Raw genomic sequence first — 72,089 nt, forward strand, 5'->3', positions numbered from 1 at the left:
AGTAATAATTATTTCATTTTGACTTTATCGTGACTTTCGGACACATATTCCCACGTGTAATGCACGTGCCTAGATGAGAGCACGAGAGACTACAGCTAGCTTTCCGCAGTAAAAGCACTATAAACTTCTCTCCATTCATAATGGACATTTATTTAAGTGAATTTCGTATATTAAATCTATATTCAAGAGAAATCATCATATGTGCGTTAACCTTTAAAACCCGTGAAAGGATAACATAAAAAAGCGAATAAGAAAGTTCAAGAATATTTTACTGTACAAATGAAGTTGCAATGAATGATAATATTACTGAGAATGGAACAGTGCTTCTTGCATCCTTTTGATTCAACGTAAAAGATTCAAAACAATTAATTAGAATTTATTGTACCTAATAAGAGGCAAGTGTAATAGGTCACACGCAACCTAACTCAGCAATACAACGAAAAAATAGCAACGTGTACGTACTGTAGACGACAGTACTATAACATCAATATGAATGGCACTAAGTTTCTCCACCAATTGATGATATAATATCAAAGTTTAGTACTTACAAAAAAGTAATATAATATTTTATTGATGATATATGATCAATAAAAAAAGTTTTATGTCATATCACTAACATGTGATTATGTTATGTATTCATCGTAATAATCAAACATGATTTTCTTTATAAAACTAATTTTATACATTAATATTATAAAATAACTATATTTTTCCAAATAAAGTTTTAATATCATAATATGTAGTTTCTAGAGTAAAATATCTATCTTGATAGGTAAATTTGTTGAACATTTTATTAGTTGATAACATAAAATTGTTCCACATTAATAAACAACCTTTTTACATAAAAACTGTAAATATTTTTATTATGTTTTTATAATGTATTTTAAGTTACCATCTATTTGAATACTTTATTTAAATAATAATTTAAAGCCACTCCCCACTCAGTACTGAATCCACTCACTGTATAAATGAAATGATTCAAAGGTCATCGTTCACTTATTATTTTACTTTTTACCTATTTCACATAGGTGAATCCAAAAACTTAAAAATAAAATCCAAAGTTGAATTCCTGTTTTGTTATCAGCGCACTTGCCCATTTTCACATTTTAGAAAAGTCATTCATAAATAATAATTACTGTATAGAATAATTTTCTTTTTCTACGCACATGACAAGTAGATGATAATAATTTATATATATAATATAACAATCGTCCGAACAAAGAAACACACAATTTCAGCTTTTATATTTTTTTAAATATTAATTTATTTTCCGAAACTGAACATCTGAACTTCACAGAACTCACCGGCAACTGCCGAGAGTTCAAGAATCGATCCATGTAGTTGACGGAAAGATACGCGGTCAACGGCTGAAAACCGTAGTAAGCCTGCACCTGCAACCGCCAGATTCCAAACCAACTCAATCATCAAGATCGAAGAATAATAAGAATAAAAAAACTAGATCTATAATCTGAACCGATTCACTTAGAGGAAGTTACCACCGCGCCACCTGCGCATTTTAGCATCTTTTGGTCCGTTACTGCGCGCGTGGCAATATCGTAATATAAATGAAACGAGTGTCCAATACCTTGAGAATCCAGGCAACGGATTCTTCTCTTGCGGAGGCATCCAGCGAGTGAGATTGGAACCTCGAGAGGTACTCGAATCCAGGGACGAAGTTTTGTTCGTCTTCGAGGAATCCGGCTATGGACTCCTCCTCCTCCATCGGCGGCAGCGGCGGAGATAATGAGTCGAAGTCGGAGAAGGAGGAAGCGGATTCCGGAGACTCTTCGGAGAGGATTCCGGAGGTGTCCTCGGCGCAGAAAAGATCGGAGTCAGAGAAGAAGTCGGAGCAGGAGATCGACATGGCGATCGGCGGTTTTTCGTCATTCTATTGCCATGGCGTTGAAAAGTGAGCGGTTGCCGGAATGTGACCGGAGAAGTCGCCGGAACGATGAGTTTGAGGGGGAGAAAGAGGGTGAGTGGGTGTGTGTGGAAGGGGGAGTGTGAGTGTTGAATGAAAGGTACGTGCAGAGTTTTCATCTGTTTGTTTGAATATAAATATGCGTTTCCTAGCTCAGTTTATTTATTTTCTTTTTTTCTTTTCTTTTGTTAGGTTAATTTTGATCCTCACTCTCGAGCCATGTCTAAAAGTAAAAGTTTTATTTTTAAAGAAAAATTAAGTTATTTATAAAGTTTTGAAATAATAGGCGAGTTTTCTTCAAATCTAAGCACAGTATACATACTACCTAAATTAATAACTACTATATTACTAAAGAGTTAAATTTTAAAGTAGTCTTTGAATTTACACTTAAATTTTAAAGCGATTTCTAAAGTTAATAATTATTTAAATTTATTCTCGAAATCACTCTCCGAAACTCATAATAGTCCCTAAAATAATTTCTGTTCATCCTTACCATCGGAAGGACTGAAACGACGTCGTTTTGTATTTATACAAAAAAAATTTTAATCCCCAGCATAACGTGGTTCTGTATTTATAAAAAAAAACATAATCCCCAATTATCTTCACCAATTCTCTTCTTCACGCTATTCTTCTTCTTCTTCAACTTCATAGTAGCAACAACAACAACCACATCATCATTGCAAACAATAGTTAAATTATCAAACTCATATTAGTTTATGTAAACATCCGATGATCATGTCCAAGCCAATAATTTGATTTAAATAACAAATTTTTTTATAAATCATAGCAGCGGCAATAATAACATGCAACAACATCACATCGATCAACAACAAAAATTAAAACATAAGCATCCAAAAAAGAATAAATAAAGGGGAAGAAGAAGCAGAGCAGACCAGCACAGTAAAAGGAAGAAACAGGCTGCCAGAGCAGAAACATGCACAAGAGGAGGCGCCACGGCAGCCCAAAAGCAAATTTATGAGAAAGGCGACGGCGGCAAAAGAGGCAACGCCCACAGCACCGAGCAGCCTAAGCACAAGAACGGGAGAGAAACACTAGAATCGTAGATTGTAGAGCTGTAGGTTAGGGTATGATTGGGTAATAATTAAGGTAGCGAGAATCGCGTTCTTTCTCGTGGAATTGGACATTTCTACGCTTCAAGAAAAGTTATTCGTCTCTCTCCATTCACGCTTATGGCATCGAATGAGGCAGGGAATAGTAGAATCGCCATCCAAGCGCGTGGAATCGCGGACCGAGGCGCTTCCACTGCATCAAACTTGGCTGCTCAAAGAGGGAAAAAAATGGAGCCTGTTGGTGACATTTAACTTGTCTCGCAGTTTAGGTAGTCATCGGGGTTCGTGAAATCCGTAAGAACCGTAAATTAATTAACTGATTAATTAACGTAAAATAATAATAATTAAATTTTCCCAAAAATAGGATACAAAAATTTAGAATATGAATTAAGAAATTTAAATATGATTTTTGGACTCAATAGATTTTTCTCAGTTAGAAAATGTAATATTCTGCAAAAAATTGCGAACCGGCAGATTAACCGGCCGAACCGGTTTAAGTCTGTCCAGTACTGTGCGAGAATAATTAAAAACAGTAGAAAACATTTAGAATTGAAAACCGGACATTAATTTTAAAGGTTTGGCCCGAAATTGAACCAAACGGACCAAAATTACTAACGGGTTGGACCGGGTCCAAGTTGGGCCCAAGCCCAACATATATATAAGCTTAAATGAATCCCTGTTCAGCTACTTCATCCTTATAAACACAACAACATAGCTACAAGTGAGAAGAGAGTGAGGGTTCTATTTTTACTATTCATCATCAACTTCTCAAGCTCATATCTCGAGCTACGGTACTCCGATTCGCGTGCCGTCAGTGGCTACACGAAACTCTCGCCAAACCCGTTACTTTCATCTAACTTTTGTTGGTAAGATTTTGAATTTTCATCTATTTTCCTCTGTCCTAAGAATTTCGAGTTTGTAGATTTTGGTTTTGAGTGAAATTTGTGTTTTGAGTGAAATTTGTGTTTTGGTTGTTTAGGTACTAATCATTAGAGAGGGAGTGTTGGATTCTATCCCAAATTTCAGTGGATAAGGTAAAGTTTCTCTAGAACCTTTGTAAATTGATATATTATGAGTATTAGGTTTTGATTTATATGAAATATATGATGTTAGTTTGAATATTGGAGCTTGTTGGAATTGTCTTGGATACTTGGGAGCATTTGGAGTTGGATTGGTAACTTGGTTGTGTTTGGAACCTTGATTTGTACTCAATCTTGGATTTTTGTGCATATTGGAAATCGGCCAAGATATGGTTTCGGTTTTCTCTATGTAATATATAATATTTCTAGACACTTAGGCTTGTGACCCATAGGATAGGTTTGGATTGAATTGGTTGTTAAAACTTGGTTGATTGATAATGTATGATGAATTGATGATTTGGATGATTTATATGAATAAATGTTGTTGATGTTGATAATTGATATTGAAGTTTGAGATTGAGGTTGAATGAGATTGATTATGATGATTGTTAGTGATATAATGATGATGGATGAATGTGTTGGATGAGAAATGATTTTAGTGTGATATATTTGATAATTAGGGTTGAGGATTGTATAATGAGAGTGAAAACTTGGTGAGAGTGGTGAATTGAGATACAAAAAGGGTAAGTTCTGATGTGAATAAGAGTTTAATGTAGTTTTGATTTGGTTTGGTTGTGAAATTTGGAAGTTGAGAACCTTGTGAATTTTGGTAAAAATCAGTTTTTAGTGAACTTTGACGGATCATAACTTGAGCCTCCATTTTCAAAATTTATTGAAATTTATTTTAAATTAAAGTTCATTGAAAGATCTTTAAATTGATATAAAGTTTGATGAAAATGGATTTTTGTAGAGGAAGTTATAAACATTTAAAGTTTAGGATTTAAAACTCATTTCTGCAACTTTGTAAAATTTTCTAAGTCTAGTAGTGCATGCATACGCATACCTCCCATACGCATACGTGCAATTCTGTTTGGCACCTATACGTACGCAAACGCTTGCATGCGTACGCGAAATGGGAAAAGTTGTATGCATGCGTACGCATACATAATGCATGCGTACGCATAGACCCTATTTTTCGGAAAAATGATTTTTCTTCGTCTCCAAGGGTTCTCTAACTTTCTAAACTTCCTTCCATGCTTTTTTAAGAGTACAATCTAATCATTAGGAGCTGATAATATTAAAGATAAGTTAGTGAATTATTTTAGAGAATTTTTGTAAAAATTTAGAAAACGGAGACTTAGGTTTCTGGAGTAGTGAGGACGAAATTGGTTGTGTGAGAAGGCGGAGTACTGTGTTGATGATCACTGACAATGAATTGTGAAAATTATGAATTGATGGTGGTTGAGATGAGTCTGGGACTCGGAATGGAAAGATGGATCACTGATACACTTAATGAAATGATTTTGAAAATCACTGAACCACTGTTTTATACTGAGATTGTTGAAACGCTATACGCCTGGCAGGGACGGCGGTTAATCCCGACTTTAAGTATTCAGCAATTGGTTTTCTCCAATCATCATCATCCCATTCGTCTAAAGTCAACGCCTCTCTTTCTTCGATGGATACTAGGATCTGACGCACTTTTGCCAATTTCTCTAACGTTTCAGGGAGTATTTTATATCTCAATGTAGTTTGGGCTAACTTGCTAGCAATTTCATTTCAGATCCTTGGAATATGGACCAATGAAACTTTTCAAAACGATACCAGCAACACTCATGCCATCGACAAATATTTTTGTAACTTCTCATTATTACACTTGAACTTCTTAGATAACTAATTCAAAACTAACTGTGAATCTCCAAGGGTTTGAACATCCAAAGCCCTTTTACCAATCAAAATCTCGAGACCCAATATTAAAGCCTTATATTCAGCCACATTATTCGAACAAGGATATTTTAATTCAAACAGAAATTCTGACGGTACACTTTCCAGAGAAATAATTAGAACTCCAACACTTGCACCATCCTTATGTTTCAAACCATCAAAATATAATTTCCAACAATCAGCCACAACATCGACTATATTTGCCCCCTGGTCATTGAGATTATTCGGTCGATCAACCTGAAAATCCATAATGACCTGACCTTTCATAGCCTTGGCAGGCACATACTATAGATCGAACTCTGTCAAAGCCAACATCCATTTTCTTAATCGACCTCAACATAGGATATGATAACATAAATTAAATTAAGTCAGTTTGTGCAATGACATTCACAGTTTTTGCAACCATATAACACTTTAATTTTGTACAAACATAATAAAGAGACAAACACAATTTTTTGATTGGAGAATACCTCATCTCTATGTCGGTTAACACCCTACTAAGATAATAAATAGTCTGCTCATGTCCTTCCTCATTATCTTGGGCCAACATACATCCAATAGTATTCATAGATGCTGCAATGTACAATTTCAAAGGCTCATGAGGATGAACAGTCACCATTATTGGTGTGTTGGACAAATAAGTTTTGATTGAATCAAATGCTTTCTGATGACCTTCTATCCATACATACTGTGTTTCATCTTTAAGTTTCACTAAAGGTGCGAATATTCGAGTTCAACCAGAAAGGTTTGATGAACCTTCTAATGTAATTAACTTTTCCAAGAAAGGATTGCACCTCTTTTTTCGATTTAGGAGGAGGAAATTCCAAGATTGCATTAGCTTTATTCTTGTCAATAGCAATTCCCATTTTATAAACCACAAATCCTAGGAAGTTCCCTGCAGACATACCAAATGCACACTTCAAGGGATTCATTTTTAAACCTTTTTTTCGAATCATTTTAAATGCCTGCCTTAAATGATCGAGATGTTGATTTATAGAATTCGACTTAACCATAACACCATCGATGTAAACTTCCATAAATTTTCCAATAAACTCATGAAAAATCGTATTCATAGCACGTTGATATGTTGCACCAGCATTTTTCAAACCGAATGGCGTAACCACCCATTCATATATTCCCAATGCCACAAGGCATCGAAAAGCAGTTTTTGATACATCATCCTCAGCGATGAAAATCTGGTTATATCCTGAGTAACCATCCATAAAACTCAAAATTTCATTACCCGCTGTAGAATCAATTAACATATCTGCTATGGGCATAAAATATTCATCCTTTGAAGTATCATTGTTTAAATCTCAAAAATCAATACATACTCGTAACTTTCCATTCTTTTTCATTACAGGAACTATATTTGATACCCATTCCACATAACGTGCAGTACAAATAAATTTTTCTTTAATTAAATGCTCAATTTCCTCTTTAATCTTTTGATTAATTTCAGGAGCAAAACGTCGAGGTGTTTGCTTCACTGGTCGAGCAAATGGTTTTAATGCTAATCGATGCTCCACAAGAGAATGATCGAGACCAGACATCTCATGATAATTCCAAACAAAACAACCTTTAAATTCATGTAAAAGTCTAAGTAATTCTGTTTGAAATCGTTCCACAAGGTTCTTACAAACATAAGTAATTCAAATATCCTCAGCAGATCCCAAATTAACTTCTTCTAGTGGATCTTACGACTCAAAACCTTTTATAACATCATCATCTTTTACCGAATATCTTTCAAAATCCAAAGGCTCTAAATCATAGATGCAATCAAAAGATAAATCAATAGATTCATTTAAACTGAAACAAACTTTATTATCAACTAAATCGACAATTGAATCTTTTTTTAGTACAATGATTATAGGCTATATCAATAGCAGTTTGATTGATAATACTATCAGGATTAAAAGAAAAACATGCACTTAAACCATGACTAAATTCGATTGAAGGAATCGAATTTGTACTACAAACTGAAAAAGCTGAAATTAAATTCCTACGTGACTCGACTTCATCAGAAGAAGCACTTTTATTTTCAACAGAAGTGAAGTTACTTAGATAATTACATAAAGTTACCAGGTAATTCGAGACATCTTCATCATCAGCCATAGAGAGATGTCTTCAAACTACCGCCTATGCAGAGCAATCCCAACCAGTCGGAGGAGCATCAAGTCGCGGATAGCGGAGCTTCACATTTAAACCCACTGAAGTCAGAAAACAACCTTCACAATTGTAGGAAGTGAGCACCCTGTCGACGTTCAAAAGCTTCAATTTATCATTATATACCCTGAAATCGATATGCATCTACTCAACAAACAAACTCGAATCAGCTTTGATGACTTCAGGCTTTCCTTCATCCGTCCTCAAAAGGACACTTTGATGCATAGTCGATGAAACTGCTCCAACACCATGTATCCAATCACGCCCTAGCAATGCGTTATATCTTGCCTTTGATGAAACCGCCACAAAGACAGTGTTTCGATCAGAAGACCCAACTTGCACCCCAAGGGTAACCAGTCCTTTTACAGGAGTAGAGACTCCACTATAGTCGGTCACAGAGGTGTTGTTAGGGATTAAATCATCAGGATTCTTTCCCACCTTCATTAACATCTTCTCTGGCAATAGACTAATCACCGCTCCTTCGTCAATCAAGACCTTATTGACTTTAATTCCACCCATTACAGCTGTGATATGCAATGAGCGAAGATGAGATTTTTGTTTCTTAAAGGCCTTTGAAAGTAATCTGGTTCGTCCTCATAACGAATGAAGGAAAAAACCTCCTCATCCTCAACATCGTAGTCTTCACCAGGATTCCCCTCATACTCACCTAATTATTCAGTTGGAATTATCAAAATGGTGCTCACCATTTCATCATCACTCTCTTCAAAGTAATCCTCATCCAGATCAGCATCTTTCTCGTTAGTAACTTCTGAAGTGACTATCATAGCCTTACCCTTGTCCAGTTTAATAGGGGATGGAATTTCCTTCGAATACGTTTTCCCATCAGTAGGGAATACCACCCTTGAATGCACAGAAGAAGATGCCCCCTTGACTTTTTCTTTTTGAGACGCCCTTGGAGCCTGACGTCCACCCCTTCCTCTTTGATATCCTCTTGCTCAACCTCGAAAATAAGGAAAACGACCACGAGGAGGACCAGGATGGCCCTATTGTGGATTACGCCTGTATTGGACATCTCTATTACGAAACTCTTGGCAATTTCATATCCAATGGACACCTAAATCCTGTGAATGGCTCAAAGGTGCAACAGGGGTTCTTTGAGGGCCACCAAAAATTTGCCCTTCTATCCTTCGATTTGGTTGCCTTTGTCTAACCTATTTTTCTTTGTGAGCCAATTATTTCTTCATTCTTTCTTTTTCAAAGATTGCTACAGCCTCAGCATCGAAGACTGCATTATATCGAGGACACAGAGATACGTTCCGATCCTTCAATTTTTGCTGCATTAGGAACTCCAACAGCCCATCACCTACTCCAAGATAAACTGCTCGAACATAGGACTCGAAATCTCCTAAGGCATTGTCAAAATAATAAGAAGAAGCCAACCATATTTACACCAAAGTATGGTTCAGCAAAACTGGCCCCCGTATCGAACGGATCAGAATCAACCTTCATCTCTTTCTTTCCTTCATCGAATTTAACCGCCCTTCCATGATTGCTTCTTGTATTAAGTCCTTGAAACGGACACAATTATTAGTCGAATGGCTAGTTGCTTGATGAAACTTACAGTGAAGTTTCCCTTTTAAATCTTTTATCGAAAGAAAAGTTCTGCCTTTAGGTAAAACTAACTGTTTATCTTTAAGCAACACATAAAATATTTGATCCGATTTTGAAATATCAAAACTATATTTTTTTCCACTCTTATGTTTCGAATCACTCGATTTATCAATATTCAAGATCTTCTTAAGTAGAGAACAAACATAAGGTGGTCCTTTCTTTAATCCAGCCAAATCGACTTCCGCTTCCAAATCGGATTCCTTACTCGAAGATTCCATTGCTACATATGATACCCTCTCTTTTCGAGAAAAAAAGACTTGCTTTTCAACTTTCTCTCGTCATTCTTATATTTTTCTTTTTCTTTCTTAAGAATTTCTACCTGGCACACCCTTTCAGCCAAATGGGCTAGATCAGGTATATGAATGTTAAGCAACTTTCGACGCATATAAAAACCTAAACCCATAGTTGCTATTTTCACTACTTCACTCTCAGGGAGAGACACATAGCAGCGACTTCTGGTATTTTTGAAACAAATCATATAATCATCAATTGACTCTCCATCATCACGTTTCAAAGCCACCAGATCAGTAACTACTATATTTAACTCCCCTCTATAAAATTGAGCATGGAAAGCACTTTCTAACTATGCCCAAGTTGTCATTGAATTAGGCCTAAGATTTGAAAATCAAGTAAATGCATTCTTCGTTAACGAAGAAGGAAAGAACTTCATTTTCAAATTTTCATCATTAGCCAGGTTTCTGATTTCAACTAAATATCGAGCAATATGTTCGGTGGTTGATTCGCCAACTTCTCCAGCGAATTTTGTAATTATCTTAGGATTCTTTACTCCTCTAGGCACTTCTGTCATTTGAACAGCAACAGAGAAAGTAGAAACAAAATAGGGTCGATTCATGAAAACCACATTGAATCCAACCCTATTAAGCACATCCTCAACTATTCTTGTGACTTGATAACGTTCACCAACTTGATTGACACGCAATCGAGCCAACACATCATCAGCATTTAAGCCCCGATGAATCATTTGAGAATTTTCGCTGTCCATGAGTACATTATCATTCTCATTCTTAAACACATTTTCAATGCCCTCATGGTTTTCTTTCATGCGTTGCCTATCTTCCACATCATAATCGACAATTCGAGCAATCCGCTCAACTTGCCTGGCAAAACGCTCAAACTTTGTCTCATGGTCTACCATCATGGGATTCAAGATTGCAGTCATTTGTTGGGTCAACAAATTAACCAAATCATAATGACTCTCTTCTACATGTTGTCGAAATACTGCCATCGAATTAGAAGCATTCGATGTAGATACCACATTATAATCTCAAGAATACTCAGGATGTTGTTGTGGAAGTTGAATATTATTTACTCCAACTGTACCTCCAAAACGAATTGGAGGAGCAAAACCACCTATTGGTGGTGTATAACCTAGAGGAAGGCCATAAGTAGGCCAACCAATGGTTATTGGGGGTTGAGTTTGTAATGTGTTACCACGTGGGCGTGTATTATGCCTGTTATTCCCTGTTTGGGAATTGGTAACCACCACACTTTCACTCGCCACATTTTCTTCTGGACGTGAAGTAACGTTCGAAGATTGTGCAACTACTGGTGCACTATCAATTGTGGTTGAACCACCATTAACATTCGAAACCTCATCTGCCATGTGTACAATTCTTTCACTTCTCAATTGCATACACTATGACAACATACAATCATTTGGCACACTTAAATTTTCAAACTGACCCACCGGGCGTGCCAATTTGTTTTGTCAATTTTTAGCAAATCGATGATGGTTTAATATCTAGTGGTTTAGGAGCGAAACCTACTCCTCTTTGTGAGTACCAGTTTTCTTAAAAGTACATCAAAGGACCTTTTGATTGAACGAAAATAAAAAGGAAATCTGAAAGACAAAGCAATTTCAAAAATAAATTGATTAAAATTGAAATAAATTGCATTGAATTTAAATAAAAGCTGTAAATTGTCCTCGATAAGATCAAAGGACTTTGAATTCAAAAACAAAGTGCTGAAAAATTAAATTAAACAAGGAAATTAAACATTGCTTGAAAGGTAAATTTGCAGGAAAAGTAAAGATTACTAAAAATGTAAATGAAGATTAAAAACATGGAAGGAACCCTACAGAAAAATAACTCGAACGCAAACTCAAAAATTATCTGGGATGTGAGTGTATTTGAGTATTTTTTCTAAAGCAAAGTTCCAACCCTTTTTCCTTCTAGTCTTCTCATATATATTTATAAGAGTCTTCAGCCAATCAAATTAAGGTTTAACTTCCACGTTTATTAATTTTTAAATAATTGTTCCTGCTCCTTTTGCTTAACACAAATAACTGTTAGAAATAACCTTCGACTTCCTGAACTCTTCGTTTCGAACATATCAGCCAGCATGCTCGACTCAACTCCTCGACTGACTCTTGCTTTAAATTTCCTGTCATAAATTTTTTCGATATAAACCTTCATTTTAAAATTCAAGCTTACTAAATTTTGAATTCAACATCTCTTCGAAATATAATATTTTTTATTAACACTATTATAATACCACAAATTTAAAATGTCAAAATTAAACATAGGACAAGCAAACTAAAATTAATCGATTGTGCTTGATTTATTGATTAAGGAAATAAACAAAAAGCTACTAGTGGTATGCATGCTACCCTAGCTTATATAGTTTACCCCTATATCATCTCATTAGAAAAATTGAAATGATGCATATTTGAGATCATTTATTCTCGATACATTTTTCTGAATACTCATCATTAGATATTTGGTCCATTAGTTGATTTTTTTTTATATTTTGTAATAATAATGGCATCAATGTGACATCATAAGTTATTCTCGATTATGGGATATAAAATAAAATAAAATAAAATATTTTAAAATAATTTATTCTAACATTATGTACTCTAAATACTCTTTTGGTTTTAGGATTTTAGAGTAAATCAAGTGGAACCGCCCCAAATTTTGGTATAAACTAGGTGGGTCTCCTCCCATTTTAGGCTGAAATTAGATTAATTAAGTCACGATCTTGCTGTACATTAAGCTTATTATATATACCTGATTCTTGTACATTTCCAATTATAATAAAAAAAATTAAAAACCTCCTCATTCAATGCATTTAATCAATTAACCCATTAAATTTTTCTGTTTTATATTCAAATTTTATCTCGTATTTTTACTATTTTGTCTTTGTTGTGAGTGAACCAATATGTCTCAAGCACCACTCCTATCAATTCATTATAATGAAACATTTTAAGATTCGAAATGAATCTATTATATTTAATTTTGCGAGTTAATAGTCAAAATCGTCTTTGAAAGATACTCCGATTTCCATTTTAGTCCTCGAAAGATAAAATTAATCAAAGTTGTCCCCGAAAGTTATTCACGTTGGTCGAGTTTGTCCTTCCGTCATGTGAGGTAGTGACGTGGCTAACGTTTGGTGAGGTGGAACGTTAAGTGCCAGCGTGGAGAGGTGCAAAACGACGTAGTTTCATACCCTCAGCCCCAAATCAGTGGAACGACGTCGTTTATGAGCCACATGTGGATATTCAAACGTTCTGCCCTTCTCTTCTCTCGTAACAAACCTCTTCCACTTTCGCTCCAAAACCCCTCGTCTTCTCTCTACCCTGGTACTCTGCACAAAGATCCTTTGATAAGAACTTGGTGGCGTTATTGAGCATTCGTGTGTGCGAGGCTTGTAGAAGAGTAGGCCCTGCTACGTTGGAGGAGGTCGCTGAGGAGTTTCGTAGTTGGAGGAAGGAACAGTAACTGCCATAGGTAAGGCTTAATTTTTTTCACAGTTTCTGTTGATTTTGCAATGTTGGTGTCCGTTGGTTTTGGGTGTCTTAGTTCTAAGAACCATCTAGTGAGGCTAGGGTTTGGACTAGCTGCACAATATTTTGTATGCGTTTGTTAGGGGTTTCCTGGTCCTTATGTGGTGGGTTTTTCTGGGAGTTGAGGGTTTGCGATGGTTATGATTATGTAGTTTGCTATGTGTTTACATGCAGTTGTAAGAGAGGAGTTGTTTTAGATTTTGATGTTGACTACATTTATTTGCACTTGTAGATGGAGGGTCCTCTGATGACTTTTGTATTTCACCATGGGGGGAAGTTTAAAAAGGATGAGGGTGGATATCTGTACTATGAACCGGATCACACAGAGGTGTTAATGGGAGTTGAAGCTGACACACTTGACGTGTTCTTTGTGAGGGGGTACTATGTCGAACTGGGATATGCTGAGGCTAGGGAGTGCTGATGAAAATCTCCAGGAGTTCCCCTTGAATATGGGCTGAGGAGGCTGGCCACAGATGATGATTTGGTTGCAATGGTGAAGGATTGCAGGAGGAACTTCAACTTGATCAACCTGTATTTCGAGCATGGTGTTTCAGAGCCATGTGTGGTTGATGAGCAGGAAGGAGATGTGCCTAAAATTAACCCAACCCAGACCAAGAGACATCAGTCTCAACCCACCAAGTTACCATCCCACCAAAAAGCAAGCTCTGAGTCCACGAAGGCATCAGCTGAAGGAAGCAGATTATCTCAGCCTTCAAAGTTGCCTTCTCAGTCCAAGAAATTTTCTACCAAATCCACAAAGGAACTAAGTCAGCCCAGTAAACTACCTACCCAGCCCACCAAGCAACCAATGCAGCCCACTAAGGAGCCCACTAAGCCCACTGGACCATCATTGAAGCCCACAGGTCCATCAGCTAAGCCCACTAGACCAACCACTAAGCCCAGCAGACCATCATCTCAGCCCACCAAGAAGTCACATGAACCTGTGCAAACTTCATCACAGCAGAGAAAGGCCTATAGTCAGCCTACCAAACCTACCCCTGCTACAACTAAGCCTAAAGGTAAGGCCAAGGTCACTACCACCACAAGGGCAGGCAGGCATGTGAAGGCAATAGAGGTTGAGGAAGACAGTGACTCTCATGACTCCTATGAGAGTGCTGAAGACAGCCTTTACAAACCTCCAAAGGTGCTAGGAAATGATGAATCTAGCAGTGACAGTGATGATGGTGTCAACTCTACAAGGCTGAACAAAAAAAGGGAAGTTAAGGAGAAGCACAAGCCTGCTAAGACCAGATTGGCAGAGAAAGAAATAGAGACTGACGATTCAAGCTATGAAGCTTCTGAGAGTGAGGATGAAAGTGACTCAGGTATTTGGTTAAATCAATTGGTTTGTAGATGTTGATTTAATTTTGGTCACATGACTGATTACTTAATTTGTGGTTTCTATTTGGCAGACCTAGAGGATAATCCCCTTGAGGACAATGATTCGGATCTCAACTCATGGCACTCGGAGGACTCAGGCCAGGAACTAGACTCTGATGAGGAATCACCAACTGTCTATCCCCAGTATAATGACAAGGCAAAGTTCGGGGACCTCAAGTTTGAGGTTAGTATGATATTCAAATCAAAGGAACATTTTATGCATGCAACTAGGGACTACACAATCCAATTAGGTAGAAACATATTGTTTACAAAGAATGACAATGTTCGGGTTAGGGCTGTGTGTAAGGCTGAGGGTTGTCCTTGGGTAGTTTACTGTGCACGAAGTAAGCAAGACGGGTCGTGGCAGATTAAAACCCTTGTTGACAACCATATCTGTCCTAGAAGGCGAAAAAACAGGGCAGCCACCCAACAGTGGACACTAAGCAAACTTGTTCCAAAACTTAGGAAGCATCCTACAATGAGACATCGTGAAGTGTATGAGTGGTTTGTGAGGAAGTGTAACGTAAACCTGAACAGCACCTGCATCACTAGAGCATTGAAAGCTGCTAGGAAAGTGGTAGAGGGTGATGAAGTTGCTCAGTATGGACTTATCTGGGACTATGCGAATGAGTTGCTTACAAGTAACCCTGGGTCTACAGTTCAAGTTGGTGTAATCCCAATGCCACAGGGTCCTCCTCAGTTTGAGAGGTTCTATGTGTGTCTTGATGCCTGTAAAAAAGGATTTAAGGCTGGGTGTAGACCGATGATAGGTTTGGATGGGGCTTTTCTTAAGACCCTGCACGGTGGACAAATATTGACGGCGTGTGCTCAGGATGCCAATAACCACATATTTGTTGTTGCCTATGCAATTGTGGATGTGGAAAACAAGGACAAATGAAAATGGTTTCTGGAGCTCCTGCAATCAGACCTTAGCAACTTCCTTGGCAAAAACTTGTGCCTCATTTCAGACATGCAGAAGGTCAGGACTAAATTGATTTAATTAGTTATACTTCTAGGACTAAATTGATTTAATGATCATAATTGAGGGATGCTTTTGACTAACAATCTTTTCGGGTTTCTTTGTATCTGGCAGGGACTCATCCCAGCAGTAAAGGAAGTCATGCCCATGGCCCAGCACAGGTTCTGTGTGTGGCATCTGTGGCGGAATTTTTCAAAACAATGGGGTAGCACGGAGTTGAAAGACCTGGTTTGGGAGTGTGCTCGATCAAGGACACGTAATGAGTTCGAGAGGAACATGAAGAGAGTAAAAGTGATTAACGAACAGGCTTGGCAGTATCTTGAAAAGTGGCCGAAGGAGGCTTGGACTAAGGCTTACTTCAGTGAGGACCCTAAGAATGACAATATTTGCAACAATGCTTGCGAATCATTCAATGCTAAGATAAAGCATGAGAGGACCAAGCCGATTTTAACTTTGGCTGAGGAGGTGAGGAGAATAATCATGAAGAGCATGGTCGATAACAAACTGAAGTTGAGCACTTATCAAGGAATTTTACCCCCGGTTAAGCAAAGCAGACTAGAAGCCATGACAAAGTTATCTAGTCATTGGGCTCCCCAATGGTGCGGGGATGAAAAAGAGGAGCTGTTTGAAGTACATGGCTGGCCCACAAACATGGTGGTCGACCTGGGAAAGCACACTTGCACCTGTCGATTCTGGCAACTCACAGGTAATTCATTCGGACCCTATAGATGCTTCCCTTAGCATGAATTAGTCAGAGTTGCTTTTGGTTTTCTCATTAACTTTGTCTGTCTACACTTGGCACAGGGATGCCATGTATGCATGCAATTTCAGCAATTCAAGACAAAAATGGTAAGAGAATTGAGGAGTATTGCCATGAGTTGTTGACAATGGAGGCGTATAAAAGGACATACTGTTTCAATGTTAACCCGGTTAAAGGACAAGATTTGTGGGAGAAAACATCTTCACCTGCCCCTGTCCCGCCCCCAATCAAGCCTAAACCTGGGAGGCCTACCAAGAAGAGGAGAAAGGACAAAGGAGAGCAGCCAGTTGGGTCAAGCACTAAGATGAAGAGGAAGTACAACCCAATTAGGTGCATGTTTTGTGGTGAAGTTGGACACAACAAGAGAAGCTGTGCAAAGAAGAAAAAGGAGGATGCTGAGGATCAAGCTAGGCAAATGCAACTTCAGCTTGCCCTTCCTAATGGGCCTGCTCCCCCTACAGATGACCCAAACACCAACAATGAAGTTTAATCACATTCTCCCCCTCCTCCCCCAGTCCAGCCAGAACCTGCTGTGGAAGTCAACCAACCAGTGCAAGATACCCAACTGCCTGTTCAAGACATTCAGGTTATTTATTTGCTGCTTTTTATTCTGCCCAATTGCATTTGTTTTATTTACTTGAAATTAATTAGTCTGCAACTGGCCTATGCAGGGTGAAAAGAGAGGCAGGCCACCCAAACTGCATGTAATAAAAAAAAAGGCAAGATCAAATGCCTCCACCCAGTCACCTGTGGCCATATCTGCTGAGACATTGAAAGGAACAACTTCTGCCACTGCAAAGAAGATGCAAACCTTTATGACATTCGTGCCTACTCCAGGGTTCAAGCGTCCAAGAAAGAAAGATTAATATGTTTAACTAGGAAATATATTTTGTATGTAGTTGAAAAGTTTGCTTTTTGGGAACATGGCTCTGTAAACTGCCTCTGTGTTCAGGATCATTTAAATTAGGCCTAGTATATTTTTTTGTTTACATGAACAATGTTGTCTCAACAATGTTGTCTGGATCCTTTCTCACCTTTGTAGTGTGTCTACTAAGACATTATGATATCAATATAATTATGATGTTTGTTATGGATTACAATTACTTTGTCTACTGTTATATATGGTTCTATTTGGTGAAAAGATACTTATAATAGTTCACACATCACCATCATGTATTCTCAATGAAACCCATCAAGCTTAAACAACAACTTTATGTTAAATTAAAGACAATTAAACCATACTTTCATTCATAATTAACATCATCATTACATATCAACTAATTCAATTTCTCTGATCTAACAACACCTCTAACACACAAGAACATAACACTCCAATTGTGGCTTTACTTGGAGATTAATGTGACCAACAGTGATACACACAATACAGTAGCCACCACCACTGCAACTGACAGGAACATTATCAGCATCTTCATTGCTCTAACCTCACCCTCCAAGCTACCCAATCTCCATGACACATTCAGTCTCCATTCATCATAGTCCCCACCAACCTCTGCATCAGTTTCCGCCCCTGCTACATACCCATCTTCCTCAACCCACCTAAAGAAGTTGCAGTGACTTCCCTTCTGAATTTTTCCAAAAAAAATAAAATCAATTTCAACAACCCAGCATAATAGACAAAGGAATATTGAAAACAAGCTTAATATATCATAACCTAACTCACCGGGTATCTGGCACAGGTGTGGAACAACCTATCCGGATTCTCTCTTGTGCCGGATTTCTTGATTGTCGTCTTCAACCCACAAAAGCAAGTCTGGTCCTTCATCTTCCTCCTCCGTCGCATGGTAGAGTTCGACTTATGGCTACCGATAGACTGCGACGGCAGGTCACCACTCCGGCTTCCACTCATCATAGCGGCGACTCCTCAAAGATACATCGCCACCTGAGAATCGCGCACATATATGCTTCAGATTGGGGGTTAGGGTTGTAACATTAGGACTAATTTGACCTAACTAATCAAACATATCTTATCAGCATTAACGGTTGCCATGCTGGACCTCTCCACGCTGGCACTTAACGTTCCACCTCACCAAACGTTAGCCACGTCACTACCTCACATGACGGAAGGACAAACTCGACCAACGTGAATAACTTTCGGGGACGACTTTGATTAATTTTATCTTTCGAGGACTAAAATGGAGATCGAGATATCTTTCAGGGACGATTTTGACTATTAACTCTTAATTTTGCTTGATCAATATTTACTTTTGGTTTGGTCCTTCTCGTAATGTGTAATGTTTTAATTTTGTTATTAAATAGAACTAAAAGTTGTAAAGATATTATAAGTGCCTCTTTTGTGGCCCAACATCTTTTTTAACAAACAAAAAACTTTTTTTATTACAAAAAAAGTCAAATGATACTTATAAATTATAAAAAGACATTAGATTTAAAACTAAAAAAGCAAAATAAAAAAATTTTTACATTGAGTTATAATTTGAGAGGAAACAATGGACACAATATTCAATTACAAAGAATCTTATAACACAAAAATAGAAACAAATTTCAATATCTTTTATTTTTAATTTTACACAGAAAGTATTGCAACATAGATAAATATCCTTTCTTTTTTTTCAAATATATTTGAAAGTTTTTCGAATCTAAAAATATTTTTATAGACAAAAAATTCTCCTCGTTGTATCTTTATTTTAGATCGGTAGTAACGTATCCAAAATACTTATAAAATGAACTAATACACCACAAAAATGAGAAAACAACCACAATAAAATTATTTTAGATTTAGATCTAGATCTTTAAAACAAAGACAGAAAAAGAATAAGAACATCAACTAGAGAAAAAGGAAAGGGAAGAGAGGAGAAAGACGAGTGAAAGAAAAAAAAGGACAATGGAAAGATGTGGATGGTGAGAGACTGGTAGTGATAATAGATGTGACTGGTGAATAGTGAACCAAGCTGTAAAACAAAGATGATGATCAATAGTAAAAAAAGAGAAAAAAAAGGGGAGAGAGGGGGAAAAGAGAAAGAGATTAAAGAGGAGAGAAGAGAGAAGATAGGAGAGGAGAACCGCATCCAAAACTCAGGTGACGATGACAACCTTCAACAAAGCTTGGTGTTCGTTTGCTCTTCATAGGAGAAAGAGGTTTTCTCAACCAGAGAGAAAGACAACTTTTTTTTCGTCCAACATCTTTATTATGACATTTTTTTAGTAAAATATGCTTTTTGGGCCTAACGTTTTTGAAATTTTTTAAAATTGTTCCTAACGTTTAATTTGATTCAATTTTATTCTTACCGTTTCAAATAAGTTTTAGTTTTATCCCTGCCGTCAATTTTTTAACTGTTAATAGTTAATAAATATTTTTTCTTCCAATTTTACTCTTATTCAAAATTCTAATTTTAACCCCAATCTACTTAAAAGTTCTAATCTAATCCCAATCCCATCAATTCCACCCTCTATTATCTCATCTCTTTTTTGGTTACTATCAACATCTCTCTTCCATTAACAATCACCACTACCAATACATCCCTACTGCCACTCTCACAACCAACACAACTTAACTTCTAAATTTAAAATCATCATCATTAACTTCATTTATCACTGACAGAAGAATAGAAGAAGAGAAGAATCAAAGGAGGAAGAGAGGGAGGAGAGAGAACTGGTGGAGGACGCCATTACCGCTGCTATCACTGTGACACACGCAGAGAGAGAGAGAGAGAGAGAGAGAGAGAGAGAGAGAGAGAGAGAGAGAGAGAGAGAGAGAGAGAGAGAGAGAGAGAGAGAGAGAGAGCTCACCGGTAAGGTGCTAGAATAGCCATTACAAGTGTCTCTGCTTTATGTGATTTGTCTCTTTCTCCTCTTAGACTCGTCGGTGGTTCAATGGCAGCGGCATTCCTTGGCCGGCAGTTCTTTACTTCTTTCTTCATTTCCTTTTTCCTCTCTCTTTGTGTGATGCTGACAATGGTTATGATGCGACTGAACGAAAAATGAAGTTGAACGAGGGAAAAAGATTAAGTTTTTAAATTGGCATTAGGCGATGAATGGGTTCTAGTCATGGGTTAGGTTGGGTTCTTTAGGGTTTAGGTAAGTTTGGTCTGGTCCGACTCGGATAATGTCCAAAAAAAAAGTTAAAATTAGAATTTTGAATAAAGGTAAAATTAAAAGAAAAATATTTATTAACTATTGACTATTAAAATATTGACAGTAAGGGTAAAATTGAAATTTATTTGAAACGTAAAGGATAAAATTAAATCAAATTAAATGTTAAGGACAATTTTAAAAAATTTCGAAAATGTTAAGGACAAAAGTCATACTTTACCCCATTATTTTTTAAACCCAATAAACTTCCATTTGCAATTTCATTTATTTTATTTTTCTTTTTCAAACAATTAATTTTGCAAGTTGCTTTTTCTTCTCCTATTCTTCCCTTACTCAACTATATTATCAAATTCTTTAAAAATTTTAACTTAAAATTATTAAAACCATAATCATTATATACTAATCAATAAAACACTAGTAAGAATGGCGTAATTATATTTGCAAACCCTTTCTCCCATTTCAAAGTGGTTAGGCTGGCTCATTGCAGAATCCATCTAAAAAAATTTTATTGACATTGGTGATTGATGCACAACTACCCTAGCCCACTAAAAGCTAAATCCAGCTAGAGCTTAACGACAACTTCCATTCCTGGCCCAGAAGGAATATGTTGACATGAGGAGGGACATATTTACTAGTTATATCATCGGCAATCGCCTGAATCTCAAGACGTTCTTCGAACCAATCATAGACTTTATTGAGATAGGTAAACCAAAGGAACTCCCTCCCGGGGAAGAGTTAGGAACAGGAACAAGGAGAAGCGAGAACCACTTAAAATTTCAGTTAAAAATAACTTTTGATAAAATATATCCATGTTCTAGTGTAACTTTGATGGTTTCACTTGATATGGTTTAAACTTTAAACAATTCACCAAGTACTAAATTGTTTGGATTGCATGTACAGATAATATCATGAATTATTGTCGTGGTCTACAACTGTGTTTACCTCATTGTAGAACTGGCCATATTTTATATTTGCATGTTTTAAATTAAAAATCAGCTGTGTTGCAAGTTGCAACCAACTAATAGACCATTTTTATTTTTCCAATTTAAGGTAATTAATCAGCTTCTTCCCTTGATTTTAGTTAATTAATAATTAAACTAATTAAGTTGGAATCGTCTAACAACATAGGCATATAATGATATAAACAATTTATTTTCTTATATCTCCACCTGGGAAGATGGAATAAATAGTTATAATCCGTTAAAACAGTTAAACTAAATTAAGCTGTATGTAGAAGAAATGCTTAATTTGGTCACCAACTAACATAACAAAAATATGTAAATAAGAAAAAATATATGAAAAGGTATAAAGAGAAAAGGGGTTCTTCCTTCATTCTCCATCCATTCAACGCATATTCCCTTCTTTACCCTCTCAGCTCATAACCTTTCTCTAAACCTCGATCAGTGTTTATTTTGGTTCCGTCCACCATGAACACGATCTTCAACAGGTTCCGTAATTTAGACGCGTATCCAAAAGTCCACAAAGAATTTTATAACCGCACAATCACCGGCGGTGTCATCACTGTTGTATCGACCATCGTCATTGTTTTTCTTTTCATTTCTGAACTAAGTTTGTACCTTCATACTAACACAGAGACTAAGCTTTTGGTGGATACTTCTAGAGGAGAAACCCTAGACATCAATTTCGACGTCACTTTTCCTTATGTTAGATGTTCGTTGCTCAGTTTAGACGCAATGGATATTACTGGCGAGCAACATCGTAATATAAGACATAATATCCTGAAAAAAAGAATTGATGCTCATGGTAACGTGGTAGCAATGATGCAAGATGGAATTGGCGCCCCGAAAATCCAGATGCCTTTACAAATACATGGTGGCAGATTAGGGTACGACGAAGAGTATTGCGGTTCTTGTTATGGTGCTGATGGCAATTGTTGTAATTCTTGTGAAGAAGTTCAAGAAGCGTATAACAAAAAGGAATGGGCGTTGCCGGAGAACTTGGACTTGTTTGATCAGTGTCAAAGAGAAGGGTATGTTCAGAGGGTAAAGGATGAAGAAGGTGAAGGATGCAATATTCATGGATCTCTTCAAATTAATAAGGTTGCTGGAGATTTTCATTTTGCAATTGGGAAAAGTATTCTTAACCATTCAACTTCTTCATTTCTTGTTGATTTGCTTGCTTTACGAGATAATAATCATTTTAACATAAGCCATCAAATCAACAAATTCAGTTTTGGAGCCCAATATCCTGGATTAGTAAACCCTCTTGATGATGATGATGCAAAATGGGTGCAAGGACCGGTTCATGGACATGGAATATACCAATATTTCATCAAGGTAGTTCCGACAATATACGAAGATGTTACAGGTCATGTTATCTATTCAAATCAGTATTCTGTGACAGAACATTTCACGAATACAACAGAGCAAGGTTCAGTTCCTGGAGTATTCTTTTCTTATGACATATCTCCAATTAAGGTTATTTTCAAAGAGAGCCATACTCCTCTTTTACATTTCTTGACCAACATTTGTGCAATTATTGGAGGGGTGTTCACTGTTGCTGGAATATTAGATTCATCCATATATTATGGTCAGAGAAAAATCATGAAGAAGATGGAGCTTGGCAAATATAGATAACAGATGAGATCCATGTGTTAACATCAATATTTAGCATAATTATTGTTTCTGTATATTGGGAAATTACCACTTTTAAAAACATAAGACTTGTTAGATTGAATGTTTTGTATCTGATAAATTTTGTATATACATCTTCTTTTTAATACAATACCCTTATATTATACATTCTGCTATCCAGAAAATTCTGTCCTTCAAAATATTCTACATAACTAAGATGGTATTTTGGTTTTTCCTAAGATCTGACAGACTCAAATAATTTACATATATAATAGCACTTTATTGAGAAACCAAATGAAGATAATGGAGGATTCATGGTATTAATTATTCAAGGATCAGAGACATGAGGCGTGGACCAGGATAGTGTGTTTGGTAGGGAGCCAAGATTGTATGTGAATTCATATGCTGCCAACCGACACAGTAGCATTACCATTGTTAAGTATAAAATGTTCTAATAGTTTTAGAAGGGTATAAGCAAATAGTATTAAGTATGAATTGCAGGCGTATGCATTTACCAAAATATCACATAGAGAGGAATATGTATTTTGTTTTTACACCTACTTATGCCCAAAAACACCTCATAAAGATCTTTATTTAAAAATATATTTATTTATTTATTTAGCTATATTTTAAATAAAAATAATAATTTTATAATATATTAAAATCAAATCTTATAATCTATTATTTAATGATCAAAATAAAATATCTTCACATAAAAATAACTATAAAATTTTTATTGGAATATCTATCATTTTTTTTTCTCACAATCTCTTAATCTATCAAGTTAAGTATTATAATTTGTTATAAATCTAAATTCTATTTAAAAATAAAAACTTATCATTAATCAATAAATTATTACAAAAAATAAAATTTGAACTTCAATACTTAAACATATAAGTGGTGAATGGCATGTGAAAAAATGAAAATAAACAAATATACATGATGAATTGATTGGTCTATAAAATTAGGACGGTCAAACAAACTGATCCGTTTTATTTAAGTAAGTGAGTTAAATGGGTTAATCCGTTTTAAATTTATTTTATTTATAGGTCATAATAATTTTTATGATTCGAACTATTTATGGCCAATCTAATAGATTAAATGAATTGGTCCGTTTACTATTTTATTATATTTTTTAAAAAATATTTTAACAAAAAATATTATTTTTATGTCAAAAATTTAAATAAATAATATTTTTTAGTTAATGAATCAAATTTTTAAATCAAAATAAAAAAATATTGGCCAAAACTATCCAAAAATACAACTATTTTTGGAAAAATATATATAAAAAAATTAAATAAATTATTTGTTTAACCCATTATTTATTTTTAGTTAATTGAACTCAACCCATTTAAAAATAAAATTTGTCCGTTTAAACAAATAAACATTTACATTTTAGCGTCCTATAGAGTGCATGAAGTGCTTGACCTTGAGATATTACAGGCAGCACCGAGAAAGGAAGTAAGGAACACATAATTAAGTCAATATGCATAAAATTTCCAAGGGGATGAAGATTGTTATAGCGTGGGTAATAATAGTAGGAGAACTTGCCTATTACCCAAATCAAATTTTATAGTCACGAAATTAAAATATAATTACTAGTACTTTTATTAAAAGTTATAATCATGTGTCTAGATGATTAAAATTGATATAGGATCCACCTTTTCTTTACCTTTAAAAAAAAAACACAAGAGGGTCGTTCTCACAATAATATTTTGATAAAATATCTAATATTCCGGTATAATTTTTAAGAGTTTAATTTTTATACAAAATAATATTATAATCTTTTAGATTATCATTTGAATAAGAGTAGCAGAATTTATAAAAATTTGGAAAGATAGAAAACTCGAACCCGCAACCTCTTAATTGAGTATGGGGAGTTTATGCCATTTGAGCTATTACTCAATTAAGAGGTCGCGGGTTCGAGTCTCATATCTTTCCAAATTGCCAATAAGTAATAGCTCAACTGGCATAGTCTCCCCATACTCAATTAAGAGGTTGCAGGTTCGAGTCTCCTATCTTTGGTAAAAAAAAAAAAAAGTAGCAGAATTTATACACTCAATTTAGTATTTAATTATTTGATCAAGCTAATAATCTAAGAGTAAACAAAATAGGAAAAAATAATATTATGTTGACACAATTTAATTTATAGTGATAAGATTTTTTTTTTGGTGACATTTATAGTGATAGATTGAATAGTTATACATACCTTTGTACACCAATTCTATGGTATACAAATAACATTTTCCTTCAAATAAATGATTTTATTTGAAAGACTTTTAAGTTGGTGGATGTTTGAACACTTTTGCTAATGTTTCAATTTATGATTAAATATATTTTCATACACTAATCATGCATAAAAGTTAGATTTTGCCTGTTAATTCTCTAGTACCATATTTATTTTTAAAACTCGTTAGTTCACTTTATTGAAATTGATAATTAAAAATTATTAGATGATAATTTATTTATTTAAAATCTTAAATTATTTAATAATTTTGAATTATTAGTTTCATATAAAAATTCATGTGACATCTAAATGTCCGTGTTTTTGTTTTCTTAGTGTGCCATTTGTCTTTGGTATTCAAACCTGGTCAAAGCCTAATTCTTCAGGAGTCAGGACCCATATCATTTATGGTATGCCAGAAAAATATAAGAATACCTTGAGCCCAATATAAAAAAGAAAAGAAAAACATAGAAAAAGAGAACATGGCGTCGCCCGGACTCGAACCGGAGACCTTCAGTGTGTTAGACTGACGTGATAACCAACTACACCACGACACCTTGTTGTTAGAGTTATTACAGATTTAGTAATAATAATAATATATGTAATTTAAAAATGTTAAATTAATTACACTTTTTGGTTTGGGTAACGATAAACTGAAGCAGCAAGGAGGAGGAGCTGAAAATCGGAGAAGGAAGAAGCTATGCTCCGTTCAGCTTTGCTTCCGGCCCCCTACAATTTTTTGCCGGTTCGAGTGAGAACCGGCACGTGCCATTCCTTCGCTCTCGCACGTGCCTCTCAGGCTATTGTCTCCCCACTCTTTTCGCGCTTTGGTCTCCACTTCCATCGGTTCCGACAACCCCGTGTGAGTTTACGCGCCGCGCGTCGCTCCCCTGTCACATCTTCGAGGAGGCGACGGCGTCGTGGCACGAAAACGAACGACGATAAATTCGATTACTACGACGACGACGACGAAGACTTTGAGGACGACGACGTCGTTTTGGGCGTCGATAATGAGTACTACGACGACGATGATGATGAAGACGAAGACGAAGACGAAGAAGGTGGTGATGAAGAGGGAATGATGCCGTTTGAGAAGATGAGGAAGTGGTTGAAGCACAAACCCAGAGGGTTCGGGGAAGGGAAAGTGTATGATACTTCCGTTGAGGACAAGCTGCTCGACGAAATGCGTCAGAGCAGAGAAGCACAAGCTGCTAACTTGAAGAAGCTCAAGAGCGGTGTCGTTAACTCCAAAAAGAGTGAAGAAAAGAAGAAAGGTTTAGTTACATTTGAAAACTGTTCGAATTTTATTCCACAGAGTGATTGCTTTTGTGCTATTATTCACTTGTTTGTGTTTCATGTTACTATGTTTGGTGAAATAATACATTCGTTTTAACCTTTAAGCAGATTTTGATGGTTTCTTAATTTTTTCTTCTTATCATGAATTCTGTAATCTTTGTTGATCCAGAAGTGCAGATTTTATGGAGCCTGAAAAGAGAATATGAGAACTTGGTAATGGTCAAAGGAAATTGCTAGTGGTCTAGTGTTGTTTATATGTTGTTGATGTTGTTGTTTGTTTGTTTGTTTGTTTGTTTGTTTGTTTGTTTGTTTGTGTTTGGCCTTTGGATGAAACAGGCCATTGTTTACTTCTTTTTTCTGCGGTGTCTACAATTTGGCATTTGACTATTACTGTTGTCATGAAATTTTGAAGATGCCCAAGTTGTTCCTATTGGTGGTCGAGTGCGCTTGGTGAACCTGCCGAAAAAGAAGAACATTCATAGGGATCTGAAATCTTCATTTGAAGGGATTCCAGGCATAGTGAATATCGTCCCGGAAGTTATTGGAAACAAGAAGACACGGGACCCTATTTGCAAGGGTTTTGCTTTTGTTGATTTCAAGTGTGAAGCAGATGCAGTTAGGTAGGTGTGTTCTAGAACTCTAGTCTATACACAGTGCATGGAGTTCTTGCAATGAGAGAGATATTATGGTGATAATTTCTTTGTGGTGCTAAGGGTATTTGAGAATTTGGACTTTTAACCCAGCTTAAAAGTTTTTTCCCTTTTAGAAACTCTTATTTTATTTATCACAGTGAAAATATGTAAAACTTTAAAAGATTGTTTTCTTCTCTTGGTTAACAAATTCAAGCTTCATTTCTTTTACTCGGGTGAAGTGGAATGATTTCAGATGTGTATTTCTAGGAATTAAGGATCTAGTGATAATGGTTGTTGATTTCTTGTACCATTATCAATGCCAGAAAGTGTTGCTGGCTCACAGTGATTTTAATTGTTTTTCCTGTGGTGGCATATTTTACTCAAATGATCATTCCTTCAGGTTTATAGAGCTATATTCTGGACAAAGTATTGCTTTTGGCAAGATTCAGAAGCCAATAAAATGTGAATTTGTAAATGCACATTCTTCCTCTCCTGTTTCTCCGAAATCAAGTGCAAATCTCAACACTACTCCACTTCTCATGGTCTCTGGTGTTGAAGAGGACTCAAATGAGGTTTCGAACGTGAAGGATTCTGCCCTTAGTTCTTGGGATGGGACCACTTCGGATGATTCAGATGAAGCAGACAATCAAATATACGGAGAAGGAGAAGAAGAGAGTGCTGGAGAGGATCCTGATTCTGCCACTGTGTTCAAAGGAGATTATGATGAGAGTGAAGAGGATGAAGAAGAGGGTTCTGTAGGGGATCAGGTTGCTGCCACAGCTTTCATGACAGATTATGATGATAGTGTAGAAGAAGAAGAAGAAGAAGAAGAAGAAGAAGAAGAAGAGGGTTATGTAGAGGATCTGCATGCTGCCACCGCTTTCATGGCAGATTCTGATGATAGTGTAGAAGAAGAAGATGAAGAGGGTTCTGTAGAGGATCAGGATGCCGCCACTGCTTTCATTGATGACGATGATGATGATAGTGTGGAAATGCAGATCAATTCCGAAATTGGTTCACTTTCCTTAGAGCAGATAGACAGAAACCCTACAGCTGAACCAAATTCATCTGCTGATGTTGGACAAGAGAGCGTGCAGAAGAAAAAGCGAGCTAAGAAACAGAAAGGCAAGAAGGTTCCAAAGTTAGATGTTCCTGGATCCGCAAAGAGGTAATTATCTCATTATCTGTGTGCATTTTACACATGTTTATCAGATGATGATTCTCATGCTTGCTTTTCATTCTAAAATGTTTATTCCATTGACATTGGTGCAGGTTAAAGATCAAGGAAAAGGCTGTACTAAGTGATGTTTTCGCCAAGTATGGATTAAAAGCTGCCGTAGCTGCTTCCAAGGAAAGTTAGTACTATGCCAAATTCGAGAGATTTGCAAGGCTAAAACCATTATCCAGCATGTTGGAAATTGAGAATCAGAACTAAAAAGCCACATTGCATGCAAATGGACTTTCTAGCTGGCCATAAATGCCAGTTTTTGGATCAGTGTACAATTAAACAGTTCTGTAGTAACATAGGGGCAGCATTATTTCTATGACTGCCAAATCATTCTTTATTAATATCATTTCTCTCTTCACATGAGTTGGAATCCAGATGTTCATCGGAAGCTTTCATATCGCAAACTGCCATATCAAAACGACGACTGATCTATTGGCCACTTGGAAAATCATACTACTAAATGTGATTGAAATCACACGTTTCAACAATAAGAATTGAGCATGCATCTATTGAAATTTTCATTCATTATTGATTAATTTTATAATTTTTTTAACAAGTCTCCAAGTTAGTGTTTCAAAAAGAGACAAAGACAACGATTGAAAGAAGTTTTAGTATTATATTTGGTGTAAAGTGAGACATATACTGAAATAAGAATTTAGTTCTAATTTAATTTGCATAAAAAATAAAAATGGAATTAATTAATTGAAATGAAGGTATTTTAGGTATAAGATATTATTAAAATTTTAGTTTTTGTCCCAAAAATTTTTAATTCCTGTCTCTACTTTTTAGAAGTACTAAAATTCTAGAGATAAAAATTAAAATTTAGTATCAATATCTGAACTAACAAACATATATTAGAATTAGCCTCTCAATTTCCGTTCCAATGCTTCAAATGATTCCAATTATTTCGGGAATGAAGTTTAGTTTAGTTGGATTAATAGTACTGCGCCATTTGTCATGTTATTAAAAAAATTGTTTGATTTTTTCGTTAACAATATTTCCTAAGACTAAGAATCTAAGATATTAAGAATTACATCGACCTTCTCCTTTACCAACAAAGAAGAAAAATCTGCGTCCGTTTTTTCCTTCATTAAAGAAGGTATTAATATAAATTAAAATTATAATTATCCAAGCTGGAGTAGCTCAGTTGGTTAGAGCGTGTGGCTGTTAACCACAAGGTCGAAGGTTCAAGCCCTTCCTCTAGCGTATTATACTTTCCTTTGCAGTTCTTATAATCTTTCGTTTTGCTATGCGTATGATCCATTCAAAAACAGACTTCGGGAGCAAGAAAAGCACGGTTTATGTTCTGGCCCCCTTCAGAACGCTTTCGAGGCAGTGGCTGAGTGACACGCACACTTTGACATTCTCCCAAGTCCCAAACCGTGGCATTCTCCAACCTCCACGCAGCCCAAAAAAAATGAACATTGTGCTTAAACGAGGGCTCCGAAGCTTATCAACGACTAAAATCACTGCTGAACCTTCCTTCGTACTCTCACGTTCCTCACTTCGCTTTCTATCTTTGAAACCCTCCTCCAACTACGTCGTCCCCAGCACCGCGGCCAAGATCGCCGACGCTGACGATGACGACGAAGCCGGAGATGATGTCACTCGTTCGCGCGGCTCTTCATCTTCCATTGTCGAACCACCTGTCACCCCAACCCTCCTTCAGCCGAGAGTCGTGGTTTACGACGGAGTTTGCCATCTCTGTCACGGAGGTTTATTCCCCTTTCTTGCCTTCTCTACTTTGATCATACTCATTTTATTCCATTTTTCAATATATATTTTTATTTTTCGAGAAATTTCCGAATTATTTTTTTTATCTGATTCTGGATATTAGCGGCTGGTTAAACAGAAGTGAAATTTTATTAGTAGAAGCTGCGGGAAGAATAAGGGTAATTAGGGAAATATAAAAGCCTTTCGATTATTTTTTTAAGCTCTAGAACTTTGTTGTATAAATTATGATGGTTTACAAACGCGTTTTTTGTTTATTTTATTTTATTTTTTAAAAATTAAAATTGTGTGTCTTTAACGCTCAATGGTTTTTTATTGTGTGCTCTGTTTTGTGGACCCTTGAGCCTTTTGTTTCTATACAGCCTTGTGCTCCAAGGGGAATTAGGAAACAACAATATTGGAGGGAATGCTCTTATCTTGGGGATTTCGTGAATACCAATGCATATCTAATTGGCATCCATGGTTTGGATTTTTTTTTCTAGATCAATAGGGATTGGACAGTTGCTTTCCCTTGTTTGTTGTTCCCACGAAATTTATATCTTTAAAGTTTAGACTGTTAGTGTCCAACATTATCATTATAAACCCGAGCGGTGAGTTTTCCAGTAGGTTATTGTTACTTTGCAAATGCAATGGTGAAACTGTAGTATAATTTATCTAATCTCTTGTAATTTATTTAATCTCTTGAGGATAACTTTAGTTATGGGGGATGGAAACTGCCTCTATAATGTTATATGAATCACAAATCAAGCATGGGGGAGTTAAGTGTTGTTCATAGTGATTTGAGCACTACAGTATTAAAAATTGAACCTGGACTAATTATTAATTTTTCTAAAATCTGGCTTTACTTGCTGGCCTGTCCACTGAAAGAAAAAAAGACTGGACTACGTTTTACTTTGTATGTGAAGAAAGAAAAGTCAATTTTGCAAGCCTTGTTTACCTCATTGTTCCACGTTTGATGTGTAGTCTAGTGTTTTGGTCTCTTATATCTTGACAATTCTGTATTGACAGGAGTGAAATGGGTAATCAGGGCAGACAAGGACAAAAAGATAAAATTCTGTTGTGTTCAGTCTGAAGCCGCGGAGCCCTATTTGAGAGCATGTGGTCTTGAAAGAGAGGATGTACTCCGCCGCTTTTTATTTGTTGAAGGCCTCAACGCATATTCTCAGGGATCTACTGGTCAGAATTCTCTTATTCATTCTGTTTTAGCTTCACTGATATCCATTTTGTCCTTTTGGTTGTCTTAAATTATCTGCATGACATTATTTTTGGCCATGCCTATGTATGCACAATATTTTTAACATAAATCCAGCAGATTGCTAACTTAGAAGGGACCATTATGCGATTTGTCTTGGATGTTGGTATTAGATCATGGATAGTAAATATTTCTTGGAAAATCTTGCTTTCATTAATTTTTGTGTTGAATTGACTGGGTAATAAATGTGTTTCTATTATTAGAAAAGGTGATTTAGTGCATGTCTCCCACTAATGGTAGGATGGAGAGGACTAATTCACTTAGATGCACAGCTGTTGCTCACTGCCATATATGCCATCTTAAAATCAAAAGTAAAATACTCTGAGTTGTGCTAATGGATCCAAAATTACAAACTATTTTCTTGGAATCATGATGGAGTTCTGGTTTTGTTTGAATAGTTAGGCAATTTAGGCTGTGAAAGAGTAGACCTTGCTTTATTTTTTATTTGAATATGCTATTTACCCGAATAAATATTCTGTCTAGATCAGTTGTTACTCGGGGGAAGTCTCAGTGAATAGAAGAATTATTTGTGTCAATAAATTCGTCCTGTTAAACATATTGAGACTGTTTTCCACCCTCCCTCCCTCCCTCCCTCTTGTTTTTGATAAATACTTTTGTCTTCTGTGTAGGCTCCTATTTAGTGAATGTCTTCTTTCTCATTATGCTTACTGTTCAGATTAATAGTTTTCAACAGAGAAGATTAATGAGAGAATATATTGGTATGTTGTGATGTAAAGGATAAAATACTAACACTGATCTATGAGAATACTAGACTTAAGTCTTCAGACTGATTAATGTCAATATATATCTAATATTAAAGATATCTAATATGCTCATGATATTTAAGATAAAAGTATAAAACCATTACACAATTTACAAAGGTGTTGAGGTATAGTTCATCTCCGATTCATGGGTGATACTTCTCATTCTAAGTTTTTTACTCGCATAAAACAAGCTCAATAATTACGCTGTCCAATTGTGTGCCATTTCAAAGTTGCGTTTGATTCTCAACATGTAAAATTTCAAAGTTACATCATGATAAATCTCTAAATCTAAACCCAGTTACCTTGTCAATGACATTTGCATGATGCTTGGGATAAATATCAGAACATATTAGCTAGACATTAATCACAAATGAGCAATTGTAAAATATATTATCACGATTCTCTCCTGGTTTCCATGTATGTGAGTGTGTCCATCATTGTGACTCATGACTCTGCAGCTGCATTGCGAGTACTATCATACTTGCCACTACCTTACTCTGCTTTGAGCACACTCTGGGTGATTCCAACTCCAATCAGGGATGCGGTCTATGATTATGTGGCGAAAAAGCGGTATGAATGGTTTGGGAAGGCTGAAGATTGTTTGGTTTTGCAAGAGAAAGAGCTGCTTGAGCGTTTCATAGATAGGGAAGAAATGATGGGCCGAGATCAACATTTGTAGTTCTAGTTGGCTAGTTGTTGCTGCCAAAATGTATCAGTCACGCTCACTTTTCTGATATCTTCTCTTCGAGAGAGGTAAATTGTAAATTCCATTTGCCTGAATGAATGGTATCCTTTCCTTCATTCAGAAAACAATTTGCTTTTCAACGTAGTTAGGATTAGGACACGACATTCTTAAGATTTAGGTTAGGGAAATACTATTTGTACATTAAAATTAGCCACTAAAATCAGCCACCAATGTATTTATGTATAAATACATGTATGATTTAATTTATTTTCAATATGTATTTGTATTCCAACATATATTTTATACTGGTGGCTGACTTTGGTGACTGATTTTGGTGTACACGTAATATAACCTTTTAGGTTATTGGCAGTTTAGAGTGTTGATATGTCAATACTATAGGTGCAATCTAGATAACAATCTCAAAATAAATAAATAAATAAATAATAAAGAAAAAGAAAAATGTTATTTATGCCCTGAATCTAGCTCGCTCTCTATATGTATACGGCAACAATTACACAACTACCACTTTTCTTTTTTTCTCAAAATAAAATGTAGTTTTTTTTTTGGTGACTAAATAAAATGTAGTTAATATAACATAATTAGTTTTTAATAGCGAACAATTATTTTAATAATGAACAATACCCCGAATCTAGATTTGCTTTCTCAACTTTATACATTGCCAAAATATTGGAGCTTACAATGATTTAGTATCATGACTTCGAAGTTTGAACGCTTACTAAATTGTTGCAGGATAGAGCGATTAACGTGCAAGTCTAAATTGTTACGCCTGTAATGATTTATATAAATTAAAACAAAACAAATATGTAACTAGAAAACAATTTAGGACATTCATGTAATATATGGTCATTTTTACCCAATCCTCTCATAAATGGTGAAAATTTAGGTAGTTGACTTCATGTGAAGTTGATAGTTGAGAGTCATTAGATGAAATTTTAGTCAAATCATCTAATGGCTCTCATTTATCAACTTCACGTGAAGTCGAGTTTCAATAGGGGATTAATTACCCTCTATGTTTTGTTTAATTGTTATTGGAGAAATTTATTTGAAGATAATGTCTAAAATGGTCTATGAAATTCTCAACTCACATCAAATAAGTCCCCCACTTTTTAAAAGATCAAATATATCCTCTATTCTTGGAAACGCGAGTCTCCGTTCGTCCAAAAGTCACCATCTATATTAACGTTGCTAATGTGTACTGTCAAGTGTTGATATGGATAGACAATGAGTTCAACTAAAAATAGTGTCTAAACTTTATTTTAAAAAACATAAATTGGTCCATTCTCAATTTTAAAACCCTGATTCCCAAATTTTCATCTTCATAATTTGTTCTGATATGTTTTTCGTCTTCTCTTTTGCACTGCTTAAACTAAATTTTGATGAATGCAATTATGAACAATAGCAATGATAAATGTGACGAGAAAATGTTAGAACGAGTGTATATTTTGTAACCCCACATACTAGCATACATCTGATTACACTAAAGGGCACAAGACCACCAATAAAAAGGACTATGAAATGCCGACTAAAACTAGAGATGCAGTGGCCAGTATCCAATGGACAAGCTGTTGAAAGAGAAGCAATTATTAGCAGGTTGCGTTAAGTTTTCCATCATAGGCACAATAAGACTTAAAGAACCTTTGGAGGAATAAAAAAATGAGATTTGAAATCAAAACTTCTCCTACCAAGACACACTTAAAGTGGATGAATATATGGCTTTCATGTCAAATATAGGTTCTTCAAAAAGCATTTCTTAACATCGACTTCAAATTTCACAATTTGAACGTTTTCATTTATATCAGCAAAGATAATTTACCTGCACAGTTGTATTCTCGAAGAAATTCCGAATTAGAGGTGTCATTTCAAAAATGTCATCTGGTATTCATGTATCGCCCATCTCTGGAAATGTATTAAATGCATGCCCCTGGTAATCAACATGCAAGCAAAACAATTATCCTGACTATGAATATAGCAAGAATCACCATAATGGAAATAGGAGAGCAGTTGTGGCACCATAAGATATTACAATAATGTTGAGGATAGAGACTATGAAAATGGTCCAGTGTAAAGAATCGCTGCTAAACTAACACTCCTTTACTGGAATCATAATCAAATCACACAATAGACATAGGATGTTGATAGAAAAATATAACGAGACATCATTTACTTTCCATGTTAAATGCGGATAGGATTACCCGTCCATTTCCAACAAACTGGCCATAGAAGGATGCTGATGAGTACCCGGCAAAAACAATTGAAAGGGCATATAGCAGGACAAGGTAATTCAACTATCCTCCACGACTGTAGGGATAGAGGGTTCCAATAAATGCTAGAAATAGCAAGACAAAAAGCCTACCAGACAAGTCGACAGACAAATGATGCAGCAAAATATATAGATGAAAAAATTAGAAATTTGTATAACTTTTTTTGAGAATTACAATTTCTCTCTATAACAAAGAGATTATAATAACATCATCTCTTGACAAACGGAGAATACACCTCTTTCTGTAATCTAAGAGAAAATCTCTCAAAGAAAAAATTCTTTATATAATTCAATGTTACTAATTTTTATTGGATGAATTGATTGAAATGAATTAAAAAAATACTTAATTTATAGATGAATTTGTTTAATATGAACAATCCGTCAATTAGAGGTATATAATTTTTTTTCCAATCTTTAAACTTCTATGATTATAAATTAGGATTGTTTATCACCTTTTATTTTATTTAGCTATTATTTATTTATTTTCTAAAATTAGCCTTACTAATTTTCACAATCTCTCACTTAAAGCTAATTTTGGTAAATTTTCAAAAAAAAAAAAAAAATTCATGTTGCTCATGTATTCAATAGGCCATATAAGGATCTACACCATTTAAACTTTTCAGTATTGATTGGTTTTATCATGGCATCTACTAGGTTATCTTTTAGTGTGAACCTTTTGCATATCAACACTCTCTTCTTCTACTACTTCTTATATTGTACTCCAATGTGTTTTGTTTTTGAATGAAAGACAGGATTTCTTGCAATGTGCAAGGCACTTTGATTGTTACAATATACAGAAATTTTCTATTTTTGGTGTCCGAGTTCCTCCATCAACATTTGGATTCAAATAGCTTCCTTGCATGTTTGTGTAGCTACCATATATTCACCTTCTGTAGTAGATAGAGCAACAATAGTCTGTAATTTTAGATAGCCATCTCACAGCTCCTCCTGCAAGTATGAATACATATCCTGTAGTAGATTTTCGTTTATCAAGATCACATGCTATAAAGTACATCAACGGCCTCGAAAGATTGAAAAGAATGAAGCAAAGAAGACAATTTGGAAAGCAATTCAGAAGGGAAGCTATCTGGCATCTTGCTGAAATGAGCTTTTCTCACCCAAACGAGAAGCTCGCTTAAACGAGAGTTTCTTGTACAAATGAGAATCACGCTTAAATGATATTTTCTCGCTTAAGCAAGAATCGTGCGTGCGCGAGACGACTCTACGTGCTGAGTTAATGAAACACGTGCATTCTCATATTTTGGGCTTTCCAAAAGCTCCCAATAGCTATTTTTTTGATATATTTTGAAGTCAAGATGAAGAGGAAGGAAGAAACACTCATACACTTACTCATTATTTTTACATTTTCTTAGAAGGAATTGGATGTCGGGTGACAATGTGAATCAAAGTTCACTAGAGGTAGAATATCAAGATTTGGAGACCAAAAATAGTGCAAGGCTAAATTCATGGGATTTTGAATGAGGATTTTGAGGTTAAAGGAGAATTCAAAAATTTTGTCACACGAATAGAAGTTTGAAGATTAACAAAAATGCGAATGGACAAATAAGGTTTGGGACCTCCGGTATACAATGTGACATTCAACAAGTTGGGGGACTCTTTCCTTGTCTTGAAATTCTTAGAAGTTTGTTGCTAGTAATTTAAAATCCTGGAGATCATTGGAAATTCAAGCGTTGGTGGGAATTAAAGGATGAATTTAAGCGTAAACCGCCTTGACAAAAGCCTCATTAACTGTCCAACTTAAAGACGATAAATAAAAGTATTAGGTAGGAGACACTCTACCATAGTAAAACCTTTAAAATTTCACTTTTTTTTATTATTCTTGTAAATATTTATCTTCTTTATTAACTCATTTTGGTAGATTTTTTTTGTTAATTGCATGTTTGAATGGTAGAAATAGTTTTTGGAGATTGAAAATTTTATTAGAGGTAATATGTAAAAAAAAATCGTTCTGTTCATTGTTTTTCTTAATTTGATTCTTCTTTTTGGTTGTATTTGTAAAGTTTTTAGTTAACTATTTATTTTAGATTTTAATTTGATTGTAGAAGGTAAAAATATAGATTAAAAAATCCTTTTTATGCTTAGGTGGCTTTTAAAAAAAGAGAGGAGCTTGCGTACATGAGCTTATGTCTCGCGAAGAGGGAAAAACAAATGGAAAACGTCGCTTTTGCGCGAGCATTTCTCGCGTAAGCGAGCCCCCCCCTCCCATCTTCTCTTGTGCAACAGCCCCTCTCCCTCTCTCATCTTTACCCTCCACCTCCATCACCGCCGTTGAGCCTCCCGATCACTACCATGAACCACCGCCGCAACCCTTTTGCTTTTCTTCTCTTCTCCTCTTTTCTCTTCTGCTTTGCCTCGCTGCCATTATCTTCGAGCACCTTTATCGCAATTGCTCCATCGCCACCTTCGTCGACTGCCACACCACAGACCACCACCCTCTTTTTTTCTTTTCCCCTTCTTCTTCTCCTTTGTCGACCAACCTGCCGCGAAACCCATTTCTCTCTCTTTCTCTTCCCCTATCCCTTGCCTTCTTTGTCTCGCCGCCGGCTACCATCCAACGCCGATGCGGGCGTCTTCTTCTTCCTTTCCTCAAAACCTCGCATTCTGGCTCTCTAGCTCGCCCTTATTTCTCCCTGAGACAGAGCCTTCAGAGTAGGGCACATCTGGCAGCTCGCTTAACCGAGAATCTCGCTACGCGAGATGACTCCACGTGCTGAGTTAATGGAACACGTACATTCTCATGTTTTGAGCTTTCCAAAGACCCCAATAGCTATTTTTTGATATATTTTGAAGCTAAGATGAAGAGAAAAGAAGAAATACTCATACACTTACTCATTATTTTTACATTTGCTTAGGTTTTTAGTTGGATTCTAATATGAGAAGTTTCAACTTCTCTCTAAAATCCCTAGGGTTTTACTTGATTTTCCTGTTAGTTTAGGTTTTAGTTTTGTTTAATTGTAGTTTTAGCTCTTATTTTCTTGTTGTGTTATTATACTTCTCTTAGAATTTAGTGTTAGTTTAGCTTTCTTTAATTTTGCTACTTTATGAATTATGTGAATTTATTGTTTTATTTATGCTTATTTGAGTTATTATTATCAAATTTCTATAGTTGATTGTTATAGTTTTTACTATTTTTTACAATTTATGAAATTTTATATTTATGCACACCAAGTATTTGATAAAATATTTGGACTAGTTATAGAGTAGATTTTCTCCTTCTTGGCTTAGGGTTGAGAATTTGGGTGATTTTGAGTCATTAATGTCTAAGTTGATTGATAATTTAGAGATATTAATTAATCTTATTTTTCTAACGCTAATCTTTTACTAATTCAATTAGTAAGTTAGTTAGGACTTATGGATTAGGATTCATTAAACCTAATTGACTTTTCTTAATTTGCAGAGGTTAACGAACTGGGTTTTCTCTTTGTAATTATCATGTTGTGGTTAGTGACAAGGATAGTGATCCTTAACTCTCAAACTCTTGCCAAGATCTTTTTAGCATTTGAATTTACTTTTTTTTACTAGTTAATTGTCTTAATTGTTCTTAGTTTAATTTCTTGTTGCTTCTTTAATTTCTTACTATTTGAATTCCTGTTAATTATGATCAAAATCTCTTTTTTCTGCATAGCCAATAATTGAGCACTTGATTATGATTCCTAGGGAAAATGACTCGGGATTAAACTCGTGGTATTTGATTTGAATTGTGACATTTTAAACTAAACTTGGAAGGGTGTTGAATTCCGGTTTAGAGCTACAATGAACTTGAGCTTTTAAACTTGTGAAATTTCTAAACTGGTGTTTAGCGTTTGTCATGCAGCCTCAGAGTACTTAAGATTAGGATATTTTCTCGGTTTCTTCACCAATTTGCAAGCTAGCCACTTCTTATTAGCCAGTATATTCTTAGTCTCCCTTGGGCAAGTATGATCATTCATAAAAGTCTTGATCTACTAGCAATTGCCCTCACTGCCCTGAAAAGCATATACGACCCAACCACAATCTTCCCTCTTACACAAAACTCTCATCCTTACACTATCGTTCTTCCTAAACCAGATCCATCTTCCTTCCTGAATACAATACTCACGCAAAGTCTCCTTGAACTCCTTCTTTGTATTAAATTTTATTCCAACCTCAAGTTTAAGCTCTTCAAACCTTCCTCCTTCTCTGAACACTGGAAAGACCTCATCTAAATCAATCTCCTCCAACTCATCTTCAGAGCTAGGAAGAGTCTTCATTTTCCTCGAATGCCATGACTTTCCACCATCAGATTCATCATAAGTTCCATCTTAAGCATCATGATATGATATATCACCAACTTTTGGAGTTGGTCCAAAAAATAGTTCATCGTCCTTAGACCTTGATGAGTTTACACACAACAAACCATCATCTCCAACCATAATAATACTATTCTCTTTAATTAGTTTGGCAGTTGTTGCAATCCTTAGTTTAATATCATTTTTTTTCTTGTTGATTCATTCTCTATATTATTATAACTATCATGACTATTTAATGATCATCTGAGCTAAACAATGTCACTGTCACAGTTTTAGGCTCTTTTTCCTTAGCAGATAATCTTTTAAAAGTCCCATTATAAGCTACTCTTATTAAAGACCTTCTTGCATATGTTGCTATATTTTTGCTTCTTTAGGAGCATCTCTTTGGTGGATCACGCTTCTTGGACTCTTTCAGTTTGAGCTTAGTTATAAATTTTGCAGTGAATTGGGTCATTGTTTTGGTGGTGGGTTGGACTTACTACTATGAATTGCAGTGGGTTGGGTCTTCGGTTTTGGTCCTGGACTGAACTTACTACTTAAGGTTTGTTGTGGTGATTGTTTTTGGGATAGAGATACTATTTTTAGAATTAACTGAGTTTGGGGTGGGAGTAGCGCTATGACTTGGTTCTGGAATTGGAGTTGATGATGATGTGGTGGAGATTGTTTTGGTTGTGACATTGGTGGTGAGGTTTGGGTTGGGAATAAGGACTTCTAGTACAAGGTTATCTTTTAACACCATCAACTCCTTACTTTTGGATGCTGGTTCTTCTTCCTCATTAAACATAGGTTAAGAGACTCCATGCTCATAGTACATGTGGACAATTTCCTTGTTCCTTTGAGCATGATAACACATTTTCATGAGCTCTTTATCATGTGTGATAGCTCAGAGATCAGTTTTCAAAGGCCTGTTAGGAGTTAACCACCAATATTGAGTCACCTTGTCATAGCCAATGTATTTGTGGTAGTTTCGGACTGAGAAGACATCTAGAGTGTCTACGTCAATTTCAAACAACTCAAAAATTTGTCCACCATTGTAAGACACACCTCCATCCTGCTCTGTAATAAATGACCTTTCACTGTGATATATGATGGTAATAAAAAGATCATCTATTTGCAATTAAAAAAATTGACTAGATTAATTTTGCACTCAATATATAAACCATATTTTTTTGTTTCTCGTTCATCTTAAACCATATGGCTGGATGTGCTAACTCGTGCGTCATCTTCTTGTGAAGTGTATTTCATGAAAGCAATAAGAACAAAAAAGAGATCACTCTTATAAAAATAAAATAATGGTGTTCTTTAAAATGGGAGATGGATTTATTCTCAATGTTTTTGCTGTAAAGAGAATCTTTAAAGTGCATTTAGTTTGCCAATGAGTAATAACTCAAATGGCATAGTCTCCCCATACTCAATTAAGAGGTTGCGGGTTCGAGTCTCCTATCTTTGGTAAAAAAAAATGCATTTAGTTTGTATTTTTATTTTCTATTTTTATTTTTAGTATTTTTTAGATTTTGTGAAGAAAATAGTGAAAACAGTGAAAATAATAAAATCTTATTTTCTATTTTTGTCTCCTATTTTCACTTTTTTCTTCACGAAATCGAAAAAATAAAAAACACTAAAAATAAAAACAGAAAATAAAAGCATACACTTCATGGAATTTTTCTTAAGAAAATGCTACTTCATTTGAATAAAAGCATCATAAGATAATATTATGAATAACCTTTTGAGGAAAGCTAGCTAGGGCCAATAACTTTTATGATTTGTAGCCATCAAGTGACTATCAATGATATTTTTAATGGTGTGAGATTTCATCTAATGATGTGAGATTACTTACTTTTCTTTTGCTGGTTACATGCTCGTCAAAATTTAATACAGTTGCTGTCACTAGACTTTTATTAACCTTTTTTCTTTATACTGGGGTTATCCGTTATCATCAATGACTCTAGCTTAGAAACTAGAAACTCCTTCCAAAGATACACCATTGGCTTAACGTTGATTTCACAAATCTTTACTAAACCTCTCCTGCATCCTGTTCCTGCGCTGGTGCAACAACTTTCTTGCCTTCTCTGATTCCGAATGAGCTGGGACCTCTTGTAAGTTTTAATGAAGAGTTGGAAAGGCTGAAAAGCACACTGATTTCAATCAAGGCCGTACTTGAAGATGCTGAGGAGATGCAGTTCGTGCATAGCTCTATAAAAGATTGGCTTCAAAGGCTCAAAGATGCAGCTCACGTGATAGATGACGTCTTGGACGATGGAGGACTCAATAACTGTTCTGGATCACCAGGCAAGTTACAATGCTCTTCCTTACCCTCTCTTAATCCAAAGCATGTTATGTTCCGATACAAAACTGCTAAGAAAATGATTAGATGAGATAGCAAAAAAGGCATGATTTTCATTTGATGGAGATTGTTGTGGATAGTGTTAAAGGTGAGTGAAGCTGAGAGAGAGAGAGTTCAAGAACAGAGGAAATTGAGAGAAGAAATGGAATTTGGATTAACTCAATCTACAGTGAAAGAACTCAAGTTACCATTACTACGGCAACAGGTTTATATAGTGCTAGTTTAATTCTAACTAACCACTTCCAGCTGGCAATAATAGTAACAAACTTAGTAACTAATCTACTTAAGTTACATTCCGCTGTGTGTTGCTGTATGGTAAGTGTATGGGTCTGCACAAGGTTCTCCATCAAGTAACAGATAGAACAACTGGGGTCATTGATTGGCGTCAAACCACTTCAGTCATTACTCAACCTCAAGTCTTTGGAAGAGAAAAAGAAAAAAGATATATGGCATCATACACTTATTGAAAGGAGAAGGTATTCATGGGAAGTCTCTTTCGATTTAAAAGAGAGGAACGAGACTGGCTCTCTATATAGGACAGCAACCTATGGAGCTTACAAGATGAGACATTGTTTTTCCTTCTGAAGACATTTGTGATCAAGCATGGAATGAATTATATTGGAGATCATTTTAAGATATCGAGACGGATGAATTTGGCAAAGTCAAATATTTCAAGATGCATGATCTTATTCTGATCTTGCTCAATCCGTTACACAACAAGTTTAATTTGTTGCATTAGAGATGAAAAGTGGAATGCTGAAGGGCCTTACCTCTTTGAAGACACTGTTGATTCAGCGTTTCTCCAGATTAGAGGCAGACCTCAATTGTGAAAGCTTAGAATCATTGACAGACCAAGTTTTGGAAGGGTTGCATTCTCTCAGAGTATTCAAAATTTTGTACAATCGCAGATTCAGATTGTCAGGAGATATTCCTGGAAAGCTCAAACCATAAGCATAACAAGCTAGGGAGCAATGATGTAATATTACCTAACCTCAGGGAAAATCATGTTTTTTTTATTATTATTTTAGCTTTTAGGCTTTTATCATATCAAACATATAATCACATAATGACATATTTAAGAAAGTATAAAGTTTACTTCAATGGTTTTTGTCAAATATATACGATTCATATACTTAAGAAGATTTAAATATATATTTGCACGATGGCATCAGTTCTGTGTAATAACAGCAAAAAAAAGAAACAGGGTAAAAATTGAAGCAAGTCATGCAATCTTGTTTCTAACTTATAACAACAAAAAGAAAAAAAGTAATACGTAACCAATTAATATTAACCAAGAATCAACCAACAACTTATTGGATCCATATATCACATGATCTTCAATTTGGTATGCTTTTTAATCCCAAATTCACTCTATTCGAAAGATCGAATTAATGTGGTTATGAATATTTCAGTATCAGTTTTTCCATTATTTAAACTTATGTTTACTGCACGTTTAATTTTGTTTTGGTTCAGTTGCTAACTTGCTATGACTTCGGCGGTCAATGTTTTTACGTAAGTTAGCAATATTTTCATATTACATGATACAAACTTTAATATTTGGAAGGTGAATACTACCCTACTTTCTCTGAAGTAATATGTAAGTTACTCTGATGTGTCACATTTTAATTGGGTGTTTATTTTAACATGAGTTATCTTTTCCACTCTTTCGTCGTCATTGTGCCTCCCAAGCATCACAGTCTCATTGGTGTTTCATTTTCTCTTCCCAAATCAATCTTCTAGAAAAGGTACTTTAACTATTTCTAATTGCATTTACTCTTCCCCACTCTTTCGTCGTCCTCGTCATCACGCCTCCCAAGTGTCACCGTCTCATTAGGTGTCTTATTTTTTCTTTCCAAATCATTCTTTTAGAAAAGGGCCTCCCAAACATCACCGTCTCATTGGGTGTTTCGTTTTCTCTTTCTAAATAATTCTTCTAAGGTACTCTAACTCTCTCTAATTGCGTTTACTCCTCCCCATTGTACTACTCCTTCGTCGTCGTCGTTATGACTCCCAAGCATCACCGTCTCATTGGGTGTCTTGTTTAATCTTCCCAAATCATTCTTCTAGAAAAGGTACTCCAACTCTCTCTAATTGCGTTTACTCCCCCTCACTCCTTTGTCGTCGTCATCGTTGCCTCCTAAGTATCACCATCTTATTGGGTGTTCCATTTTCTTCTTCTGTCAGGCAGTCACTGTCTTCAAAAGATATTAACTCTTATGAGATTAAAGTAACTCAGATTAAAATAAACACTCAATTAGAATATAACACATCAAAGAGGGTAACTTACATGTTATTTTAGAGAGGGTAGGATAGCATTCACCTATTTTTAATTGTATGCAAGATAGAAAAAATTGAGATTTTACGTGAAATTAAAAAAGTAAATTAAGTACGTAAAACCAGTGTTGCAGAACTGGACCGAACCGGAAAACCGGTGAACCGGTGCCATAATCGGTCTGAGTAAGCTTTCGAACCGAACAAGAAATCGAACCGAATCAAACCGAATTAAACCGGCCGAGGTTGATCAGAACCGGCGAACCGACGGGTTTCATTTAACCCGGACCGGTTCGAACTCTTTTTTTTTATCCTTCGCTTGAAACGACGTCGTTTCTTATTAAAAATCTAAAAAAAAAAAAAAAAAACTAAAGCTGCTGATTGCTGAAATGGAACCCTAGCCCCCATCGTGTTCACTCCATCCCCTGTTTCCCTTCCCAACCCTTTTGGCCATGAGAGACCACCATGACTCCATGAGAGCTGAGGCCTAAGAGATAGAGACTAGAGATTCTGCTTCAGTTTCAGCCACCTCGTCGCCAGCGCGGATCGGAGACCCGTTCAGCCTCAGGCAGCGCGGCACTCACCACCGCAACCACACGGCCACACTAGTGCGCCACTCACCACCGCCAAGAAGCACGTCCACGGTCCATCGAAGATTTAAGTCGCCGCCTCGTCGCCTACTGCCTGCTGCTTGTCAGTCGTCAGTCGTCACCTCCGGCCTCCCTCTTCTCTGCTCAGTGCTCGTCCCTCCATCCCTCCAGGGTCCAGCCCAGGTATGTATTTTTAATTTTTTGAAGTTATTCAGGATATTAAATTTTCAATAATTTAGTACTGATAGTTAGAATTAATTGATTATTGTAGATTGATTATGTATGTTGGTTTTTGTTTGAGATTGTTGATTGTTCACATAATCACATATGTTTGATTTCTATTTGATTTCTATATGTTGGCAGATGAGAACATGAATACTTTCACATGTTTTTCTGTTTGATCTCTCTTGTTTATTGATTTATTTTTTATTTCTGTCCAGTTTGTTGATTATCCATTGTTGTTAGATTGTTGATTGTTGATTATCTGTTATAGTGTTATATATGTTGGTTGCTGTTGTATATTATTCTTAGTAGTTAGTGGATTGTTGTTGTGCATTATTCTTGGAGATTAGTGTTATATATGTTTGCACACATAGGACACTCCTTGATCCTGTTTTCTTAAGCACTTGTTTGGCTAAGCCTTTGATTGCAGTCACGTATAGCTTGAGTAAGGTGTCAGAGTTCATAGCTCCAATTAGGACTGTTAGCAGGGACGGATCTAAGTGCAGTGGTGTGGGGGCAAGTGCCCCCACTACGATTTGGAATTTTTTTGAGTAGTATATGATAATAATATTTATTTGCCCCATTAGATTATTAAATTTGACTCCACAATAATTTTTTATTCAACTTTTGGTACTTAATCGTCAATTTAAAAATTTTATATTAGATATTCATTAGAATGATCAATTCTCATATTTAAACGAAATTAGTGTTCTTTTTTAAAAATTAACTCAAAAGAATATTATTTATCTTATTTTCAAATTAGCTTTAATTTTTACGTAGCAACTATATTAATTGAAAGAACTTTGTTAACTATGAATATCAATAAGAGTCGGCTTCTAATTGTGTTGGGAAGTGAATTTTTAAATAATTATTTAGTAATATATATGGGAAGAGAGAAATTTTGATGGTAGTATTAACAGAAAAATTACTTAATTTTTTAAAAATATAAAACTTAAAAGAATAGAATTTAAAATTATATATTATTATTTAAATTACTATTTTAGTGTTTTAGTTTGTATATTAGATATTTTAAAGGCTAATCATATTTTACAATAACAAAATATAATCATAACAATAATCATGCTATATGTACATAAAAAATAATTATCTGTATAAAATATATATTAAAATATAAAATACACATTAAAAATAAGTTAAATAATACATATATTTATACATAGATATATAGTGGTTAATAGATAATTTAATATTTAATTTTTTATATACACATATTATTTTTATTATAAAAATTATTATCATGTTATATAAATTTTGTCCCCACTACCAAAATTTTTTGGATCCGTCACTGACTGTTAGACTCACAAGAGATAGAAAACAAGATTGTGATTTGGTGTGTGGAAAACAGGTGACTTAGTAGTATGTCCAGAAGGAACAACTTGTAGGGAGCCATACCTATTAAGATTCAGCTCATTGTTTGCTGTGTTGCTGATGAAATAGTTTCTGTGGCTATGAATGCTCATGTCATCATGTTCTATGGGACCACAGTGGCAGGCTTGAAGTGTTTGGACCCCATCTTTTTCTTCATGAATCCTCGGCCATGTTACCACATTCACATTATGTTTATTTTCGTATTACTACTTATTTTTAGGATTTGAGACTTAATGTTTATTAAAATGTTATTGGAGATATATTTTTTAACTGTTAATTTTTAAGTTTTTAGCTATTTTATACGTTTTACTTATGTGGGACCGGGTTAACCGGTTCAATCAGTGACCCACTGGTTGAACCAGTGATCCAGTGACCCAGTAACCTGACCGGTTCGATCACCGGTTCGGTTCTGACAACTATGCGTAAAACATAGTTGTCAGAACCGAATTGGTAACTGAACCGGTTAGGCTATTGGGTTATTGGGTCACTGGTTTAATCGGTAGATTATTGGTTGAACCGGTTGATCTGGTCTTATGTAAATAAAAAATAAAAAATAATAAAAAATTTAAAATAAAAATTTAATATACATATTTTCACTAATATTTTAAGAATATCTAGCTATTCTAAAACAATATAGAATAGGAACAATAAGTATTTTGTTAATTTTACTCTATCATAAATATTTTTATTTTATTTTTATATTAAAATAACTATTATTTTCAAATTTTAATAATTTATTAGTTAGTTTATATCTATTATTCTATTATATATTACAAGTATTTATTAAAAAATATATTAATAGATATTATATAATTATGAAAAGAAAAAATAAGTGAGTTTATCATTATTGTTAAATAAAAATATAATTAATCTAAGAATGAGTGAGTTTATAACTAAAATTAAAATCTATTAAATAAAAGTAAAATATTTGATGATATATATATATATATATATATATATATATATATATATATATATATATATATATATATATATATATATATATATATTAACAAGAAACATGACAAGCTTGGTGGTTGTGAATGACCTTTTTTCCTGCGGATATTTTCGGCCCCAAGGAATAGAAAATACATTCATGTCCCTGACATATCCAAAATGTGGATAAATTTACCTCTCCGTTGAAGTTACTCCATTGGACCCGACGAAAAACTCTGATGTGGCAAACGTGGTACTGACTTGGCGGTTACGGGATGACACGTGGTCTGTAACTTTTGAAAAGAAGACATATTAGTCCCCCACACACTAAAACGATGCCGATTCACCCCAACCCTCCAAACAAATTTTAATCCCCTTCTACATTTTCAACAATACTTCACCAAATCCAGAAGTAGAAAATTCAGCACTTCTAGTTCTGCAATTCCAGAATTCAGATTCGGTTTAATAAGATATAGAATTAGGGAATGCATCAACAACAATTCCAGAATCATCAGCAATGCATCCAAAACACACAAACAAAGAATCAACAAAATAACAAATCGCAGCAACATCAACGAAATTTCAAGAAAAATGAGAGGCATGAGTCTTTGCAAATTCAAATTCGACAAGCAATTCAGCGACATATTCACCAACAACAGAGCACAAATTCAATTTCACAGGCTCAGTTCACAATTCAACAAGTCCAGATTATGCAATTTATGAAGAACATGTAAGAACTCCTCATAATTCTAGAAAAATTGCTACGCTCTCAAATAGAATCAGCAACTTATCAGAAATTGCATATGCAAAATTCGAAGAACACTTGGATCTACATTGGGCGCATTTGGAGGAAACGGCTCTGGCCAAGGAGGAAGTTGCCGTTCAGGGCGGCGAAGCAGCTGCAGAGGAGTTGAACCTCCCACCGCCAAAGCCACCGTACTCGTTTACAAAGGTGGCCGTTGGCCGGGCGACAGCAAGCATCGCTGGCAAAGCTGCAGTTCTACATCGAGGCAGTGGCACCGAGGTTGGCGCCGTCTCAAAGGAGGTAGGAGAGGACACTGCGCATGATGGAGGCGGCTAGATCCAGAGCGGCGAGGACGGCGTCGCGAGTGGTTCCACGGGTGTGCTTCGTGGCGGCATTGTCGCGACGCGAGGAGCACCGAACGGTCATGTGGAGGTAGCGCTGAGTTCCGACGGCGATCCTTGCAGAGGTTAGTTCTGTCATGCTTCTTTGATTGTGGCCAAGCCATCACTACTGACGGCAGCAGTCTTCCCCTGGGAGCGTGACAATGAGACTAGAACAGAGCAGTGGGACACGGTGGTTGTGGAGGGTGCGCATGGGGGCAATCAACGGTGCCTTTGATGGTGGAAATCGCGGCGACCGGCGTGCCCCATGGTCGGTGGGAGTCGTGGGAGACACAAGAAAGAAGGGGGTTTATGGGTAATGCAGAAGGGGATTAAAGTGGATCTGGAGGGTCCTTGGTGAAACGGCATCGTTTTGGTGTCGGAGGACTAATATGTCCTCTTTTCAAAAGCTACATGCCATGTGGGCTCCCGTAACGGCCAGGTCAGCGCCACGGGAACCACGTCAGACTTTTTCGTCGGGTCCAACAGAATCACTTTAATGGAGGGATAAATTTGTCCACGTTTTGGAGGGGTGAGGGACATGAATGTATTTTCCAATCTTTGGAGACGAAAATGTCTGCAGAAAAAAAGGTCAGGGACTTATTTGTCATTTTCTCAAAATTTTAAATTTCGGGCGGTTCGGTTGGACCAGTTTTCACCGGTTCGTCCTGGTTCTTTGTCTTATACGGTCCAAATATCAGACCAGACCAATATAGGATCCGGTTTACTAGTTTTCTGGTCGATCGACTGGTCCGGTTCAGTTTTAATAACTATGACGTAAAACATAAAATCGTAATAAGACTTAAATGGTAAAATCGTAAGACCTACTACAAATTTCGTAAAATCAATTATTTCATTTAAAATCGTAATATCGAAAGATTTTAAGAATTAAATTAAGATTTTACCTACTATGGTTATATGGATCTAGATATAACTCTTTGAGAGGACAAATTTACTTCCGGATCTGCTATACATCCAAACTTTATTGTCATCCAAGTTCAACCAAGCAGGCCCAACACCAACAAAAATCACTCTCATTAAAAGAGCGTGTACACGCACTCAAAATTCCCAACGTTACTCTTCGCGCTCTAATATGAAAATTGTTCTTCTTCGTACATGCAGATTCTTCTTCCCTCCTCTTCCTCTTCCTCCTCCTCCTCCCTCCTCTTTCGTTATCATCATCACTAACAATATTTTGCTAACATCTTTATTAGTTCTTATTTTCTCTGGTACCATCATTAAATAATTTTGGTTCATTTCTTAGTTTATTTCGGTTCATTTGTGTGTTAATTGAGGTTCACTTGATGCTGCTGATAAGTATTGACCAAATTTTTTATTCCTTAAGTAATTTCGGTTCATTTCTTAGTTTAATTGAAGTTCATTGGGTCCAAAAATAAATTCAATGTGTTTTGTTGATAATTGAGTCTTTTTTTTATTAAAAAAGAATAAAATTATTTATTATCACTTTATTCAATTATATTAGATTTCATTCCACTCCGTTCAATTTGTCTTGAAAGCCATTTCAATCATTAGGACAAATTATTCATCGACAACACATATGGACTGCAAATGAACCGAAAATATTATTAAAGCGAAATCATTGTATAATATCAAATGAACCAAATATTTGTCCATTATATAAATTTGAATTCAGAAATACCTGCGTCTAGAATGAAGCGAAAATATTATCAAAGCAAAACCACTGTATAATAATAAATGAATCGAACATTGTGCATAATATAAATTCAAATTTAGAACACCTGCATCTAGAATGAACCGAAAAATGCCATCAAAATGAAACCAATGTACAATACCAAATGAATAGAAAATTCTGTTCATAAACAACTGGATTTAGCAATTGCATTCCATTCAATTCAATTCAAAATTAAATAATCCAAATCTCGTCCGCTTGATTCGATTCAAAAGAATAATCCAAATCACTCTCATTCAATTGATTTGAAGTTGAATCATTCATTACTTTGATACACTATTAAAATTTGAAAATGAAGAAGAAATATGAAATCTGAAAACGAAGAAGATAAATGCAATGCAGATCGAAGAAAAAAACAAAGAAGAATAGGAAGAAGATAAATGGCATGCATATCGAAAAAAAATGAAGAAGTACGAAGTTTTACGTTGTAAAATCAGAGCAGAGAAGAATACGAGAGCTTTACGTTGAGGAAGAGAAGCTCTACGTTGAGATAGAAGAACAAAGAGAAAGTTTACGTTGAGAAATAGAAGCTCTACGTTGAGAAAGAAGCTTTACGATAATAGAAAGGGGGCGCGTGATCCAAAAAAAACTTGGTTGACTTGGTTAAGGAAATTACATAAATGTGGAGCATTATTGATTTACTTCTAACGCAAAAAAAATTCTAATAAAATTAAAATAGAAGAATGGTAGAGGTTCAATTTTGAATGAGTATTATGATTATGAAATAATCTTTTCCTAATATATTTTGGGTTTAATTACCAAAGATAAAGATATCAAAAAGTTCTCAAAAGATATTGAATAATTTTTTATCAATAATGAACAAATTGAGGCAAATAACTTTTTGAACAAATTAATCAAATTGAGTTGGTTTAGTGGTTAACTCACTAATAATCTGTTAAAGCGTAGAGCTTAAATCCGTAACAAATTAATCTTTATCCTATTGGATTAAGAGATATCGTAGAATACAAAAAAAAAAAAAATTTTTGAACAAATTTGTCTCTATAAAATATAAGAATAAAAAAAACATAAAAAAATACATTATATAAATATCTCAATTTGCGTTCAGGTTTGATAGCCTAAATAACTCACAGTACAATACACTTTTAATATATTAAGGAGATTACTGTGATAATATAAAATAAGTATGAATAAATAAAAAAATTGTTAATCTTACTACTTTTAAAAGTTTATAAGTCTAAAAAAATAATTTTAAAAGATACAAACAATAAATAAGTCTCAAATTGATTTAAAAGTATGATAAAAATAATAAAAAATATCATATTTTTATAAGTGATAAATAATTTTAGTTTTGTATTTAGCAAATGATTTGTTCACTTGGTTTAAATTTCTGTGTATATATTTGGATAATTATTTAAAATATATAAAATTCAGAACAAAAGTTAATCTCTAATTTTTTTTAAAAAAAATTAAGCGTTTTAGTCATTCATGAAATAAAATATTAAAAAATATTTACTTGGTATAAAATCACCAAATTTTAACAATGAAAACATTTCTTTTTTATTATGTAAAAAAATCGTATCAAAATTCGATTTCTTTTTTTTTTTTTGAAAAATATATATTTTATATAGGATTATTTTTGTGATTTTATTATATTCTTAGATATTTCAAAATTTATTTGTCAATCATATCTTTTAGAATTATTTTTGTCAATAATATAAATTTTTAAGTATCATTTTAATCGTTTATCTCTATTAAAATGAAATGACAATGGTATAAAACTCTATATATCAAACTTTTAAAATAGATAAATAGTATAGCACTATAATATCTCTATCTATATCTATATTTATATATACTAACAATAGAGAAGTAAACCATGCTTACTGTTATTTTGAATTAATTTATTTAAATAATTGCATCATTAAAGTATACAATTAATATTTTTTGGTTAATTATGCTAACTAATGGATATACATATCATTTTTTGTAACCTTTCTAACAATCAATAAAATAGATTTATTATTTATATTCTTTGGACAATTACATAGTGTCTAATAGATATAATGATTTTCCTTTTGTTATTATTCTAACAATATTTAATTTATAATTAATTATTAATTATAAATACTATTCTTAGCTATAGCTACACCATTATATACTTATTCTTTTAGTTTAATACATTTTGTAAATTCAGTATATAATACTACTTAGTTATTCATTTATTTATAAAAGAAAGTTAATGAGGAAGACTTATGATTGGAGTCAAAGCTTTAGGCTTAACGTGTGTGTATATATATATATATAACATTAATTACTTAAATTTCTTTTTATATTTAAAAAATATTGCTCTGATTTACCTTAGACAATTTTTTTGTAATTATATTTAAAATATTATAGAATTACTTATTTAGACACACAAAAAAACACTTATTTATTTAGAATTTATAGTGTATACTTTTTGAGATAGAGTTAAAAAAATTTGAGGGGTTTAATTAAGATACAGATTTAGTTACTAAAATTTGTATTAAAAATTTATAAATTAATATCAATTTTAATATTTTGTATATAATATTCATATTATGTTATTATAATTTTTTTATTTTATCAAACAATTAAGGTGTACACAAACAAATTAAGGTTTAATTCTTAATATTGATATGAATATATCAAAAATACTTTAAAAATAATTAATATTTTATCAAATAAAGCATAATTTTTGCATATGTATGTTATTAGCTATAAAGAAATAATTGTGCCAAGAATTATTTTTTTTTTTTGAAGTAAAGAATTCAACACAACTAAGTGGAGCAACAAAAGACAAAGAAAAAAAAAAAACAAAAATCAATCCACAGTAATCTCTTGCATTGCCATCAACAATCATTAGGATAAACTCTATTCCACTCTTTGTAGCTCATAAGCAACCTCTTTATAACTTCCACAACTCCTGTTTCTTGGCTCCTAAAGAGTCAATTATTCCGTTCCATTCATATGTGCCAAACGATAGCAAAAAACCCAATTAGCCACTTATTACGCTCCTCCTTCTTTACAGGCACTCCTGTCCAGCTTTTATAGTTCTACTTAATTGTCCCTGGAATAGCCCACAATCTACCATAGTCAAACAACCAAGCACACCACACCTGTCAAGTAAATTGACACCAAAGAAACAAGTGGTGAACGTCCTCAACATCCTCTTTACATAAAACACAGACACTATCATGCTGATCAATCACGTCTAACATACGTAATCTCTCCTTAGTATTGATTCTACCAACCAATACAAACCAGGCAAATAACTCAATCTGTGGAGGTACTAAACATCTCCAAATGGAACTAGTGAAGCTATAGCTAGTAATGTTCTCTGGAAGTATTTTCACCTGCAAACCCTACACAAAAGAGTTAGTAGAATAAACGCCTGATTTATCAAATTTTCACACCAGTCTGTTCTCTCTCTCAATTATTAACTTGACTGATTGTAGAACTTCATGAAGTTGGTTAATTAGTTCCAACTCTCATTGGAATAGTTCCTTTCTCCACTGAAAGTTCCATATCCATTCTAGCCCATCCCATAATCTACAATCCCCTATAACAAATCCGTTCTGATTTGAAATCGAGAAAAGCCTTGAAAAAGCCTCCTTCAACACATCAAATGGTAACCAATTGTCCTCCCAAAACCGGATTCGTCTACCATTACCTACCTCCAAGTATAAACCCCTGATCATCTTCTCCCTCACCTCCTGCTCTTTTATCTGTAACTGACAAATATCCTTCCATGGTCCCCCTCTAGCAGGTACAGACTGATGACACAATAATACATCAGGATTTAGATTATTATAAGAACATACAATCTTGTTTCATAATGGAGAATCTTTCTTAGAGAACCGCCACTATCATTTGAATAATAGTGCTGTATTTCGAAGTACTGCATCCCCCACACCCAAACCTCCTAACTTTTTTGGAACTTGAACTATTTCCCATTTCACTAATGGTATCCCATGCTTGCCATCTTCATTACTCCAAAGAAATCTCCTCTACAGTGAGTTTAACTTCTCTGCTACTACTTTTGGCATTTTGTATAAGCTAAGGTAGTACACTGGCAGACTATTAAGTACTTATTTAATAAGGACCAGCTTACCAGCTTTATTTAAGGTTTTTGTTTTTCACAAACTGAGTTTCTCTTTCACTTTATCTATAATCGGCTTCCATGTCTTGACAAGTCTCGGATTCGCTCCCAGTGGAACACCAAGATATTTAACTGGCAATGATGCTTCCTTACACCCCAACAAAGTGCACATTCTTCTCGTCCACTTTCTCTCACAATTAACTGGAATCAAGCTGGATTTATCAAAATTAATACTCAACCCAGACATCACCTCGAAATACTGCAAAGGCCTCTTGTAATTCCTGATTGTACCTTCATCTTGTGGATAGAACAAGACGGTGTCATCCGCAAACTGTAAGTGAGACAATTCAATGTTGTCTCGTCCAACCAACAACGGAGAAATCCTACTATTCCTCACAGCCTCAGTTACCGTCCTATGGAGCACATCAACAACTAGAACAATGAGAAAAGGGGAGAGAGGATCTCCTTGCCTTAAACCTCGTTCCATCTTAAATGATTTAGATGGCGAACTATTTATTAGAATCGACATAGACGCCGAGCATATACACTCCTTGACCCAACTTCTCTATATAATACCAAAACCCGTCTTCTGAAGGACGATATCTACAAAACTCCACTTGACTCTGTCATATGCTTTTTGAAATCCAATTTAATTATCGCTACCATCTTCCTCCTCGTCTTCAGCCACTGCACAGTCTCACAAACAATCAAAGCTCCATCATGTATCTTCCTCCCCTTCACAAAAGCAGTCTGTATCTCACCTACTAAACCTGGCATTACACTTCTCATTCTACATACCAATACCTTAGATATGACCTTATATACACACCCTACCATGCTGATTGGAGGAAAGTCTTTTATTTTCTTAGCCCCAACGAACTTTGGAGCCAATGCAACCCAGGTAACATTAGAGTCTCTTGGTAGCTTCACAGTTTGAAAAAAGTCCACCACTGCTGCAGTAAATTCCGATCTAATCTCTCCCCAACACTTCTTGATGAAGTTCATGTTATAACCATCATTGCATGGTGCTTTAGACGATCCACAATCCCATACTGCTTCTTTTATTTCTTCAACTGACGGCATTATCTCCAGAGCAGCCGCCTCATCTTCATGTATCTGATTAACCAATCCATCTCGAAAACCAACCAAAGCTGAAACTTCCTGATGATACAACTTTTTTATAAAAGTCCCTTATTGCAATCTTTATTCTGGTTTGATTCCTCACCAACCGTCCATTTATGACTAGAGCTTCAATACGATTGTTTCTCCTCCTTGCAGAGGCTACATGATGAAAGTACCTAGTATTCTTATCCATATGCTTGGCATGCCAGGACCAAGATATCTGCTTCCAATGAACTTCCTTCCTAACATACCATTTCTTACAGTAACTAACCAGAGTTTTTCTTCTTGCTTCCATTGTACTGTCATACACCCTATTACTAACCATATCATCTAATTTTTTTATCCCTTCCTCAAATTGTTTTATCCGCAAATCAACATTGCCAAAGTGTTGCTTATGCCATCTACTGAACAGTACAGTCAAAGCCTTCAACTTATCTGTAAAATCAGCATCTCCTAGACCCCTCCATTCCTCCTTCACCAATCGAAGGAAGCCCTCCTGTGTGAACCATGAATCTAAGCTACTGAATGGCCTTGGCCCCCCACCCATCCTGCTATCCTCCACCACCATTGGACAATGATTAGATAGACCCCTTGGACCTCCTCTAATTCGCATTTCAGGAAATTCATAAATCCACTCCAGATTCACCAGTACTTTATCAATACGGCTACATGACTGACCTCGGAACCATGTGTACTTACGATCATGCAATTCTAGATCTACTAGCTCCATCTCCTGGACCCATTTTTTAAACTCTTCTGGTGATGTTGTTAACATACTAGCTCTTTTTCTTTCTTCCACCTGTACAATCTCATTAAAGTCTCCCATATAGCAAAATGGTACTTGACAGAGTCCTGACAGAAAACTCAACTCTTCCTACACAAGTAACTTCTCCTCTCTTTTGTGTGCACTATACACCAAGCAGAATGCACAGTTAAAACTGTTTTTCAGTAACACGCCTTCAATGTATAACCATCTATCGCCTTTAAGGATATTATTCATCCTAATCATTTTTTCATCCCACATGATTAACAATCTCCCAAAATCCCTTTCCAATCCGACAAATTCCCATCCTACGGCATTATTTCCCCAGATTTGCATGACGTCAAATTTTGTAATAACCTCCTTCTTTGTCTCTAACAATTCTAATATATTAATATTATATTTTTTCTTGAAATTTTTCACCATACTAATAATCTAGGAACTGAAAATAATTTATAATAATTATTTTTGCATACCTTATTTTGATTCTTCGGACAACTTCTCCTTGCTTTCTCTTTTTGTTTTGCTTGTCTTTTCTTCTCTGCAATTGCCTCATTTTGAGCTTGTAGAATTGTCATAATATTTTCGTCCTCATTATACTGTACTGCTCCTGATTCCACCGCCAATTTTCACGCAGCTCTATTTTTTGTCATGTCATCTTCCCAATTATTTCTTTGTTTTTCTTGACCAGAATCATTGTCTTCAACCTTCTGTGAACCTCTAGAATCCTCCAAATCTCTCACACTCCCTTCCATCCCTATCGTTGTTTCCTCCAATCGAGTGTTTTCCTCCCCTGAGTCCGACGCCTCCCCGTCATCACTCCTCAGCCTGTTTCATCGTTCATCCTGGTGCACCTATTGAGAGTAGTTACTCCTCCAATTTTATTCAGCATCCCTCTTCCTTCTACTATGTTACCATGTGAATCCTTCTCTGTTGCTCCTCTTTCTCTCTACACTGCCTCTCCATGAACCAAACCATCAGTGGCATCCACTACCGTGATCGAATCATGAGATTCTTGCGAAGCACCTCTATCCACGCCCTTTTCTCCTAGGTTACCACCTTCGCACCCACCATCCATTAGCATTAGAACCATGTCTCCCTCACCTGCTCGTGCATTATCACGCAGTTCAGTACATTCGGGAACGTGTATAGCTAAACCGTCCTTATTGAAAGCAACTCCCTCCATTGCACAACGACTCACGGTCTCCATCAACGCTACCTTTGGAAACCAGACCACTACATAATCTGCCTCGGCATCCCTTGATTCGGCTCCTGCAGGTCTGGAGGTGCCGATACCAGCAACACGCTTCATTGGAGCATCCTTGTCACCAGCTGCTGGGTCGGGTCCGCAAACTGGGTCGAGCGAACTGCTGCACCCTCATGTCCCCCAACTCCTCATCAACAGGGCCACGTTGGTTTAAGAGCCCAACAAGCTTCAAAATCTTTATTACTTTTATCCACCCCTTTATTTATAGTGTGGCCCACTAGAGTTTCCTCCCATTCCTTATAATTCTCCACTTTAGCTGGGCTTCGGTTGGTTTGGCCCTTTAAAACATTCTCCCCTTCCTTTTCATTTAACACTCTATTGGGCCTCACACTATGAATAAATACTAGATTTGGATTACCTTCAAACACATCATCCACCTCATGCCTTGCCTCGCCATAATACCATGTTACTGTTTCCTCCGAATTTGATTAATCACTAAATGAGCGAGATCCTCTAAATTCCGCTATGTTAGTAACACCCTTCATTATTGGTCCATCCGTTACCTGATTTGAAATTCCCTTATTCCATTCATTCAATTCGTCTAGCTGAATTATCGTCCTACCCTTGTCACATTCGACCTCCCGTACCAGTTGTACCACCGTCTCTGCAGCCGCATTGCACCCCAGCATCCATGGGCTCTTGGTCACCGCATTAGCATCATTATTACCAGTATCCAGGACCAAAGCGCCACTGGTACCTTCTCTAACTTCCATGTTAGCCAAGCATTCTGATCCATATCTTTCTCCACCAATTTTCTTAATGAAAATGTCGAACCCACTAGTACCTATGGTTATGTGGATCCATTCATTAATAACATAAAAAATGCACGTATCAATTTGTATTTGTCCCCCACTAAAAGACTTGCACGACTCTGTGTCTATATCGCACTTTACCATTTTCCCCCACTGTTCTCCAATCAGTCTAAAAGTGTCGACCGACCAAACGTGCAATGGAACGCCAAAGCACTCCAACCATACCCTGCGTGTTTCACTTCTCTCATTCTCATCTCATCTCCATACATTATGGAACATATTCAAAGAGTTATATTTACTATTTGTGTAGCACCTTTTAGCACCTCATCATTGCACTAAAAGTACGAGCGCTACTTACCTCAATTCCTTTAATTGTATACTATGTTAATTTAATATTGAGCCTTTGCGAATACGAATCAAAACTTTAATTAAGAAAACAAAAAGTTTTCACTTTAATTAATTAATCACAAAGATATATATTCACATAGCATTATTTACATATACTTATTTCAAGATACTCAAATACAAGTTCTATCCCCTCTAAAAACTAAAAACAATAAACGACGAGGGAAAAAATAAAATCTAAGAACTTAACTCGTAAACTCAATCTTCTATGCTCCTGTAGTTCCGCACTATGCCTTCGCACCTATAGCTGAAAGGGGTAGAGATAGGGGTAAGAACTGGGGAGTTCTTAGTAGAGTCGGGTTAGAAGTTAAGTTTGTTTCATTATGTTCTCAAACAATAACAACAGTCAACAAAGTATAATCCAACTCAGCAATTACAAAACATAGAATCCAATCACAAGCATACACAATCATAGAAAATACAATTACAAAGAAATATGCGCAAATAAGTATGATGCATGTCTATCCCTAGTGCAGGTAATGAGCTCATCTGTCGGTTTCGACCCGCTCCCGACGCAACTCAGCAACCTTTGTCTGAGTTTGGTTTTCAGTGTCATAACCTCTGTAAGCAACTTCTGTATTACAGGTGCGACTCTCTTGAGCCGATGTATGTAAACATAACCTCTGTAAGCAACCTTTGTCTTACAGGTGAGGCTCTTTCTAGCCAATGTATGTAGTGATAACCTCTGTAAGCAACCTCTGTCTTACAGGTGCGACCATCCCCTGGATTGGCCGATGTATCTCTGGAAAGCAAATTTTGGTGGACTCACCACCATATCTTTGCTCGTTTTCAGCATGTAAACAATCATCTCTGCTTCTCTTCTTTTCTTTTCGTTATTTTGTTTCTTTTCTTTTCTATTCTCTGCTCTCCTGTGGTAGAGGTTCTTTAGATTCTTTTAATCTTTTGACTCTCTCTGCTCTCCTATGACAGAAATTCTTTAAATTCTTTTCTTTTCTTTTCTCATCACTCTTTTAACTCCTTACTTTTAACATAAAAAACTATCTTCACACTCTTCCCTCATCTTTTTCTAAATGTTTTATGAAGAGGGGGATCATGAGATCCTTAACTTAGATTTGTCTTTCTAAAGCTTTTAGAAAAACTTGTTTGTTTACCACTCTTTGTTTTATTTTTTATAATACATACAATAATATTCTTATAAAATAATATCTTGATAAATAATAATTTGTAATAATAATTTACTCTAATGTAAATGAGTAATTTTAACCACATATTTAAAATAATATTTATAATACTCTTAAAATTTATTTTATAAATTCTTATTTTCAAACTTTTATTAATTACTTTCTAAACCACAAATTCTTTAATATTTTATTTTTGACTTCAATATTTTATAAAATTTTATTTAAACCTTCACTTTGTTTCATATTTATATAAATAACCCTGAACTTTTATAAAATACCCATTTTACCTCTGAACTTTATTTATTACCCAAAATACCCAAAAAACTTATATAATTATAATATTAAACTCAATCTTTTCATAAAATACAAGTATATTTCCTCAAAAATAATTCTTCTTGGCTTATTCTTCTCTTCACCAAGAACCGAAACCCTCCTTATTTTCTTTTTAAAATATACATTTAAATCTTAATCCGTTTTTGAGTTTTACGATTATCGATTTTTCACAACTTTTAATTTAATTCCTCTGCCATTAAACCTCACTCATTTTATTCAAAAATTAATACAATGTCAGCCCCAAATCAGTCTCGTTATCATAGTTTGGGCAACACAAACATGACCAAATCACAAGCTTAATCACATATAACCATATATCAACGAAATTTAATATAAAGTCGATCAAACTTCATCAATAATCAATTACAATAACCATTCACTTATCCAAAACAAATTTAATTAGTGAGAATTTACCGAAATTTATCTTCATGTAAAATTAAAATACTTGAAATTCCGGAGAAGTTTTTTGACTGAGCTGCTGAAGAAAAAAATGTCAGAAATCGTCTGTGCTTCCTAAAACTCCAATTGGACAAACTTAAGGGAAAGAAGAGTTACATCACCGTCAATTTTCATCGAACAAAAGTGACACCAACATATAAAAGAGAAGAAATCACCTGGAACCTCGAGGGTTTTCACGGTTTCTTTCTTCTCTCTCGATCACTCGTTTCCTTTATTGTTCGGTGGTGAAGAAAGAAATAAATAAAGCATAGTGATGATTAAGGAAAATAAAGAAACATGTGTCATATTATTATATATACATATATGTATACAAGCCACCTTTCTTTCTTTTTCTCCCTTTACGTTTTGTTAAATGCAACCAAGTAGTAGTAGTACTACTATCAGTGGCAGAACCAAAAATTTCATAAGAGGGGTCAATTAAATATAAAATATAACAAAAAATTAACAAAATATAATTTATAGCATATATATAAAAAAAGTAATTATATTATATAAAAGTCAATGTTCGACTACATACTTTAAGATTTTGATATTTTTTAATCTTGCTCAAGTTGTATCACAGGTTGTTCAATAATATTTTGAACATTACTCAAAGAATCTGAAGCTGAATTTTGTTCATCATATATTCTCTCTTTTCTCTTGAAAAATGAGTGAATTATTTTTATTTTTGACATTTTTAACTTAACTTGAACTATCTAACAAAAAAAAAAAAATAATTACATATATATTATTTTCTTTAAAAAAAATATTAAATCTATTGAGCAATAACAAATAATTTTAGAAACACAAATATATAATAATAAAAAATAAAGTTATTGATTTACCTGATTATTTTTTTGTTCCAAGTCTCACCCAAAAATAATTCTATTGAGTTTTGCCTCACTTCAATCTTTGAACACTGTCCATTATAAAAAAAAATAAATTAATTATTTTAAATAAATAATATAAATAATACTTGACATTGTTATTAACTTAAAAAAATTGAAATATATCTCTTTGAATTTTTGTTGTGCATTCAATGGTTAATATTTTGCTGTTCACTTCTCTTCAATGGTTTTTCTTCATATGTCTTGTTTTGGTATGGAAAGAAAATTAGAATGAGAAGAGTAGAAGACCAAAAGTTTGGAAACCACTAAAAGAGAGAGAAAAGTGGCGCTGATGCCTCTGATGGTTTGAAACAAATATTTAAAAAATGTACTAGTGTTACTTTAATTAATAGTATGGGTTTGGGCTAGTATAATAGAATCATTTTTTATTAATTATTAGAATGGGCTATTTGTTAACAAGAGCAATAATTCAAATATCTAATACATAGTGCAGTTTTTAATTATTTTAATTTATAAAATTTTGTAACTTATATTTTTTTTAATATTATATATAAAAATAAATTTAATATTATTAATTATTACTATTTACTATTTTTTTTAATTTTGGGGGGACCATGGCCACCTTAGGTCCCCCCGTAGATCCGCCACTGACTACTACTACTAATAATAATAATAATAATTGACAACTAGTAATTTATAAGTAATTTTTTTAAATTATTTTAGGGTTAAATATATATGAATTACTAATATAAATGACATTAGTAATTTAAGGATGAAAGATATACGATGAAACATTAACAAAATTAAGCTCATCAAAAAATACCGATATTTACTCATACCAGCGAATATCGAATTCGATAATAATATTATTAACTAAACACTATTTTTAAATTAAAAATATCAATTACTCAAATTAAAATATGCATATAATTTTTATTTTTTATAAATTACTAGAATTATAATTTTAATTATATAAAATAGTTCATCATATATATATATATATAAGAATATAAATTTAATTAAATTCAAATAGTTATAAAATTAATTTAATTACTTATAATAAAATAATTTTTAAATATAAAAAACTCTAATTTATAAAAATAAATTTTAACTTATTTATATTTATATTTTTAAAATTGTGATTCATTACAATTTGCAACCACATCCTCTATCTCCAGCAATCTATCAAAAGTCAATAAAATTTTGTACGCTCCCACTCACTTCTTACTTTTTCTGTCAATTTGGTGAAGTCAATGGCAGTTGTCGGTTTATTGTTAAAATCACTCCTTTTGTTGATACAAAAATAAATTTAAGTATAATGCACTATCACTTAAGTAAATTTTTTGCTTTAAGAATATAAGTATTTTATTTTATATTTATTAAATAAAAAAGATCATATACTTTTATTTGCAATTTTTAAAGATCGTGTACTTTGAAGAGTTTTTTAAAATTTGTTTGTATTTATTAAAATTAGAATGTCATAATATAATCTAATACACTAATAAATATTTAAATTTAGTCTTATATTTATATAGTATGATCTTTTTAAATTTTTAAATTTATTTTATCAAATACAATTATTATTATTTATATTTGGATAACTTTTAAAAAATTATCTTTTAAAAATTAATTTTAATAAATTACTTACAGAAAATAAAAATTTTATCAAACAAACTCTTAAAAACTATATACGATTATTAGATTAAATAACACTAATTTTTATTCCTATTTGTTATTATACTATGTTAGATCTATATGACAACCGTCTTTTCGAGGAATAACATAATTTCAAGTTTGATAGAATAAAATAAACGTTTCAACTGGGAGAACTTATTTTTACACAAATCACATAAAACTTTTTATAAATTAATTTGTCCAGTTTCATTTATCTAGCCTTCAGTTCACCGGTGTAGGTTAAGAAAAATATGTTGGAAACTATTTAATTTTTTAATTTATTTGTGGACAATATATATATATTAATTATAAGAATAAAAGATAAATAGGTCTTGACTTTTTTTTTTGCGGACATTTTCGTCCCCAAGGATTGGAAAATACATTCATGTCCCTAACCCTTCCAAAACGCAGACAAATTTACCCCTCCATTGAAGTGACTCCGTTGGACTCAACGGAAACGCTGACGTGGCTCCCGTGGCGCTGACCTGGCCGTTACGGGAGCACACGTGGCATGTAACTTTTTAAAACAGGACATATTAATCCTCTCACACCAAAACGTGTAGCTTTTCAAAACAGGACATATTAGTCCTCCCACCCCAAAACGACGTCGTTTCACCCGAACCCCCAATCTTTCACATTTATGACCCCTAATCCTTCCAGTGAAGTGGGTCACTGTCCTCATCAAGTGTTCTTAAGTGTTCTGTAGTGAGTGCAACACTTGATTTGAAATTTGTTTCGAATTTCTTATCTTCAACCTGGGAGCACAATTAAAACAGTAAGAAAGAAAATCTCTTGTTTTCATCTCAGCATTTAGAAGTAACAACTACCTTTCTTAGAATATCTATGACTTCATTGTAAGAAATCATTTCAGGAAAATCTGACGCAGTCTGCTGAAGATGAGTGAAGCAGGCATTTCAATTCTTTTGGCAATAAACTTCATATCTTCATGGCATGTTTCTAAAACATACATAATGAGGTGATTGAAATAGTCACTAGCACAATTCATGGCATCCTCCAAGCACCACAAAATACAATGTGCTATTAAATGACAAAAGAAGCCTCCAAATCAGAATATAAGAAGGAATTAAAAGTTTACAACTATTAATTAAAGGGACTATGACTTGAGAACTTTGTATGTTAATTTAAATATGTAAAACTGCACTAATTTGATGCACAAGTATAATAAATTTTTGTCATATTTAATTAAATTAAGGTTTCTTAATGAGCAACTTCCATTTTTTTTACTTTCAATATCATTCTGAGAAGTTTGCTATATATATAATTTTTTGTGGCTGTTCAGAAGATAAAATTCAATTCTATAAAGAAAGAATATAGAAATTCTCTGCTTGTTCATATTTAATCATAATCCAACCATTGTTTTTGCTTGTCTCAATTTTTCCTATTATTAACTTTGGAGATACAGCATATATAAATTATTTCTACTCTAGCAAATTTCATTGGGTTGGATCAGCAACTTAGAAGGATGGCTAATAATTCTGTATATATAAGTAATACTGCATTCTATGGATTCAGATATTGAAATGTTAAATAGATAAATGGTATGCAATAAACTGAGTATATTATAAAGCAGTGATATAGAGAGAAAAAAATGTTACCTGCAGCTGCGAAAAAGCCATTTCAACCTCAACCATCCACATTTCTGAAGCATACTTGGCCGAATCTGTTTTATCTGCCTGGAATCTTGGTCTAAATGAGTAGACATTTTCAAGAGCACATGCATAACTCTCTAGATGCAAGCGACTTGAGACAGTCAAGAACAAATCTCTAGAAGCATCAACCACCTCATCCTTCGATGATAAGGATTTTAAATTTTTCTTCTCTATGGCTTCCAACTGTGATACCAATTCATTTGTTTTTCGCAAATCTTGAACTGCAGCAGCCAGAGCTTCACTATTGCTCTCAGTCCTTTTCAAAGTTTCAACTATATTGCTCTTCTCTTTAGCAGCTGCCTTCACAATATCAAGGCTAACACCATCAGTCTCATGGATAATACTAAGCTTCTGCTTGTCAGCTTTCTGTTCCAGGCCGGCCACCTGGAACAATTTGCCAAATTCTTCGCAGTCTGTGGTGGTTATAATTGGTGTTTGCACATCAAGGAATCCTTAACCATTGAAAAATGAGTGGGTTGCAAACGACAGAGCATTACGAATATGCATGACAGTTGCCACCTACATGTCATTTAGTGAAAAACAAAACAAATTTAGTCTTAACTTCTCATCATTTTTAAGAAATAAATATATGATTGTCATTCCTATAATTAGGATGCAATGAGCAACCATCAATTTTATTTTATGGTTAAGATGATAAGGTTCTATACAAATTGAGTTAATTCAACCAACTACCCATGTCACCTGTCAAGAAATCTAAGCTAACTATGGATAATTAAGATGAATAGAATGAGTAAATATCAAAGTGATTATGAATTTCACCGTTGTTGTACGCGGTCAAAACTGGAAAAAGTCCCTTAACATCTCCAGTGGAACTCTCTTCTTTGATAATGGATACTTGTCAACATCTACTATCCCAATGTGAAGAACTTTGTCAGCTTTGAGCTCAATAACATGCTTTTCTTCTGTTGCTGGTCTTTCTATTTGACCTTCGACTAGTATACAGGTTCCAGTAGGTGGTTGGGGTTGGAGGCGGCTGAGGACAGTGACCCACTTCACCGTTTCTGTGGAAGGATTAGGGCTCATAAATGTGAAAGATTGGGGGTTTGGGTGAAACGACGTCGTTTTGGGGTGGGAGGACTAATATGTACTGTTTTAAAAAGTTACATGCCACGTGTACTCCTGTAACGGCCAGGTCAGCGCCACGGGAGCCACGTCAGCATTTTCCGTTGAGTCCAACGGAGTCACTTCAACGGAGGGATAAATTTGTCCGCGTTTTGGAAGGGTCAGGGATATGAATGTATTTTCCAATCCTTAGGGACGAAAATGTCCGCAGAAAAAAATGTCAGGGACCTATTTGTCCTTATTAAATTAAATAAGTTATAATTATTTTTATTTAAAATTAAATAAAAATAAAATCAGATATTATTTTTATTTGAGTTTTTGATACTATTTTTATTTGGACGTTAAGGTTTAATAGATGCCATACTTAGCTATAGTGACATCAGGATTTCAGTCTCCAACATACTAAAACCGCATTTGGAACTCTTTTTCCATTAAAAGAGTTACAATTTCGTCGCCCTACTAGAAATACAGAAGGTTTTGGTTGAAAAAGACTGAGACAACTTTTCTATTAATTTCTATGAATAAATGTACCTTAGCTTTTGTATTCTGACATATATTTTTAATGATCTAAAACGGATGATCTGAATTATAAAATAATTTATTTTAAAAAGTGATATCAGAGTCATCCTTATTTAAATCATTGAAAATATTTATTTTTTAGTATTTATTTTACTGAATCGATATATGTATATATTGATTATATGTATTTGGCTTGTAAATCTCGAATTTCATAAAGCATGTTTGGATTATATTATTGTTATCCATATATATATATAAACCTCCAAAAGTTTTTTTTTTTTGTTATAAAATAAGGATTATCATTATCACGTGATAAAATTGGAGATTGTTTAATTTTTTTTATTATGTAAATGTATGTACTCTATCTTTTGACAAGGTTGTGAGAACTAAATCGGTCAATAAATCGATTAAGTGATTAATTTAATAGTTTAATAGTTTAACTGACGTTGAACTGTAATTGAACCGATTTAATTAAATATAACATAAAATTATTAAAAATTTAAAATAACATCTATTGTAAGATAGGATGCAGAGCAAATAAAACATTGTATGAATTAAAATTGGTCGAAATTTGGTTCTTTCATTTAAGTTTCTCAATTTTCATGTATATATAACACATTAGCAATAAGACTTTTATGATAGGCAACCGAAATTTGAGACCACAAATTTTAGTATGGTGCAAGAAGAAAAAAAAATCAGTATAGTCTCTAATTTGAACTGGAAGAAGCAATTTCACAACAGAGTAAAAAGCCTAGAACACAAGAAAATTGAACAATTAAATTAACTAAAAAAAAACACAATAAAGAAGCATGAATAACCTTTATAAATTAGGTTTCCATTCCTGAGTTTTCTATTTTTGTAAATTAGGTAATCCTTTTATTCTTTACTTTTTAATTTCATTCTTTTTTTCTATGAGTGAACGATCTCTTTATCTGAACTTCACCCAACCCTTATTTTGAAGCCATATAGTAAATCCAATGTAGAATTGTAGCAATGTTTCTCTTTTAAATCAATGACAGTAAAATAACAATTTACCAAAATAACAAGTAAAACAGATTGGATTTATAATTCAAATTTCAACATAATTAATAAATTAAAATTTAAAAAATTAAATTTATAACTCAATCTCAACAGAATCAATTCAGCATCAACAAACTGAATTCAAATAAAATTTCAGAAAATTAATATCTCAAAACTCAGCAGAATCATCAATAATACATCATACGCATATTTAGAACAGAACAAAGAAGAAAATAATATAATACAATTACAACAAATTGAACATTATTAAAGAGGATAAAGGGGAGGTTTTACTATTGGCAGCGAAGGGGAGGAAAAAACAGCATACAGCCAGAGAGCAGAGAGACAGAGAAATTCAAATTGGGAACTTTGGTAATGTGAAACAGAGAATCAATGACGATGAGACACGGTGCGGAGCAAAGAGGTAGCGACGACAAGACTGGAGGGGAGCAGAAAAGGGGTCACAGCCAAAAACAGCGAGGAGGGAAGAAGCAGACACGACACACAACAAGGAGGAGAGAAGTAGTGACGACCCACGGCGAGGGATGGAAAAGCGGCAACAACCAATGGTGAAGAGCAAAGAAGCAGCAACAGAGAGAGCTCGAACAGAAAAATGACGATGCTAACAACAGTCCCGAATCGACCTTAGCTTTTGACGACACGAGGAGAAGAGCAGAATGAAAGAAAGGGGAGATGGTGGTGGTGGCTCTGATAGGGTTTAGGAGAATCTAGGGTTGGTGAGGGTGCATTTTTGAGAGAAAGAAAGGGGAGGGGGTAATTCAGCTGATAAACCCCATTTTTAGGGTTTATCTTGTGCTTAATTTAGTAGATTTTATCCATTATTCTCACACTTATTCATATAATTTGCATGTTTTACATTTTCCTTCCTAATTTTGTGCTATGAATGAAAACATGCTTCTTTGGCCTTAAATTTGCTAATTTTAATCCTCTCTTATTACCATTCGATGCCGTGATATATTTGCTGAGTGTTTTCAAAGTTTATAGGGCAGGAATGGATTAGAGGACGGAAAGAAAGCATGCAAAAGTGGAAGGAACGCAAGAAAATGATGTTTTGAGAAGCTGGCAGCGACGCGTACGCGTGGGAGATGCGTACGCGTAACTGACGCGTACACGTGACAAGGATTTTTGCCAAACGATGCGTACGCGTGGACGACTGATAAACCACTATTTTATGGTTTATCTTGTGCTAATTTGAGTGGTTTTTATCAACTCTTTACTCGCTTATTCATATGATTTGCATGGTTTTACAATTCCTTCCTAGTTTCGTTCTATAATTGGAAACTTGCTTCCCAAGCCTTTAAATTACCAAAAATTAATTCTCTCTTTTTACCATTCAATGACTTGATATGTGTGTTAAGTGATTTCAGGGTTTACAGGACAGGAATGGCTTAGAGTATGGAAAGGAAGCATGCAAAAGTGGAAGGAATACAAGAAACTGAAGGAACTACTAAAGCTGTCCAGCCTGACCTCTGGGTACTAAATCAACCATAACTTGAGCTACAAAGATTCAAATGACGCGGTTCCAGTTGCGTTGGAAAGCTAACGTTCGGGGCTTCGCAACGATATATAATTTGCCATAGCTGCCCCGAATCCAGGCGACTCGAACGCGTGGATCACGCGGACGCGTGACCTGGCAAAAACCCAATCCACGCAAACGCGTGGACGACGCTTCCGCGTGACTTTGCAGCGACCTGGATGTATCAAACATTGCTGGGACGATTTTTGGACTGTTTTTGACCCATTTTTTGGCCCAGAAAATACAGATTAGAGGCTATAAAGTTGGAGAATCAATCCAACAATTCATACAACTTTCATATTTCACAATTTTTAGGTTTTAGATGTAGTTTTAGAGAGAGAGAGGCTCTCTCATCTCTCTTAGGATTTAGGATTAGGATTTCTCTTAGATTTTAGGATTAGAATCCCTTCGTTTTCTCCAATTCCAGGTTCAATGTTTCCAACTTTAATTTATGTTTCTCTTCTACTTTTAGATACTCTAATGCTTTTATTTGTTAATTACTTATGTTGCCAAATTGGCTTATGAATCTTTTCATGTTAGATTTGAATATTCTATTTAATGCAATTCGAGGTATTTCAGATTTATGATTATTTTATTCTATTTATGATGCTTTCAATTTAATTTAAAATTTATTCCCTTTTTGCTTTGGTAAAGTAATTGGTAACACTTGAGTTATCAAACTCAGCAGTTGATTGAAAATTGGGAGTTGCTGATTGATTTGGATCGCTCTAAAGCTAGTCTTTCCACAGAAGTTGACTAGGACTTGAGGATCAAATTGATTGGTCTACTTGAATTTCCTTTATTTAGTAAGGGTTAACTAAGTTGGAGCAATAACAATTCTCATCACACCTGATAAGGATAACTAGGATGGGATTTCCAGTTCTTATACCTTGCAAGAGATTTTTATAATTATTAATTTATTTTTCTTGCCATTTAAATTACTTGTTCCCTATTTCAAAAACCCAAAAACATACCTTTTTCATAACCAATAATAAATCATTCTTCCATGCAATTCCTTGAGAAGACGACCCGAGGTTTAAATACTTCGGTTATAAATTTTATTGGATTTTGTTACTTGTGACAACCAAAACTTTTGTACGAAAGGAATTGTTGTCGGTCTAGAAGCTATACTTACAACGGAAATTTATTTGTGAAAATTCTAGATCGCGCGAGAGTTTCGTTCGTCAAAATGGCGCCGTTGCCGGGAAATTACAAATGTGTGCCTTATTATTGGTTATTGTAAAAATTTTATTTTGCTTGTTTATTTATTTTTATTTTTGTTTTTAATTTTTATTAGCTACTATGAGTTCTCACTCCCGTCGCTTTGAGTTTGGTTCTAATGTTGTTCAAAGGAATGGAAGCTATAATAGGAACATGCATCAAGGTCGAAACAATCAAAGATGGAAGGAGCCACGAGGATCTGATCAACCCTTTCGGCAACAACACCTTCCAAGATACCATGGACAACGACCATCTTACAATGCATGCCAAGACAATAGTTATGGTGGACCTTTTCGTGACAACCAACCTCCACCAAATTACTATGGTCAAGAGCCATTCTGAGATGCATACCAAGATGATAGATATGGTAGACCCTTTGTAGTTACCAACAAGCCCTATCATATGCTTATGAACCACCTCCACAACACACCTTTGAACCACCATACTCACAAGCCCCTTTACACCATTCACCTCCATATGACCCTAACCCATATCCACCCCAACCTCCACTGGATGACAACACCATTGGTGTTATTCACCAAGGGCAAACAGAGCTTCATACTACACTTGCCTCTATCACTAATCTCACCTCTACTCTTCAAGCACTTATATCCCGCATGGACCAACCCTCTACCTCCAATATTCAACCCTCAAGCTTTAGTACACTTCCTTTTCAACCACATAATAATATTTCCATCCCATCACCACCCTCCATGGAAGAGCACCCACATCCATCAATCCAAGAGAAAGATGATCCCAGCTATGCTATTGACAAGGAACAAGAGAAAAGGGATCGTCTTCGCAAATTCATACTTCATAAGAAGCTAGAGGAGGCCCTACAGGTGGAGGTAGTAGAGACCCTTAAAGTCGAAGAAGCGGTGGAAGAATTAGTGAAGGAAGACATCAAGGAGGAGTCTGATTTTGTATTAGAGCAAGTGGAGAAGGCCGAAATTATCAAAGAAAAGGAAGTGGTTGCAGACTTAGGAGATGCTGAACCTCCATTGGAAAGTCCAGTCCTAGAGCCTCCTTCCAAGATGTTTGATGTTGATGTTGAGGAAGGTGTACAACCTCCAAGGCATATCATGGTTGAAGACTTTACAGAGGTTGATCAAGAGATGGAGATTAAAAAAGAAGAAGCACAACCTCCCATGCCCTTGGTAAGCCATAAAGAAGAGTTTGATTTGGAAGAAAGCTACCAAGAGGAAGAGGGTGAAATTGAAGAAGCTTGCAAGGAGGTGGAAGTTTTCAAAGAAGAGCACAAGGGAGTGGAGCTTGAAATCACCTTGCCAAAGTTGTTGGAGACCTCTCCGCCTAAGTCACCATCATCCTTCACAACATTCAAGTGGGTAAAATTCATATCCCTTAGCTTTTCTCATCCCACTTGAATATGGTTTACTTGAGACAGATGGTCAACTTAGAGCTCTTTGTGGCATTAAGAGTAAGAGGAAAATTGTTAGTGGTATGCAAAATTGTTACTCTGAGGTTGTAAAATTTGTTATTCGTTCTCTCCCTGGCAATGGCGCCATAACTGGTGCACAATACCATGGTCCAAACATAACTTCACAACTTCGCACAACTAACCAGCAAGTGCACTGGGTCGTCCAAGTAATAAAACCTTACGTGAGTAAGGGTTGATCCCACGGAGATTGTTGGTATGAAGCAAGCTATGGTCACCTTGTAAATCTCAGTCAGGCGGATATCAAATGGTTATGGAGTTTTCGAATAATAATAATAAATAAACAGAAAACAAAGATAAAAATACTTATGTATATCATTGGTGAGAATTTCAGATAAGCGTATAGAGATGCTTGCGTTCCTCTGAATCTCTGCTTTCCCGCTGTCTTCATCCAATCAGTCTTACTCCTTTCTATGACAAACTTTATGTATGGGCATCACCGTCGTCAATGGCTACATCTCATCCTCTCTGTGAAAATGGTCCGATGCGCTGTCACTGCATGGCTAATCATCTGGAGGCATCACCGTTGTCAATGGCTACATCCCATCCTCTCTGTAAAAATGGTTCGATGCGCTGTCACTGCATGGCTAATCATCTGGAGGTTCTCGATCA

The 72,089-nt window shown here is 34.8% G+C and overlaps 5 protein-coding genes, 2 non-coding genes and 2 pseudogenes across 7 annotated transcripts in view; 5 read left to right on the forward strand and 4 right to left on the reverse strand.

Annotated features, from left to right (window-relative positions):
* The window catches only part of LOC107643504 (cyclin-D1-1), a 4,657-nt gene extending 2,576 nt beyond the window's left edge, over window positions 1–2,081 (reverse strand). Inside the window, exons 1-2 of the mRNA XM_016347173.3 lie at window positions 1,586–2,081; window positions 1,305–1,391 (exon numbers count right to left, since the gene is read on the reverse strand). Of these exons, the coding sequence (XP_016202659.1) occupies window positions 1,305–1,391; window positions 1,586–1,864 (366 nt within the window). The 5' untranslated portion in view covers window positions 1,865–2,081. The remainder of the gene's footprint in view (window positions 1–1,304; window positions 1,392–1,585) is intronic.
* Window positions 2,082–15,748: 13,667 nt separating this feature from the next.
* Window positions 15,749–17,007, forward strand: LOC148563700 (uncharacterized). The gene is made up of 3 exons (XM_088486909.1): window positions 15,749–15,757; window positions 15,872–16,463; window positions 16,562–17,007. Exons 1-3 carry the CDS (start codon window positions 15,749–15,751, stop codon window positions 17,005–17,007), a joined length of 1,047 nt encoding a protein of 348 aa, XP_088343035.1.
* An 853-nt stretch (window positions 17,008–17,860) lies between these two features.
* LOC148563701 (uncharacterized) lies at window positions 17,861–18,387 on the reverse strand. The gene is made up of 2 exons (XM_088486577.1): window positions 18,199–18,387; window positions 17,861–18,100 (listed from the first exon to the last, which is right to left on the reverse strand). The coding sequence occupies exons 1-2, from the start codon at window positions 18,385–18,387 to the stop codon at window positions 17,861–17,863; spliced, it is 429 nt and encodes a 142-aa protein (XP_088342703.1).
* Window positions 18,388–21,943: 3,556 nt separating this feature from the next.
* On the forward strand, window positions 21,944–23,329 carry LOC107641820 (uncharacterized; annotated as a pseudogene).
* Window positions 23,330–25,886: 2,557 nt separating this feature from the next.
* On the reverse strand, window positions 25,887–25,960 carry TRNAV-AAC (transfer RNA valine (anticodon AAC)). The gene has a single exon. It is a non-coding gene; the product is annotated as a tRNA-Val (tRNA).
* A 78-nt stretch (window positions 25,961–26,038) lies between these two features.
* On the forward strand, window positions 26,039–28,919 carry LOC107643503 (uncharacterized). The gene is made up of 4 exons (XM_016347172.3): window positions 26,039–26,677; window positions 27,112–27,319; window positions 27,732–28,499; window positions 28,604–28,919. Exons 1-4 carry the CDS (start codon window positions 26,104–26,106, stop codon window positions 28,689–28,691), a joined length of 1,638 nt encoding a protein of 545 aa, XP_016202658.1. The 5' UTR covers window positions 26,039–26,103; the 3' UTR covers window positions 28,692–28,919.
* Window positions 28,920–29,691: 772 nt separating this feature from the next.
* On the forward strand, window positions 29,692–29,765 carry TRNAN-GUU (transfer RNA asparagine (anticodon GUU)). The gene has a single exon. It is a non-coding gene; the product is annotated as a tRNA-Asn (tRNA).
* LOC107643502 (Putative thiol-disulfide oxidoreductase DCC) lies at window positions 29,704–33,469 on the forward strand. Its single transcript, XM_016347171.3, has 4 exons — window positions 29,704–30,274; window positions 31,299–31,466; window positions 32,765–33,169; window positions 33,351–33,469. Exons 1-3 carry the CDS (start codon window positions 29,809–29,811, stop codon window positions 32,983–32,985), a joined length of 855 nt encoding a protein of 284 aa, XP_016202657.2. The 5' UTR covers window positions 29,704–29,808; the 3' UTR covers window positions 32,986–33,169; window positions 33,351–33,469.
* Window positions 33,470–63,618: 30,149 nt separating this feature from the next.
* LOC107640505 (asparagine--tRNA ligase, cytoplasmic 2-like) lies at window positions 63,619–65,685 on the reverse strand (annotated as a pseudogene).
* Window positions 65,686–72,089: the final 6,404 nt, after the last annotated feature.

This window comes from Arachis ipaensis, chromosome B5 (genome assembly GCF_059453495.1).
Source record: "Arachis ipaensis isolate K30076 ecotype BB chromosome B5, ASM5945349v1, whole genome shotgun sequence".
Taxonomy (NCBI): domain Eukaryota; kingdom Viridiplantae; phylum Streptophyta; class Magnoliopsida; order Fabales; family Fabaceae; genus Arachis; species Arachis ipaensis.

What these genes read in the sequence shown, in the direction of transcription:
- LOC107643502 (XM_016347171.3), top strand. Translation starts at nt 29,809, where the DNA reads ATGCGTATGATCCATTCAAAAACAGACTTCGGGAGCAAGAAAAGCACG. An exon ending in TTGCCATCTCTGTCACGGAG is followed by an intron (nt 30,275 to 31,298) that starts GTTTATTCCCCT and finishes CTGTATTGACAG; the next exon opens with GAGTGAAATGGGTAATCAGG. An exon ending in ATATTCTCAGGGATCTACTG is followed by an intron (nt 31,467 to 32,764) that starts GTCAGAATTCTC and finishes ATGACTCTGCAG; the next exon opens with CTGCATTGCGAGTACTATCA.
- LOC148563701 (XM_088486577.1), bottom strand. Translation starts at nt 18,387, where the DNA reads ATGATGAGTGGAAGCCGGAGTGGTGACCTGCCGTCGCAGTCTATCGGT. An exon ending in ACACCTGTGCCAGATACCCG is followed by an intron (nt 18,101 to 18,198) that starts GTGAGTTAGGTT and finishes GGAAAAATTCAG; the next exon opens with AAGGGAAGTCACTGCAACTT.
- LOC148563700 (XM_088486909.1), top strand. An exon ending in TCGATTCTGGCAACTCACAG is followed by an intron (nt 16,464 to 16,561) that starts GTAATTCATTCG and finishes CACTTGGCACAG; the next exon opens with GGATGCCATGTATGCATGCA.
- LOC107643503 (XM_016347172.3), top strand. Translation starts at nt 26,104, where the DNA reads ATGCTCCGTTCAGCTTTGCTTCCGGCCCCCTACAATTTTTTGCCGGTT. An exon ending in GAGTGAAGAAAAGAAGAAAG is followed by an intron (nt 26,678 to 27,111) that starts GTTTAGTTACAT and finishes GAAATTTTGAAG; the next exon opens with ATGCCCAAGTTGTTCCTATT. An exon ending in TGTGAAGCAGATGCAGTTAG is followed by an intron (nt 27,320 to 27,731) that starts GTAGGTGTGTTC and finishes TCATTCCTTCAG; the next exon opens with GTTTATAGAGCTATATTCTG.